The sequence below is a fragment of the Engystomops pustulosus genome, chromosome 1 (genome assembly GCF_040894005.1).
Source record: "Engystomops pustulosus chromosome 1, aEngPut4.maternal, whole genome shotgun sequence".
NCBI classification, from domain to species: domain Eukaryota; kingdom Metazoa; phylum Chordata; class Amphibia; order Anura; family Leptodactylidae; genus Engystomops; species Engystomops pustulosus.
In genome coordinates this window covers 131501732-131573820 of record NC_092411.1, presented here as the reverse complement: position 1 = coordinate 131573820, position 72089 = coordinate 131501732, and the positions used below count along the sequence as shown (strand labels likewise).

General features: G+C 41.6%; 2 protein-coding genes across 2 annotated transcripts; both read left to right on the top strand.

Moving 5' to 3' along the window:
* Positions 1 to 17166: 17166 nt before the first annotated feature.
* LOC140119591 (beta-1,4-galactosyltransferase galt-1-like) lies at positions 17167 to 18351 on the top strand. Its single transcript, XM_072138831.1, has one exon. The coding sequence runs from the start codon at positions 17167 to 17169 to the stop codon at positions 18349 to 18351; it is 1185 nt and encodes a 394-aa protein (XP_071994932.1).
* A 21543-nt stretch (positions 18352 to 39894) lies between these two features.
* TMEM38B (transmembrane protein 38B) lies at positions 39895 to 62367 on the top strand. Its single transcript, XM_072153634.1, has 6 exons — positions 39895 to 40161; positions 54977 to 55133; positions 56408 to 56592; positions 58104 to 58191; positions 60130 to 60247; positions 60553 to 62367. Exons 1-6 carry the CDS (start codon positions 40053 to 40055, stop codon positions 60784 to 60786), a joined length of 891 nt encoding a protein of 296 aa, XP_072009735.1. The 5' UTR covers positions 39895 to 40052; the 3' UTR covers positions 60787 to 62367.
* Positions 62368 to 72089: the final 9722 nt, after the last annotated feature.

Below are 72089 nucleotides of genomic sequence, written 5' to 3'. Positions count from 1 at the left end.
AACAGCTTCTTGAAGCCTACAGTAGCGTTCTATATATTTGATTTCTGGTTGATCTGCTGGTGGCTGTAGTTTCTGCAGTGCATGTACTTGCCAATTCTGAGCAATTTGTAGTGAGACTTGCGACCGCTGTGTTCTGCGCTTAGTGGCGCACATATCCATAGCAAAGGCCGAAGTGGCAAAATTCAGTAGGGGTTGGATTTCTATTAGGCAATAACTCAGTGTCATCTCATCTGGCATAGTAGTGTGCTTCCTTTGATACTTGGCTAGAAAATAGCCATAGGAGAATACAAACAGCTTCTTGAAGCCTACAGTAGCGTTCTATATATTTGATTTCTGGTTGATCTGCTGGTGGCTGTAGTTTCTGCAGTGCATGTACTTGCCAATTCTGAGCAATTTGTAGTGAGACTTGCGATCGCTGTGTTCTGCGCTTAGTGGCGCACATATCCATAGCAAAGGCCGAAGTGGCAAAATTCAGTAGGGGTTGGATTTCTATTAGGCAATAACTCAGTGTCATCTCATCTGGCATAGTAGTGTGCTTCCTTTGATACTTGGCTAGAAAATAGCCATAGGAGAATACAAACAGCTTCTTGAAGCCTACAGTAGCGTTCTATATATTTGATTTCTGGTTGATCTGCTGGTGGCTGTAGTTTCTGCAGTGCATGTACTTGCCAATTCTGAGCAATTTGTAGTGAGACTTGCGACCGCTGTGTTCTGCGCTTAGTGGCGCACATATCCATAGCAAAGGCCGAAGTGGCAAAATTCAGTAGGGGTTGGATTTCTATTAGGCAATAACTCAGTGTCATCTCATCTGGCATAGTAGTGTGCTTCCTTTGATACTTGGCTAGAAAATAGCCATAGGAGAATACAAACAGCTTCTGGAAGCCTACAGTAGCGTTCTATATATTTGATTTCTGGTTGATCTGCTGGTGGCTGTAGTTTCTGCAGTGCATGAACTTGCCAATTCTGAGCAATTTGTAGTGAGACTTGCGACCGCTGTGTTCTGCGCTTAGTGGCGCACATATCCATAGCAAAGGCCGAAGTGGCAAAATTCAGTAGGGGTTGGATTTCTATTAGGCAATAACTCAGTGTCATCTCATCTGGCATAGTAGTGTGCTTCCTTTGATACTTGGCTAGAAAATAGCCATAGGAGAATACAAACAGCTTCTTGAAGCCTACAGTAGCGTTCTATATATTTGATTTCTGGTTGATCTGCTGGTGGCTGTAGTTTCTGCAGTGCATGTACTTGCCAATTCTGAGCAATTTGTAGTGAGACTTGCGACCGCTGTGTTCTGCGCTTAGTGGCGCACATATCCATAGCAAAGGCCGAAGTGGCAAAATTCAGTAGGGGTTGGATTTCTATTAGGCAATAACTCAGTGTCATCTCATCTGGCATAGTAGTGTGCTTCCTTTGATACTTGGCTAGAAAATAGCCATAGGAGAATACAAACAGCTTCTTGAAGCCTACAGTAGCGTTCTATATATTTGATTTCTGGTTGATCTGCTGGTGGCTGTAGTTTCTGCAGTGCATGTACTTGCCAATTCTGAGCAATTTGTAGTGAGACTTGCGACCGCTGTGTTCTGCGCTTAGTGGCGCACATATCCATAGCAAAGGCCGAAGTGGCAAAATTCAGTAGGGGTTGGATTTCTATTAGGCAATAACTCAGTGTCATCTCATCTGGTATAGTAGTGTGCTTCCTTTGATACTTGGCTAGAAAATAGCCATAGCAATAGGATAGGATTGTTTGGTTTTAAAAACTCAAAAAAAAACAAAAAACACAAAAAAAAAAAAACACAAAAAAACACCAAAAAAAACAAAAAGAAGTAAAAAAAAAAAAAAAGTTATAACTCTCATTTTAAAAATGTTTAACCCGAGGGCTAGGGGTAGAGGACGAGGGCGGGGACGTGGGCGTCCAACTACTGCAGGGGTCAGAGGCCGTGGTCCTGGGCGGGGTGAGACACCACCTGCTGATGAGGGAGCAGGGGAACGCCGCAGAGCTACACTCCCTAGGTTCATGTCTGAAGTTACTGGGACTCGTGGTAGAGCACTGTTGAGGCCAGAACAGTGCGAACAGGTGATGTCGTGGATTGCTGACAATGCTTCGAGCAATTTGTCCACCACCAGTCAGTCTTCCACGCAGTCCACCCATGTCACCGAAATCCCCACTCCTCCAGCTCCTGCACCTCAGCCTCCTCCCCCCCAGTCTGCCCCCTCCCAGGAAAATTTGGCATTTGAACCGGCATACTCTGAGGAACTGTTTTCTGGACCCTTCCCACAGTCACAAACCACTTGTCCGGTTGCTGCTGAGCAATTTTCCGATGCCCAGGTTTTCCACCAGTCACAGTCTGTGGGTGATGATGACCTTCTTGACGTAGTGGAAGTGTGTAAAGAGGTGTCCGACGATGAGGAGACACGGTTGTCAGACAGTGGGGAAGTTGTTGTCAGGGCAGGAAGTCCGAGGGGGGAGCAGACTGAGGGATCGGAGGATGATGAGGTGACAGACCCAAGCTGGGTTGAGAGGCCGGGTGAACACAGTGCTTCTGAGACGGAGGAGAGTCCTCGACCTGAACAGGTTGGAAGAGGCAGTGGTGGGGCCAGACGGAGAGGCAGGGCCAGAGCTGGTGCATCAGCGCCACTGTCAACTAGTGAAGCTCCCGTGGTGAGGGCTCTTGCGGCGAGGGCTAGATCTTCAGAAGTGTGGAGGTTCTTTAAGGAAACACCGGATGACCGACGGACTGTGGTGTGCAACATTTGCCAAACCAGGCTCAGCAGGGGTTCCACCACTACTAGCTTAACTACCACCAGTATGCGCAGGCATATGAATGCTAAGCACCCCACTCAGTGGCAACAAGCCCGTTCACCTCCGGCCGTGCACACCACTGCTCCTTCCCCTGTGTCAGCTGCTAGTCAGCCCCCTGCCCAGGACCCTGGCACAAAAACCCCATCGTCGCCTCCACGATCCTCCACAGCATCCACCAGCGTTCAGCTCTCCATACCCCAGACGCTGGAGCGGAAACGCAAATATAGTGCAACCCACCCGCACGCCCAAGCCCTTAATGTGCACATCTCCAGATTGCTTAGCCTGGAGATGCTGCCCTATAGGCTAGTAGAGACCGAGGCCTTTCGCAACCTCATGGCGGCGGCCGCCCCTCGGTATTCGGTCCCCAGCCGCCACTACTTTTCCCGATGTGCCGTCCCAGCCCTGCACCAGCACGTGTCAGACAACATCATCCGTGCCCTGACCAACGCCGTTTCTGACAAGGTCCACCTGACCACGGACACGTGGACGAGTGCTGCCGGGCAGGGCCACTATATATCGCTGACGGCACATTGGGTTAACTTGGTGGAGGCTGGGACCGAGTCTGACCCTGGGGCTGCTCATATACTGCCGACGCCGAGGATTGCGGGGCCTACCTCGGTCCAGGTGTTTCAGGCCTACTATGCCTCCTCCTCCTCCCACCCCTCCTCCACCTCCTCCTCCGAACTACCATCCGTGGGCACGGCGCCATCAGTCGGTAGCTCTAGGCACAGCAGCAGTGCCGTCGCTAAGCGACAGCAGGCGGTGCTCAAACTGCTGAGCCTAGGCGACAAAAGGCACACCGCCCAAGAGCTATTACAGGGCATCACGGCGCAGACTGATCTGTGGCTGGCACCGCTGAACCTCAAGCCGGGAATGGTTGTGTGTGACAACGGCCGTAACCTGGTGGCGGCTCTGCAACTCGGCAGACTGACACATGTGCCATGCCTGGCCCATGTGTTAAATCTGATAGTGCAGCGTTTCCTCAAGACATACCCCAATCTGTCTGATTTGCTCACGAAGGTGCGCCGCATCTGTGCGCATTTCAGGAAGTCCAGCCCAGATGCTGCCACTCTCAGGGCAGCGCAGCGCCGCCTCCAACTGCCCGCTCACCGACTGTTGTGCGACGTGCCCACGAGGTGGAATTCAACACTGACCATGTTATCCAGAGTTTACCAGCAGCGCAGAGCGATTGTAGACTGCCAGATGTCAACTTCCACCAGAACTGGTAGTCAGGTCAGTCAGCTTCCTCAAGTCTACAATGAGGAGTGGACGTGGATGTCTGATATCTGTCAGGTGCTGAGTAACTTTGAGGAGTCAACACAGATGGTCAGTGGCGATGCCGCCATCATCAGCCTCACCATCCCGCTGCTTGGCCTGTTGAAAAACTCTCTGGTCAGCATGAAGTCGGAAGCTTTGCGCTCGTCACAAGAGACGGGGGAAGAATATTCCCTTGTTGATAGCCAAAGCACCCTGAGGTCTGTTTCTCAGCGCATATCGGAGGAGGTGGAGGTGGAGGAGGATGAGGAGGAAGAGGAGGAGAATGTTGGCGAGACACAAGAGGGGACCATTGTTGAGTCCTTCACTGTTCAGCGTGTATGGGCAGAAGAAGAGGAGTTGGAGGAGTTGGAGGAGGAGGAAATGGACAGTCAGGCCAGTGAGGGGAGTGAATTCTTACGCGTTGGTACTCTGGCGCATATGGCAGATTTCATGCTAGGCTGCCTATCCCGTGACCCTCGCGTTCAAAGAATTTATTCCAGCACCGATTACTGGGTGTTCACTCTCCTGGACCCACGGTACAAGCAAAATCTTCCCACTCTCATCCCTGGAGAGGAAAGGAGTGTGAGAATGCATGAATACCAGCAGGCCCTGGTGCACAAGCTGAAACAGTATTTCCCTTCTGACAGCGCTAGCGGCAGAGTGCGTAGTTCTGCGGGACAAGTAGCGAGGGAGAGTAGGCGAGCAGGCAGCTTGTCCAGCACTGGCAAGGGTACGCTTTACAAGGCTTTTGCCAGCTTTATGTCACCCCAGCAAGACACTGTCACCTGTCCCCAGTCTCGGCAGAGTAGGGCTGATCTTTACAGAAAGATGGTGAGGGAGTACGTAGCTGACCATACCATCGTCCTAAATGATCACACAGCTCCCTACAACTACTGGGTTTCAAAGCTGGACATGTGGCACGAACTGGCGCTGTACGCCTTGGAGGTTCTTGCCTGCCCTGCCGCTAGCGTCTTGTCCGAGCGGGTTTTCAGTGCAGCTGGTGGCATCATCACCGATAAGCGTACACGCCTGTCGACTGACAGCGCTGACAGGCTGACGCTTATTAAAATGAATAAAGGCTGGATTTCTCAGAATTTCCAATCTCCACCAGGTGAAGGAAGCTCAACCTGAATAATTGATCCACTCCTCCTCCTCCTCCTCATTTTCCTCCTTCTCCTCCTCTTTGTACAGTAAAGCAGAGGAAAATGGCTATTTTTTGACAGGGCCCACTGGCTCTTGCTATAGTACTTCATGCATTTAATTTTTCTGGAGGGCCACCTACCCGGTCCTCTGTTTGAAACAATTTTTGTGAGTGCCACATACAGGCACTCAATCTATTCCATTTTTCTGGAGGGCCACCTACCCGGTCCTCTGTTTTAAAAATTTTTTGGGACTGCCACATACAGGCACTCAATCTATTCCATTTTACTGCAGGGCCACCTACCTGCTCCTCTGGTTTGAACAATTTTTGGGACTGCCACATACAGGCACTCAATCTATTCCATTTTACTGGAGGGCCACCTACCTGCTCCTCTGGTTTGAAACATTTTTGGGACTGCCACATACAGGCACTCAATCTATTCCATTTTACTGCAGGGCCACCTACCTGCTCCTCTGGTTTGAACAATTTTTGGGACTGCCACATACAGGCACTCAATCTATTCCATTTTACTGCAGGGCCACCTACCTGCTCCTCTGGTTTGAACAATTTTTGGGACTGCCACATACAGGCACTCAATCTATTCCATTTTACTGGAGGGCCACCTACCTGCTCCTCTGGTTTGAAACATTTTTGGGACTGCCACATACAGGCACTCAATCTATCCCATTTTACTGGAGGGCCACCTACCTGCTCCTCTGGTTTGAAAAATGTTTGGGACTGCCACATACAGGCACTATCCAAATTAAATTGTCTCCATAGCAGCCTCCACACGTTGTCTCCATTGCTACCTCCAAAAGTCGTCCATATAGCTGCCTCCATACATCGTCCCTTTATCAAACGAGGTGTGTCAGGCAGAAATTTGGGTTGTTTTCATGGATTCCACATCAAAGTTGTTAACTTTGTCGCCACCCTGCTGTGTTATCCACAAAATATACTGGCAAACTTTTACCATTTAGGGATATTATTTCAGCGCTTCTTGCGCATCTGTTTACATTCCCCTCACCTGGCATATCCTAAACTTATAAGAACGCTACTACACTTGATCTTATACAAAAGGTTCTTAGAAGTGCTGTTTGGGGAGTAGCCTAGAGACAGGGGCTTGGATTGGCGAAAGCTCGCCTGGCAGCGGAACGCCAGCTCCATGCGCATCATGCGCTTCTTGCGCATCTGTTTACATTCCCCTCACCCGCCATATCCCAAACTTATAAGAACGCTACTACACTTAACTTGGTGCAGGCTGGGACCGAGTCTGACCCTGGGGCTGGTCATATACTGCCGACGCAGAGAATTGCGGGGCCTACCTCGGTCCAGGTCTCAAAGGCCTACTATACCTCCTCCCACCCCTCCTCCACCTCCTCCTCCTCCGAATTACCATCCGTGGGCATGGCGCCATCAGTCGGTAGCTCTAGGCACAGCAGCAGTGCCGTCGCTAAGCGACAGCAGGCGGTGCTGAAACTGCTGAGCCTAGGCGATAAAAGGCACACCGCCCAAGAGCTATTACAGGGCATTCCACATCAAAGTTGTTAACTTTGTCGCCACCCTGCTGTGTAATCCCCAAAATATACTTGTAAACTTTTACCATTTAGGGATATTATTTCAGCGCTTCTTGCGCATCTGTTTACATTCCCCTCACCCGCCATATCCTAAACTTATAAGAACGCTACTACACTTGATCTTATACAAAAGGTTCTTAGAAGTGCTGTTTGGGGAGTAGCCTATAGACAGGGGCTTGGATTGGCGAAAGCTCGCCTGGCAGCGGAGCGCCAGCTCCATGCCAAGATCCAACTAACATAGTTTTAACTGCAGCACCTTTAATCTACTACTAGTTCACTGCCTCCATACATGGTCCCCTTATCAAACGAGCTGTGTCAGGCAGAATTTTGGGTTGTTTTCATGGCTTCCATGTTAACTTTGTCGCCACCCTGCTGTGTAATCCACAAAATATACTGGCAAACTTTTATCATGTACCGATATTATTTGAGCGCTTCTTGCTCACCTCCTTTGGTTCCTCTCTGCCACCCATTGGTTTGAAGCCTGAGTCCATTTAGGGTATGTCGCCATGACACTCTCTAGCCTGCTGCCGCTGCCTCTGCATGCCGTCCCCTATAGTGTCAGGGTCAATTATTGGATGTTTTAGATGCTATCTAGCTTCATTCTGTCACTCTGTCATGGCCATGCTGTTGCCCATAATTTTGGCATAATGGTGCGATTATGCAGCCTCAGAGGCATCCATGCATGCTGCCCCTGCTGTTTCCTGTCCATTTCCGTGGTGTTTCCATCCTTTTCTGAGGTTCCCAGGTGTTTGGCCAAGCTTCCCTGTGCAGAGCCTTGGTCCCCTTGAAAAATGCTCGAGTCTCCCATTGACTTCAATGGGGTTCGTTATTCGAGACGAGCACTCGAGCATCGGGAAAAGTTCGTCTCGAATAACGAGTACCCGAGCATTTTAGTGTTCGCTCATCTCTAGTCCCAATCCATCCCATCTCTCAAAAATTCCTGAGGTTTGCCATCCGGTCCCCAGAAAACCAGGTAAGACACTTCCAATTCAGAGCTCTACCATTCGGGATCTCCTCAGCTCCCAGACTGTTCACAAAAATTATGGCAGAGGTGGTAGCAGTCCTAAGACAAAAGAACATACTACTGATCCCCTACTTAGACGATCTCCTTCTAGTCTCCAGCTCAGAAGAAATTTTGTTATCCCAGAGAGACACGACATTAGCAATCCTAAAAAACCTAGGTTGGATTATAAATGTCGAAAAATCAAATCTCCAACCAAGTACCAAACAAAAATTTATGGGAATATTGCTTGACTCAGTACATCAACACTCTCTTCTTCCAGAAGAGAAGATCAAGAATCTTACCTTAGAGGTATCACTGTTCCAAAGCAGACAGAAGTGCTCAATCCGAGAGGCTATGGAACTCCTGGGCCTTTTCACGTCCTGTATAGCTGGTGTTCCCTGGGCTCAAAATCACACGAGAGATCTTCAGAATTGGATTCTTTCATCCTGGGACAAGAATCTAGACCATCTGGAAAGAAAAACCAACCTATGGGTAAAAAGTTCACTAAATTGGTGGAAAGCAGTGGAAAATCTCTCCAGGGGCCTAAAATGGAGCAATTGGCCAGTAACATCCATCTTGACAGATGTAAGCAAGACAGGTTGGGGAGCAAAGCTTCCAGGAAAACTGGTTCAAGGTCAGTGGTCCCAGTCAGAGATAAACAGATCATCAAATTACAAAGAACTGAAGGCAGTCTGGGAAACCCTGAAGGCCTGCTCGGATCAAGTACAAGGCAAAAACCTAAAAATATTATCAGACAAAAACGCCAGGGGGGCACACAGTCCGCATCTCTCCAGAGAATATCAAAAAAGATCTTTCTCTGGGCAGAAGAAAATGTCCTTTCTCTGACGGCAATCCATCTGAAGGGGTCAGAAAACAAAGAGGCAGATTTCCTGAGCCGATACACTCTGGATCCCCACGAGTGGTGCCTAAACAAGGAAGTTTTCTCCCATCTAACCCAGAAATGGGGAATACCGCAAATAGATCTATTTGCCACCAGAAAAAACAAAAAAGCAGACCATTACTTCTCCCTACAGAAGAATACCCCAGACTACCTTCTAGATGCCTTCTGCCACAGTTGGCACTCAAGACTAGCCTATGCCTTCCCTCCACTTCCTCTGATCTCAAGGACGGTGCAAAAAATAAGACAAGAAGACCTCAAGATTATCTTGATAGTCCCCTTCTGGCCAAAAAGAAGCTGGTTCCCAGCACTGAAGAATTTGGCATTGGAAGAACCAGTTATTCTCCCTCAAAGGAAGGATCTCCTATATCAGGGGTCTGTTCATCATCCCAATCCAGAATCACTCCATCTATCAGCCTGGATCCTGAGAAACAGATGCTGAAGGCTAAGGGTCTCTCAGAAGAAGTCATTGCAACATTACAGGCAAGTAGGAAGCCAGTTACTTCAGCAATCTACCATAAAATCTGGAAAAGATTTGTATCCTTTTGCCATCCTGAAATTCCTAATCTGTCTTCCCCTAATATACAGCAGATATTGGAGTTTCTTCAAGCCGGGTTGACCAAAGGCCTAAAGACCAGCACACTAAAGGTCCAAGTCTCAGCCCTCAGCGTCTTCTTCGACGTCTCTCTGGCTGACCATAGGTGGGTAAGACGGTTTCTTAGAGCATCCACTAGACTAAGTCCTAAATGTCCTGTCAGGACCCCTCCCTGGGATTTATCAATAGTCCTGAATGGCCTTATACAGGGTCCTTTCGAGCCTCTAGAGGACGCAAGCATTAAAAACATCACCTTAAAAACTGCCTTTCTTGTTGCCATAACAACAGCCAGAAGGTTAGGAGAAATTCAAGCACTCTCCATTAATGAACCTTACCTAAAAATTACGGACGATAGAATATCCTTGATGCTTGATCCAAATTTCCTGCCCAAAGTAACAACAGATTTCCATCGTAACCAGGAAATTATTCTCCCCTCCTTTTGCCAAAAACCAAAAACTTCGGGAGAAGCTAAATGGCATACCTTAGATGTGAGAAGAATAGTGCTACACTATCTCGAAATAACTAATAACTGGTGGAAAGACTCAAACTTGTTTCTTCAGTTCCAGGGCAAGAACAGAGGGAGAAACGCGTCAAAGATCACCATCGCCCGCTGGATTAGACAGACTATCAGGGACTGTTATTCTATCCAGAACTTAGAAGCTCCTACGAACCTTAAGGCCCATTCTACCAGGGCAGTAGCCACTTCCTGGGCAGAGCGAGCAGGAGCTTCCCTGGACCAAATCTGTAAAGCCGCAACCTGGTCCAGTTCCACAACCTTTGCGAAACACTACAGACTGGACTTACATTCTGCCAAGGACTTATCATTCGGTAGAAAAGTTCTACAAACAGTAGTCCCTCCCTAAAAAAATTCCTTTTTGTTATCTGGTACATCTCCAGGTGGGCTGTCATGGGGGACATCATGGAAAGCGAGAATTAGACTCACCGGTAATTCGTTTTCCATCTAGTCCACCATGACGGCCTGGAATTTTTTCCCAACCCTTACAAATGTTAATATATGGTTTTTTATTGTATGTGGAGTAACATGCTAATAAAACCTCTTGCATCCTTCCTTGGTGTAATTATTTGGTAGAACACTGGCGAGGGATGCAGGGGGAGGGACATTTAACCTCTCTTCTTCCTGTCCCTGCAGAGGTCAAGGGGTAATCCTCCAGGTGGGCCGTCATGGTGGACTAGACGGAAAACGAATTACCGGTGAGTCTAATTCTCGCTTTAAAGTCAGGATGAGTCCAAAAATGCCACCACAAGGAATAAAACCAGTTTAATGTACACCTTCCGTCAAAAACAACAAAAATCAACCCCAATCCCATTTGATGGGTAATGGTAGCTTAGGGACAACCTTGCAGTAAGAAATAAATTGGTTGGATCTTACAAGCCTTGAGGGAAGAAAATGTATGTTAATGAGGGTACAGGGGACTTTGCTTATGGGCCTTGGTAGCATGTATCATGCTTGCCCTTTAACCAAAAACCATAAAAAACACCATAGACTCCTGTCTGGAAATGGGGGGATCAATCACAGTCAGGTTCAGCAATTTTGAAGCCCAAACAATAACACCCAAAAATGGCTGTTAAATGGAGGTAGCAAAGGGTAGATTGTTACAAAACTGGGGTAATGACAGGGAAATTGCCTTTCAAAAATGGGCTTGGGAAAGTGCTTAAAATAATAACAGAAAAATAAAGAAATGAATACCAAAAAAGAAACTAAACAAATGCAATACTTTTAACTTTACTGTGGTTTAATACGCAATAGACACTGTGGGTATCTCGGCGGAGCTATTCTCGCTACACCACACACTGTCTGTGTATGAGACCGTTTGACATTAGATATACAAAGATAGCAGAATTAGCTGTTTCAGATAAGACATGCAGTCACAGTCACTGCCACCATAGTTCAGTATCAGTATACAGCTGCAGTTCTTTAGACTGCCCTGAAAAGGGCAATTATTCGGGGTCTGAGATCAGGATAATGTTCTTCGACTTTGGGAGTGCTTTTAATAGGATTATCCCGAAACGTTTATGTCAGAAATTGGGTAAAATGGGGGTTGGTTCTGGCCTAATTCAGTGGATCTTTAATTATCTGATATTAAGACCGCAGAAGGTAAAAATTGGAAACACGGTGTCGGATGTGGTTGTGAGTAACATTGGAGCCCCACAGGGGACTGTTCTTGCCCCGTTTCTATTCACCATCTACACTGCAGATTTTCAAAAAAATAGAAGTGAGTGTTTCTTGCAGAAGTATTCGGATGACACTGCGATAATAGGGTGCATAAAAGGGGGAGATCTGACTGAATACTGGTCGACCATTGACGTGTTCTCGGAGTGGTGCGACACAAATGGTTTGGAATTGAATCTATCTAAGACCAAGGAAATGGTAATCAGTTTCCGAAAAGAACGTGATACTGATGGTGAGCCTACAAAGATTAGGGGTGTCGCAGTGGAACGCGTCACAAACTATAAGTATCTGGGCGTCTATCTGGATGATAAGTTATTGTGGCATATAAATTCAGAGAAATTGTATAAAAGGCGACTGGGAGACTATACTTTTTAAGATCTCTTAGGTCTTTTGATGTGGACCGTAGGATGTTGTTGTCCTTTTACCAGTCTGTAATTGGAAGTGTTTTATTCTATGCGGTGGTATGCTGGGGAAACAATGCTCACACGACTGACTTAAACAAATTTAAGAAATTGGTTAGGAAGATGAACTCAATTGTTGGTACTAAGACAGAGGATTGGGAGTCAGTCTTGTGTGCACGTATGCTCTCCAAATTTAAAGAGGACCTGTCATCAGGTCTCTGCCACTAGTCCTGTCACCTCTACCTGTTGGAGCAGCTCACAAGGATCCCATCCCAGCCTTTATCTAGTTATTTCATACATTATTCATTGTAAAATCATCTATTCTTTATCATGTAAATGAGGTTGGTCACATGGTCAGAGGCAGTGATGTCACCCCTGTTACCCCTCCCCTCTCCTCCTCCTGCTCATGTATGTGTGTAATGTATAGTAAAGCATGGCTAGTGCCTGTGCTGCATCTGCTGACATGCTGCATCCTCCTAATATACAGGTGAGAGACACAGACATCAGCTACACATGAATCTGACATGTTCTGCTGTAACATGGCTGCAGCCTGGAGCTGCTGTATCTCTCCTAAACACACACACAGGCTGCAGGGGGCGTGGCCACCAGCACCAGGAAGCTCATCATTATACAGCCTCACATCATTATACAGGCTGTCAGTCAAGCACTGGGGGTGTGGTTGTGCCTCCCACTCATGAATAAGCTGGACAGCTTGAATATGCTAATGACTCATTGGACATTTCACAGGTCATTTGCATACAGCTTTAGGACCTCATTGCTTAGGTTTACAGGCATGTAGAGGGACAATGAAGGGATAGAGGCAATGCTCTCTAATGGCAGTTTATGAAAATATATTTAGTTTAGGGGGGTTATTTTGCATGACGGGTTCTCTTTAAGTCCATTGTATGTAATGAGAAAAATCCATTACATAACACACTGATGTGTCAACGTAGCACATTTAGTGATCGGTTTCTGCATATGAAATGTAGAACGAATCGTTTTAAAAATTCTTTTATACCGAGGGCAATTGCATTAGTTAACATGGGCAAGTAATTAATATCTGTAACCATGGTGTTTTTTTCTTCTTTTTATACTTTTTACTGACTCTTTTAAAATAACTGTTATTATCTATATGTATATGTATGTTGTATCTTACTTGTTTGTATATGTATAATTGTGATCATGAATGGAGGTGTTGCTGTTGTCGTTGTGACAAAGTCAATTTCCCCTATGGGGACAATAAAGCATTCTATTCTATTCTATTCTATTATTTGATATTTCTTCTGTACCTGTACATGACAGCCTCCTCTCTCTACATAGCTGCCCTGAAAAGGGCAAATATTAAATTATTAATAAATATTAACTTGATTAACATTACTAACCCCTTACCGATGGTGGTGCATAGGGTGAGCTGTGAGGGTTATGGTTGCAGGTCTTATCCTTAGTGTATGCTGAGTTTCTACTATGCCAATTGTTAGTCTGGTACCACTGTCTGAACAAACCAGTGTCTTTGCTGGATATATGTATTTTCTGTTCTGTTCTGTCCTATAGGCGCAAATAGGGGCCTTTAAAACTGGACCACTTAGCGTTCTAAACTATTTGATAATAAGCTCAATTGTTTTTGGTTTCATATGCTAAAAAAAGTGCCAAGCTCAATTACAACCTGAGCAACTGGTCAGAGAATGACAAATCAAAAATATATAATATCATTTTTTACAGCCTCATATCCTCATCCCAGTAATAACATTAGTAAACTATTTAAAGGTCTGTTTAGACCTTCATTTGCATAATTGTGGGATCAAAAGTGTAAGTAAGTGACGTATCAGGAATTTCTTGTTTTCTGGCTGACATATCAGCTTTTAGCTTTTAACATTTTCCTGCTTTACAATAATTGTTCTGCAGGGCTCTTTACAACTGAAAGACATAGAAGACATATCCTGCTCATTTACCTGCTGAGATGATGCTCACTTAATTTTGACAGTTTTTGCATAATCCTTTTTGAGAAGAAGAGACACATGTGGAAATCACCTGGTGATCCTGCATAGAAGACTATCAAGTATGTAAGACTAATAATTTTTGGAAGCACAGACCACCAAAATTGCATCTGACCAACTTCCAATAAGAGATGTGAAGATAAAGACACAGGATTCTTACTCGCTTGGTGAGTATTTCAACATTTTTCATACTGCTATCCTCGTTTGTGACTGATAAGTTCTTATGGAATTATTACTTTATTAGGCTACCAGCCAGTCATACAAATTTCTCCCCTTGTGAAAAAAAATTCATGTGTTCATTTATAATCTTAACCCCTCTCACATACCCAGTGGATGAAATAAATTTGGATGTGCAGCTTATACATTTCACCGTAATTGACAACTTTATTTTGGGACCTTCAACTATATACATATACCGTATATACTCGAGTATAAGCCGACCCGAGTATAAGCCGAGGCCCCTAATTTTACCACCAAAAACTGGGAAAACCTATTGACTCGTGTATAAGCCGAGGGTGGGAAATGCATTGGTCACAGACACCCCCCCCCCCCGTATTCAGCCAACCAGCCCCCTATAGTATACAGCTTGCCCCCAGTAGTATAAAGCCAGCCCAGCTTGCCCCCAGTAGTATACAGCCAGCCCAGCTTGCCCCCAGTAGTATACAGCCAGCCCATCTTGCCCCCAGTAGTATACAGCCAGCCCCATGTAGTATACAGCTAGCCCCATGTAGTATACAGCTAGCACCATGTAGTATACTGCATCCCCCCGGTAGTATACAGCTTGCCCCCTGGTAGTATACAGCCTGCCCCCAGTAGTATACAGCCACCTCAGCCTGCCCCCAGTAGTATACAGCACTGCCCCCAGTAGTATACAGCTTGCCCCCAGTAGTATACAGCTTGCCCCCAGTAGTATACAGCTTGCCCCTAGTAGTATACAGCAGCCCCTAGTAGTATACAGTCTGCCCCTAGTAGTATACAGCAGCCCCTAGTAGTATACAGCCTGCCCCCAGTAGTATAAAGCACCCCAGCCTGCCCTGTGTAGTATACAGCCCAGCCCAGCCTGCCCCCAGTAGTATACAGCCACCCCAGCATTAAAAAAAAAAACTTATATACTCACCCTCCGGTGGCCCCGATGCGCAGTGCTGCTCCCCCGATGTCCGCGCGGCTCGTCTTCAGCCATCCACGCCACTCTTCCTTCTTCTGCAGGGCGGCGCCATTGTTCTCTCCCGGGCCGGCGCCAAGTATGACGTCATGCTAGGCGCCACCCGGGGGAAAAACAATGGCGGCACCCTGCAGAAGACAGAAGACGGGCGCGGATGCCTGAAGACGAGCCGCGCGGACATCGGGGGAGCAGCGCTGCACATCAGTGCCACCGGAGGGTGAGTATATAAGTTTTTTTTTTTTTTAAGTAATTTTTACTGACTGACTGACTCGTGTACAAGCCGAGGGGACGTTTTTCAGCACATTTTTTGTGCTGAAAAACTCGGCTTATACACGAGTATATGCGGTATTCAAAATCTACAAGTACCGTAATTTTTTTGGGTGGTATAGATGCAGTCCATGAGCTTGATTGGTGTTGTTTTATAAAACTTTTTATTCTATTCTCATACAATTTAGTGAACAATAATATTTAATCTTCATAATTGCCATTGCTGGTGGAGATAATGGGGGAGATTTATCATTAGGTTGGATTTTGAGCAGTTGTCTATGGGGGATATTTATCAGCGTATGATCGCCCCGCCGCTGCAAATTCGCAACCCGATACATGAAGAGGCATCTGCCTCTTGATGTATCGGGCTGCCAGCAGCACAGCGTTTATCCTGCCTGGCGTAGAAAAAACTGCAGCCGGCGACTTTTCACGTATGAAAAGTCGCCGGCAGCAGCGAGTGCGCAGGCGCGGGGACAGTAACGCCCCATGCCGGCCCACTCCTGTCCGGCCGCACCCCCCGCTCGGCCGGCCGTGCCCCCCCCCTTCACGCCCCTTCACGCCCCACTGGCGTGAAGGTGGCGGATTGGGGAAAATAATCGCAAAAGCTAGCAATAAGCTAGCATTTGCGATTATTTCAGGGCCTCTGCGCCACTGGCGGTGCGCAGAGGTCCTGATAAATATGCCCCTATGTGTTAGACTGGCAGATTTCCAACAGTCGGATTTATAGTCCGGTGTATGTGCAGTGTTAAATGCCTTCCTATGTGACTTTGTGTGTTCTATGCAAATAGACTGCACCATTCATGTTTAGAATCTGCTCAATTTCTGCCTTTTTGTGATGTTTTTGCATAGGAAATTCTCAGATACCTCAAACATAAAATTGAGCAAAAACTTAGAAATTAAAGTTAACTCGTTAAAAAAAAAGCAAAAATGATGCTTGCGCAAAAATTTGTGACAATTATTCACCAAAAAGCTACATACTACTAATGATAAATCTCCCCCAATGGCTGGATTTTGGTACAAATGGTACACAGCTATGACACAATGCACTGAAAGATACCAGAATGACAGAAGCAAGATGGCTCAGTGGTTTGCACATCTGCTTTGTGGCACTGTGGTCTTATATTAAAATCCAACCATGTGGGGAACTATATTGTGAGCCCTGTTAGAGATCACCCTGCTGGGTGATGAGAATAACTGAATATGCAAGAAAAATAGTAAGCTAGTAACACCATTCTATTAACTTTACTCCTAAAATATGAACTGGGAATACATCAAGGATAATAATATATAAAAAGTGTACACTGTATCTTTTCAGTAGCAGGATTCTGTTTTTAACTTCTTTGGATTTATTTACGCTTCCTAACAAATTGCATTTTTGGTTAATTGAATAACACACCTTTTCACTTGTAAAACTTGTCAGACAACTTTTATCTGGACTTCATCATCTGCCTTTTATCCCATTTCTTCCACATTTGTATATATCTACTATAATTTTAAGCTGAGTTTTTCTTGTTCTTGAAAATAGATAAATCAAGGGCATATATTTTTCACAAAGCTGTAACATATGAGATTCTGTCCCGATGCTTTTGTAAAGAGAGAAAAAGTCAAGGACAAGCCATTGCTCCACCCTCTCATTAGTGCGTGGAAAAAGGAATTAGTTACCATAGGTTAGTATCACAGTTTATTTTATTTCTTGTTGATCACTGAAATAATGTGTCGCCTTTAAATTCTATAATATTAATCGATTTCCATTTCTTTTCATTTACAAGATTTATTTTGTTATTTTTCAGTCTGCGTCCATAAAGAAATGATGCCCTGCTCACTACAACGTATTTTCATTTCATGCATCTTTATAGCGTGCATTTTCATGTTGTTAATATGTATAATGCAACCTCATGATCCTGAAGTGAGTCATTTTCCTAATACTGGTGTTAGATCCTTTGTAGCATTAGAGGACAATAAAACGTTCATTATTTCTACATATCATGATTCCAGACAATTTAACTTACTAAGAATACTTGCTATAGTCCATAAAACTGTGAAAAACATTTACTGTTTGTTCCATTGTAAACAAAATGTATATTTACAGGGGAGAGCAAACATTGATATTTTTAAAGACAATTTTGGATTCCCTTATCAGACTGCAAATATCCTCTGTCCAAGCCCACCCCAGTGTGACTATGACTACATGTCTGTCCATACAAACAGCTCAACAGACATGAGGAAAATTCCAATTTTTAAGATTCAAAAAGATCATATAGGGTCATTTTCTGCCAATTTTACTGTCTGCATTTCTGCACTTTATGGGAAATATAATAACGCTTTGCAGGTGATTCAGGCTATTGAAATGTATAAATTACTAGGGGCTTCAAGAGTCACTATCTACAACATTAGCTGCCATGAGAATGTGGACAAGATTCTTAAACATTACATTCGAGAAGGTGTTGTAGAGGTAGTACCCTGGCCAATAGACAAATATTTAAAAACGTCAAAAAAATGGAAATATGTTAAAGGACTTGACAGTGAAATTGGATACTATGGACAGATTGCATCTCTAAATGATTGCATGTACCGAAACATGTATAAAAGTGAGTTTGTACTACTAAATGACATTGATGAAATTATTATTCCAATAAAACATTGGGACTGGTCATCTTTAATGGGGAATCTCCAAAAAAGGTACCCACAGACTAGTGTTTTTCGTTTTGAAAATCATGCCTTTCCATCATCAATAAATGCAACTGGACCTTCCCTATGGAATCATGTTCCTGGAATTAATATTCTTCAATATCCATATAGAGAGCCTGGTGATGAAATGTCTATCAAGCCACGAAAAATGATTGTAAACCCTCGGAAAGTTATTCAGACCTCAATCCACTCAGTTCTCAAGGCTGAAGGATATTCTACAGATGTTTCACGGGAAGATGGTATTCTCTTTCACTGTAAGGCAAAAAGAAATATGAAGATTCCAGAGAAAGACTTAATCAGAGACGATATCTTATTGAGATACAATATATCCTTAGTGCCTAATATTGATAAAATTGTTCAGAAGCTTTTTCCACAGCACTAGCTCATATACAAGGGAATGTTTATACTTCATTGTACTGTCCGTTTTCAAATCGTTATTGTATACTGGAATTAATAACAGATATAATCAGGCTTAGGAGCCTTGTTCATAAGGTACACATATAGACAAAATTGTTAGTACCCCACATTTAATTCTAAATCCGAACAAGACAGAAAAAGGTTGCCTAGTTGGCTAACTCACTTTTCAAGTCAAGAAAAATACATCCATAAATCGTATAATACAAGTTATACTAGTATGGTGGCTAGATGTACTAGATACTAGTATAACTTGTATTATACGGGCCACTGCTCGACCAGTACCGCTTGACCAGGAGACGGAGCATCGAAGACTGGTGAGATCCACCCTATTATTCCTTACTGTCCGGATTAATGTTGGTCCGTGGTTTTGAGATGATGCACCGTGTCATATGCAGGAAAGCACTAAGGCATGGTGAGGTATTACTGGGGACCGTGTCAGACGAGACATATTGGAGGTCTGAACGAGCTCCCTTTCTGATGTGTTTTTGCTGACTAGAGGGTTGATGCGTATACTATTGTGGTTCACTGTGAACTTATTTTATCAGTAATTATTAAAAGTTACGTTTTACTTATGGTACTGGTACATTCTGCTGGATTTCTTACCCCACATTTAATGAAAGAAAAACCCACAATGAAATAACTTGAATCTGACAAAAGTAAAAATATATTACATTTCTATGACATTGCTTTTCAACCATGCTTCAACAGAATTAAGAAAAAAACTCATGAAACAAGCCTGGACAAAAATAATGGATCCCTAATATTTTATTGCACAACTTTTTGAGGCAATCACCACAATCAAACAATTTCTGTAACTGTCAGTTAGACTTCTGCACCTCTTAACAGGTATTTTGGACAATCCTCATGAGCAAACTTCTCCAGTTGTCTGGGGTTTTAAGGGTGTCTTTTCCAGAAGGGAATGTTTCAGCTACTTCCAAACATGTTCAGAATAGTCCAAAGTTTTCCTCTTAGTTAGTCTTGGGTGTTTTAGCTGTTTGTTTTGGGTCATTATCCTGTTGCAGGCTTTCTGACACTGGGCAGCATATTTCTCCCTGGAATCCCTTGATAGTCTTAAAATTTTGTTGTACCCTGCACAGATTCAAGACAACCTGTGTCAGATAAAGCAAAGCAGCCCCAGAACATAACAGAGCCTCCTCCATGTTTCACAGTAGGGACATAGTTCTTTTCAAAATAAGCTTCATTTTTCCATCTGTGAACATAGAGCTGATGTCAAAAAGTTTGATTTAAGTCTTTTCAGTCTCAACATTTTCCCAGAAGCGTTGTGGCTTGTCAACATGCCGTTTTGCAAATTCAAGCTTTGCTTCTTTTATGATTTGTTTTCAGCAATGGTGTCCTCCTTGGTCGTCTCCCATTAAGTAAACTTTGGCTCAAACAACGATGGATGGTGCAATTTGGCACTGATTTGAGCTTGAAATTCATCTTTAATCTATTTAGAAGTTTTTCTGGGCTCTTGCTGCTATTTGTATTATTCATCTCTGTGATTTGTCATCAATTTAACAACCTCCAGGGAGGTTGGGTACAGTCCCATATATCTTACATTTCTGAATAATATGTGCCACTGTAGTCCCAGGAACATCATGCTGCTTGTAGATGGTCTTATAACTTATATACAGGCCCACTGACTGATTACAAGATTGTAGACACCTGTGATGCTAATTAGTGGACACACCTTCATTTAACATGTCCCTATGCAAAATTTTTTTTCAAGAGTACCACCATTTCTGCTCAAGCATGTTTCACAAGTTAAATTTTTTTTAAAAATTCTGTTGAAGCATAGTTGAAAAGCAAGGTCTATATTCTATTCTCTCATTTTCATAGAAATCTAATTAATTTTTACTTTTGTCAGATTCAAGTTATTTCTGTAACAATTGTGGAGTTTTCTTTCATTAAACAAGGGGTACCAACAATTTTGTCCACATGTGTATCTCTTCCTCATATTTTAACTGTAAAGGGCCTCATATAAACTTTGCACTGGAGCTCACTAAGTTTATATTACCTACATTACATTACCAGTCAATATGCCTTTAGGATTTCTGACATATTCATATTAAATAAAAGTGTTATTAATTCTTCATTTTTTATTTTTGCATGTACCATTTGTGATTAAGTAATTCTTAAGGTGCTTATCATTTATTAACCAAATTGTATTAGTTATTTCTGGAAGGGATGAAAAAACACCACCAAATTTGTTCTTGCTTGTACCGTTTATCATACATCAAAAATAACACAATGATTACTATGCTTATTTTTATTATCCCAAGGATCAGTGTGAATAAAGTGAAAATAAAATCTCAGTGATGCCATGTTTTGAGAAACAAAACTTCAACATTTTTCTATGGGTGGAGCTGGTTTAAGTTTTTTTTTTGCAGAACAAGTTGTTGTTTTTTTTAGTCCTACAAACAAATAAATTAAATTCTAAGGGGCATCTGACATTTTGTTTACTGTATATGATATTAATTGCTGTAGTCTATTTTAATCTTTGAAATGTATTATACATTTTCATTCAAAGGAAATCTGCCACCAAACATGATAGTCCATGGATACTTACTCATAGATCCAAGCACTGGGACTGTGGTAATCTAAAATTTGTCATCCATGGCCTTTTTGTTTTAACCCCTTACAGACATATGAGGTATCTGTATGTCATATATCGGCTGTGGGTGTCTATAGAAGGCTAATGGGCTGAGCCCTCTTCATACAAGGTGAGCGTTTGCTGCATATTGCAGCAAACAACCACCGGTAACACCTTTGATTGACCCTTTGATTGCCACCATGAAGCCTCTGGTAGCCATTTTGGCTGAGATTATGTAATCTGTCACCAAGGTTGTATGGTGTCTATAGATCTGTTACATTGTGCCAGTGGCACATTGCAATAGATCATGTGTAAAATCCCAAAATACGACCATACTATATAGTAAGATCAATCAAACAACCTAGGGTTAAAGTACCCTAGGGGTGTCTGAAAAATAGTAAAAATAAAACATGGTAAAAATTATAAAAAGAAAATGAAAAAAAACTAAAAACTGTATGCAAACAGTAAAAATCAGGTATCCCTATGTCCCAAAATCACAAAAACAAGTACAGTTATTCCTGATGTTGAACGCTGTAACAGAAAGTTGTACCCAAATGTCCGAAATGCCACTTTTTGCAAAAAATGTCGAAACAAAGAATTTTTTTTGTGCAGAAGGTTTTAATTTTTAACTGTATTAAAACCCAATAAAACCTATATAGATTTAGTATGGAAGCAAAGGAAAGTCCAGCTCAAACCACGGGTGGAACGCTGAATACTGGAGAGCACGGGTCCTCGCCCCAGACGAGTAGAAGCCACGAAACCAAAGGAATGATCCAGCTCAGATCCAGGTAGATTGCAGCATAAAACGATATCTTTATTTAGACCATTTTAAAAGAGACATGGGAACAGCAAGGAAGAATCCAACGCGTTTCAGACGCTCACGGCGTCCTTAGTCATGGATAAAATAACAATTCACAATGATGGTATTTAACAAGAAGAAACATGTCATGTGACCAATAAGCCCTCCTCCGTGGAATAGAAAAAATGCAATTAGGAAGACCAGCAGCTGGTGTGAATATGTCAACATCATGAGGCTGTGCAGCCAATCAAGATCCTCAAGGGGAGTGGTTTAGTGGTTAGAACCAGCGGCGAACAACTTCACCATGGCAACCATCAAACACACTCCGCTGCGAGGTGAAAATCTGCGGAGATTCACTATCGCATAAAGGATGATCAACAAGGTAAAATTAATCATAAACATAGTATCAACATATATAAAGGAAATTGCTGGTACTGAATACCCCACTTGGGAGTTTAAGCATAAGAGCATTTGATAGAAGAAATATATGAAACACATATGAAATACAATGATGATATTTACCAGGAAAATCATATTTTGTGACCAATAAGCCCTCTATCATGAAATAGGGGAAATGCAATAGAGAAAACCAGCAGCTGGTATGAGTATGTGCATATAACAAAGTAAAGTTAAATGTAAACATGAGTGTAAACATAATGTTGACATGTAGACATAATGTTAACATGTATGGGAATCCACGGAGAGTCACTGTCGCATGAGGGATAATCGACAAAGTAAAGTTAAATGTAAACTTGAAATATAAACAAAATGTTAACATGTAAACATAAATGTAAACATAATGTTAACATGTATGGAGAAAATTGCTGGTGATGAGTACCCCGCATGCGACATTAAGGAATTTGGGCATGGAAATATTAGATAAGAAGAACATATGAAGCATATGTAATAAAATCAATCATCATCTGGCTGAGGTAAGCAGGCGTAATAGGAAGGAAACAAAATACAGACTTATTTTAATGGAGAATAGGGAGAGGAAAAGGAGATTGTTAGTAGTGAAGCATAATTTCATTTCTAATGTTCATGCCAAAAGGTGACATAGAATTCAGTTGCATAATCCAAAAAGCTTCACGATCTAATAACAGTCTCCTAATGTCACCTCCTCTTTTAGGAACTATGACTTTTTCTATCGCAAAAGCTGTAAAGTTACAGGTGCGTTTCTGGTGAGCGGTTTTGAAATGGGTTGACGCTCCACTAATATTACGTGAGTCTGATCCTGAGATATCATTCAGGTGCTCCAAGATTCTGGTTTTAAGTTTGCGTGTGGTACAACCAACATAAACGATATTGCATTCAGTACATTGAATAACATAAACAACGTTAAAGCTATTGCACGTTAAATGGTGTTTAATAAAGTACGTTTTATTCTGTGAGGTATTGTGGAATGACTTGATAGGTTTGATGTATGTGCAACATTTGCAGCGTTTAGAACCACAGTGAAAAAAACCTAGGTTCTGTAACCAGGTTCTCTGAGGATGTTGTTCATTAATCATTGAGGGAGAGAGAATATTGCCTAATGTACAACCTCTGCGTGCAACAAATTTACAACCATCTTTAAGAATGTGTTCGATTTTGTTATCATCAAGTAGAAGAGGAAGATGTTTTAAGATTATATTTTTTATGTCCTGAAATTGTAAGCTGTGCTGGAGGGAAAGTACCGGTGTTTTTATAAATTTAGTAATAGTGTTATTGTGTTGTTCACGATTGAGTAAAGAATTTCGGTTTTTGTTGTTGGCAATGCGTCTGGCTCTATCAAGTGTCCATCGAGGATAACCTCTATTGGTTAATCTGTTGGAGATTTGTGTGGTTTCTAAGTTGAAATCAATGTCGGAGCTACAATTTCTCCTACTCCTGACCATTTCACCTACAGGTATAGCTTTTTTGGTGTGTTTTGGATGGTGACTAGAATGGTGTAAAATGGTATTACCCGCTGTAGGTTTTCTAAACGTAGATGTAATGATTGGAGTATTGACCACCCCCTGTAATTTCAGGTCTAAGAAAGTGACTTCACTCGAATGAGAGTAATGAGTGAAACGCAAATTGAAATGATTGGAATTCAGATAGTCTAAAAATGAGGGTATGGCAGATACATCGCCCCCCCAGATTAGGAGGAGGTCATCGATGTACCTGCCATACCACTCAATATGGGCCAAAAAGGGGTTTTCCTCAGTATATACAAACTGTAGCTCCCACCATGACATGACTAAATTAGCTAATGAAGGTGAGTATTTTGCCCCCATGGGGACTCCTTGTGTTTGTAAGTAGAATTTGTTGGAAAACATAAAATAATTGTGGGTCATGAGATGATGGGTGACTTGTATGATATATTGTTTTAGATCAGGAGAATAGTTACTGTATGTGTCAAGGTGAAATTCCAATGCTTTGATGGCTGCCGTATAAGGAATGGACGTGTAAAGGGAAACAACGTCGCATCCTAACCAATGATTGTGTTCACGCCAAATATACTTGTTAAGGTTTCTGAGAACATCGGAGGAATCCTGGAGGTAACCAGGAACTCTCCTGACTAAGGGTTGTAAAAGGGTGTCTAACCATTCTCCCATTCTTTCATTAACGGATCCCATCCCAGAAATGATGGGTCTCATTGGAGGTGGTGAGACATTCTTATGGGTCTTAGGTAACCCATGTATGATGGGAATCACAGGTTCCTGCACATGTAAAAAATCTTTTTGCTTATGTGTGACAACACCAAGGGAAACACCTTCATTGATAATGTTGAGAAGTTTGTCATTAAAAATTTTGGTAGGATTGCAACTGAGTTCCCTATAAACATCCTGATCAGCAAGTAAGGATAAGATTTGAGAACAGTAAAGAGTTTTGTCCATAAGAACAACAGATTTGGATACTAGATTTAGTATCCCTGTGATCGCACTGCCCCAAAGAACAAAGGAGACAGAGATCACAGTAACGTCTCACCAAGCATCATAGATGCATGATGAGGTGCCATTACTGCCCAAAATAATTGCCAAGCATAAAAGTATGCTTGCAAATTATCCCCTGTAGTGCGTGAGCTGAGCGGTCCAGCATGCACAGCAATCGTGTAGAGGACATAACATTAGAAACGCAGCTCAGTACACACTACTTCGTTGGTAGCGTCTAGAATGGAGCTGCTCCAGGAAGCATCGATGTCACGGGAGGGGCGGAGCTTCCTGGAAAGGGGTGTGGCTTTCTTACAAATTCTCCTCACAGTGCAGGAAGAAGAGCTGTAATGGCTGCCTGCAAGTAGAACTCGTTAGGGTACTGTGTGTATACATGTGTATGGAGGTGAGGGGGCTTGACAGGAGTGGATATGATGGTTGTAGTAAGATCAGGGAAGACATGTATGTTACATGGGACTGCATGACTGGCGAGTACTGAGGTGGCATGAGGTGTATGTTACATGAGACTGCTTGTCTGGCGGGGGCTGAGGTGGCATGAGATGTATGTTACATGGGACTGCATGTAGAGCCTATACAAACGTCAGCACCGCTTGTATATGCAGTTTTGCTCTTTAACCCCTTAAGGACCAGGCCCTTTTTCGTTTTTGCGTTTTTATTTTTCACTCCCCACCTTCAAAAATCTATAACTTTTTTATTTTTCCATGTACAGAGCTGTGTGATGGCTTATTTTCTGCGTAACAAATTGCACTTCGTAGTGATGGTATTAAATATTCCATGCCGTGTACTGGGAAGCGGGAAAAAAATTCTAAATGCAGTGAAAATGATGAAAAAACACATTTGCGCCATTTCTTGTGGGCTTGGTTTTTACAGCTTTCACTGTGCACCCTAAATGACATGTCTATTTCATTCATTGGGTCAATACGATCACGGGGATACCAAATTTGTATAGGTTTTATAATGTTTTCATACATTTACAAAAATTAAAACCTCCTGAACAGAAAAAAAATTCTTCATTTTGCCGTGTTCTTGCGCTAATAACTTTTTCATACTTTGGTGTATGGAGCTGTGGGTGGTGTCATTTTTTGCGACTTCTGATGACGTTTTCAATGCTTCTATTTTTAGGACTGTTCGACATTTTGATCACTTTTTATAGAATTTTTTCTATTTTTCAAAATGGCAAAAAAATGCCATTTGCGACTTCGGGCGCTATTTTCCGCTACGGGGTTTAACGCAGTGAAAAACGGTTATTATATTTTGATAGATTGGGCATTTTCGGACACGGCGATACCTATTGTGTTTATGATTTTTACTGTTTATTTATATTTATATCAGTTCTAGGGAAAGGGGGGTGATTTGAATTTTTATGTTTTTTTAATATAATTTTTTTTTTTTTACTTTTTTTTATTTATTTTTTTTACTATTTTACAGACTCCCTAGGGTACTTTAACCCTAGGTTGTCTGATTGATCCTACCATATACTGCCATACTACAGTATGGCAGTATATGGGGATTTTGCATACCATCTATTATAATGTGCAGATCGCACATTATAATAGATAGCCTCGATCATGACAGCCTGGGATCTTTGTGTGATCCCAGGCTGTCATGGCAACGGATCGCCGCTCCCCGGTGACGTCACGGGGAGTGACGATCGGAGCCAAGATGGCGGCGCCCACGCGCCGCTGGCTCTTTAATGCCGCCGATCTCTTTAATGCAAGCACCGATCGCGGGTGTTAGCGACGGGTGTTTGCTTCATTATGAAGCAAATGCCCGGTGAGTATGAAGAGGGCTCAGCCCGTGAGCCCTCTTCATACTCCCCCATGCGCAGTAAGACGTAAGGGTACGTCTTATTGCGCTATGGGGTTAAAAAACTGTCAGGTGTATAAATCCACCTGAAAGTTTTCTCCTCTCTCCCATAATTCTGCCTGCGGAGCTGCAGCAGATTCCTGAGCACGTGACCTCGGCTAGAAAGTCATGTGACTGGAGCACTGATAACAGTGATCCTATGGGATCACCATAAGATCACTGTTATATGTGATATGCATAAACAATATCTAAAAACACATAAAAAATGACAGACGCAAATTCAATTAATAAATTTTTTTATTAAATTAAATAAAAAATTAAATAAAATTTCTTTTTAAAAAAAGCTTTTTACAAAGCAAACATCATGGATCTGCAGTGTCATCTGCAGTTTGGCAACTGGGGCTCAGCCACGTATGCCGCAGCCTGGTCACTTGGGGGGGGGGGAGAGTGTGTGTTAGCCGCAGTCTGGAGGTTTGGTGTCAGCAGCGTTAGCCACAGTCTGGTGGTCGGAGATTTCGGCGGCTGCAGTCGCAGTGTGGTTAGGGGGTTGGTGGGGTCAGCTCCAGTCTGGTCAATGCATGATGTACATACAAGTTGAACACGCTAAAACATGGGAAATTGAGCACCAAAGAACGGCTCAATGCCAATGTGTTTGTCCCTATATAATTCTATACCATGATGTTTGTTGGTTAACATAAAATAAACCCTATTGTACATCCCCCCACAAAAGGATGAAAAAATCCAACAAAAGACACTAAGTAAACGAATTGTAAGAAAGTAATGAAATAGAATTACTTTATTATAACAAAATATCACACTTGTTTTTAAAATGATTTTGTCCCAGGTGGAACGCAAGAAAAGGTTACATACCGGGCAGCAAATCAGAAATCGTAAGGATATTACTGTATATACACGAGTATAAGCCGAGTTTTTCAGCACATTTGTCCCCAAAATATGGGACGTATCCTATATTTTGCCATCTTGCGACGGCAGACACTCGGCTTTCTATGGAGAGGGTGGGAGTGAGGAGCACATCTTTTCTTCCACTATAAATAGTGGATGCGTAATGGTAGCATCCACAAGGTAACTGAAGGATAATTTAAGTGTATAGGGAATGGAAGGGGAAAATAATACCACCCACTTTAACTGGAAGTGTAAAAGAATCCCTTGTCCCATGTGTGAACTAGGTCTAAACTGTATATTTTAAATCTTGAGTGGAAATATGTTACAACCTTGTTATGGAGAAATAACAGCCCATGACGCAGAAAGGGACCACGGAGACAAGCAAATGTTTATTTTTTTTAACCAGCCCCCACCCAGCCACCAATTAGTTCTTTTCTGCCCTTTTTTTTCGATCAAAGCATTTTTATTAACAGTTTTACATTTTGTAACATTAAATTGCACACAGACAACACGTACATTTACAACATTGGTACACAAGGACAAGAGACACTGAGCCAGCAAAATATCTGGCGCAGTATATACAACATGACCCATAGTCCCCCCCACCCCTCCAGTCCGGTGTCTTTCCCACCCTCATCTAGCAGCCGTCATAGGTCTAACCAGTATCTAGGTCCTATATGATGATGTCCCTAATATTATTAAATGCTTAAGAAACCCTATTATTCGCACTAGCTAATAGGTACGATAGTCCTTGCCTAATAGATAGTAATGCTCCCAACAGTAGGCCTGGGTGATCTAACCATTGACCCCAAATGCTTTAAAATTTTTTATTGCCTTTCGTTTCAGATAAACCCCATACTCCAAGCGAATAATATTGTTCATCCTATCTTTATATTCCCTAAGGGTGGGTGGTGTCCGCCTGATCCAGTGAAACAATATCTCCTTGCGTGCCTGATATAATGCCTTTTGGACCCCTATTGTTGCAGAAGTGTCCTGTATCTGTTCAGGTAATATGCCCAGAAGACACAATTTAGGGTCAGGTGCTATCTTAATTTGGAACACCTGATGTAGCAAGTCTAAAACCCCTTTCCAATAGTCCTCCAGTTCTCCACATTCCCACAGTATGTGTAGCAGATGCGCCTCAGACTGTTGACACCTTGGACAATTAGAGTCAGCTCTAACCCCATATTTATGCAGAATGAACGGAGTTCTGTAGACCCTGTAAATCATATATAGTTGGGATATGCGTTGTCCCTCACTGGGAGACAGCAGGGGGACCACTTCCAAGGCGTTTCTCCACTCGTCATCATCTATGGGACCCACATCCACCTCCCATTTACCACAGTCATACGGGAACCAGTCCAGATATTTTCCCACCAGCCAGGAATATACGAATGAGATCATACCAGCTGTATCTTCCCTCTCCAGTACATATGTCATCAGTATGCTAGAGCGGAAAGGAATTTCTTCATCCCCAAATTGCGCATTCAACGCGTGGCGTAGCTGCAAGTTCTTTTCTGCTCTTGGATAACCCCATTAAATGTATTTCTTCCGTTTGCAAAATGTTAATAATAATAATTCTTTATGTATATAGCGCACACAGATTACGCAGCGCTGCACAAAGCATGTCAAATTGCTCCCTGTCCCCATGGGGCTCACAATCTGAACAACTTAACAGTATGTTTTGGAGTGTGGGAGGAAACCGGAGTACCCGGAGGAAACCCACGCAAACAAGGAGAGAACATACAAACTCTTTGCAGATGTTGACCTGGGTGGGATTCGAACCCAGGACCCCAGTGCTGCATGGCAGAAGTGCTACTCGCCCCTGTTCATAACTTAACCAAATAGTTATACCCCCCTTCTGCATCTTAACCTGTTAAGGACCAGGCCTGTTTGGGCCTTGATTGCAGGGGGCGTGGTGAGCTCACTGAAGGGAGCCAACTCCCATGCAAAAGGGTCGGCTCTTAGTGCCGGCTCGTTCGCGAGCAACCCATCACTATTGCACTGGCTTACAGAAGTTGGCTCCTGAGTGTATATACACTGTATATGTGACACTATCTCCCAAAAGTCCTGGATGGAAAATAGGAGGAGGTGGGGGTAGGAGTACAGATAGTATTATGTGTAAGTTTGGGGAGATAAATGAAGTGGAAATCCAAATGTAAAGGGAGGATAAAATTAAAGAGGAGTTTTATATTTTGCAGAGTTGCATTAGGGGGTATGATATGGGTCCATAGAGGGATTGGCCACATTATACTATGTGGGGGCCATTATGGTCAATATTATACTATGTTTACAAGTGGGGCATAGGTGATTTAGAAAAAAGGGGGAGGGATGATGATGGCAAAGGAGGAAGCGAAAGAAGAAAAGGTGTTAGGCCAGTCCACATATGGGTTGCAGGGTGGGTTGCTGGTCCAACAGGAGGATCTGTCGACAGGCCACCTCTCTGGTCAAGAAAATCTGCTGCCATGTATCAGGATGGTGGACATTTCAGCAAGGCCCCAAACTCACAGCCAAGGAAGCTCTCCATTGGTTTCATAGAAAGAAAATAGAGATGCTAGATTGGCCCAGAAAATCACCTGAATTGTATCCAATAGAAAATCTATGGAAGGAACCAAAACTGCATAGAAGGAAACAACAAATTTGGAGAGTACATTGTTGTTAAAGGAACATGTCACCTGACGCATTGCTTCTAAATAAGCAAAGGGTGGTGCCACACATCACATTTTTCGACCATTGTAAACCATGTGTTTTCAGTCCGTTTAAAATGTACGCATTTTAAAAAAACACATTAGTTTTAGAATGTTTACCATGCTTTTGGCTGGTTTCAAATCTGTTTCACAGCTGCCTACACTTCTAAAAAATAAAGATAAACAGGTTCAAAGCAGCCAAACGCATGGTAAACATTCAAAAACACATGCAGCCAGCAGTCAAGGGGGTGGGGTTCAGCGAACAGTAGTCAAGCAGGCAGCCACCCTCAGGACCGCCTCGTTAGGTAACCCCTGCTTTCTTCCCTCCATGGAGCTGATTTGGGTCCTGTCCCTGATCTTAGGTGCATTTCCGTCATCCAGTCATTTTTCAGATATTGCGCATGCTCTGTGTAGCTGTCATCTCCACTCCTGCTCTGCGTGTACCTGGAAGGAGAAACAAGCAGGAGCTCGGAAGACCTGATGCTAGCCAGCTAGTCCGCTGCTACGATGTGCACTGTGCAGCGAGGCCGGCTAGCAGTTATGCTGCACTAAAGACGCATGCGCAATATTTGAAAAATGACCGTTGAAGGACGGGGAGGCATTGAAGATCAGTGGCAGGGTCCGAATCTGTTGGCTGTCCAAGGATATAACTTCATTTTTCCAGATAAAGGCAACATTCGTAATTTATGGTTCAACATCAAACATTCGTAATTAATAAAGACATGGCTTAAAAACAGTTAAAGAGAACCCGTCATGCAAAATAACCCCCCTAAACTATATATATTTTCATACACTGCCATTAGAGAGCATTGCCTCTATCCCTTTATTGTCCCTCTACATGCCTGTAAACCTAAGCAATGAGGTCCTAAAGCTGTATGCAAATGACCTGTGAAATGTCCAATGAAGCATTAGCATATTCAAACTGTCCACTCTATTCATGAGTGGGAGGCACAGCCACACCCCCAGTTCAAGACTGACAGCTTGTATAATGATGTGAGGCTGTATAATGATGTGCTTCCTGGTGCTGGTGGCCACGCCCCCTGGAGCCTGTGTGTGCATGTTTGTGTGTGTTTAGGAGAGATACAGCAGCTCCAGGCAGCCATGTTACAGCAGAACATGTCAGGTACTTGTGTAGCTGATGTCTGTGTCTCTCACCTGTGTATTAGGAGGATGCAGCATGTCAGCAGATGCAGCAAACACACACTAGCCATGCTTTACTATACATTACACACAGACCTGAGCAGGGGGAGGAGAGGGGAGGGGTAACAGGGGTGACATCACTGCCCCTGACTATGTGACCAGCCTCATTTACATGATAAAAAATAGATGATTTTACAATGAATAATGAATGAAATAACTAGATAAAGGCTGGGATGGGATCCTTGTGAGCTGCTCCAACAGGTAGAGGTGACAGGACAAGTGACACAGACCTGATGACAGGTGTCCTTTAACAGCACATACAAGGTATGTTTGCTGATTTTGAAGCAATGCGGTGTGTTGAATACTATTTCCCTGTGTCATTTCTCATTATTGCACATAACTTCATTTATGGATATCTACAGAGTAATTTCTTTGCCAGTTTGGATTGGATGGATCAGGCATCTGGTGAGAATTTCATGTCTATACCACATTTACAAATATATTTTCATAGAAAAGTTTGCAATGCTTATATCATCTGCTGTATTTAGAGGAAGCATTACTCCTCATGGTGCTGCCGCCACCTAGTGGAAAATAGGGGTCATTGCAATCATCCACCAACTAATGACACTTTAGAATTTTATTAATCTGCTTCAAATGAAATTAATCTACTGAATGAAGATCAAATTGACAAACCGTCAATCTTTGCATTAAAATCCCTTAGAGGTAGTGTGTACCTTTTTCGTTGATGCCTTTCTCTTTTTTTACTCTCCACCTTCCTAAATCCATCACTTTTTTAAGTTATCATTCCACTTTCAGAGACATATGAGGGCTTGTTTTTTGAGTAAAATCATGTACTTTTGATAGTTCCATTTAATGTTCTATACAATGTACTAGAAAGGTGGAAAAAAATCCAAATGTGGGGGAGTTGACAAACATTGCGTTGTTTGCTCAAGTGCTTTGTTTCTACAACTTTCACTGTGTAGTCCAAATTGCCCATCTCATTGTTCTTTGGTTCAATATGATTATGGGAATACAAAATAGGTTTATTACGTCTAATAGGTATAGGTTTGTTACATCTGAAAAACATTTGTTATGTCTTAAAACCAAGGAACCCACATGGACACTTTGCCATGTGATTTGCATTTGTGTCAACAAGATATAAAAAGGCCGCATGTACACAACTGTTATCTGGATGAAAGATCATGGCCCCCATAGAGCTCTATGGCACCCAGTCACAGTGTGGTGTGCAAAATATGGGACATGTCCTATACTATATCATAGAAATTGCACAGGCTCAGAAGCAGCCGGCAAAGAAGTGCATTGTGCTTTGAGCACACCGTACCATACCGTACCATCTCTAGCTTTTGCCATATATACCACCCGGCTGCTTGGCTTTCTATGGAGAGGGGAGGAGTGAGGTGCACTAACCACTCCTCGCTCCTGAGCGTAGTTGCTAGAGTGATTTTTGCTCCAATCACAGGGTGTCCGTTTTGGGGGCTCTTAATACCCCAAATTGCAGTTCTTTTTTGTTGCTGAAGTGAATAGGAAGAAATCTGTGTAAAATCCACATACTTTCTGTAGTGATTTTTGCTTCAATCCCAGGGTGTCATTTGGGGGGATCTGTATACCCCCAAATAGCAGTTCTTTTTTGTTGCTGAAGTGAATAGGAAGAAATCTGTGTAAAATCCACATACTTTCTGTAGTGATTTCTCCCTGTATCCCAGGGTATCAGTTCTTGTGCTTCTGTATACCCCAAATTTCAAGTTTTTCTTGTAGATAAAGTAGATCCATGTCAAATCAACAAGATGTCACACAGAGATGTCTCAGAAAGGTCTCAGCACAGTAAGGGGACGTCGTGGCAGGGGTAACTCTGTGAGGCTAGGACTGCTGTTGTCATCTAGCGGATTGTGTTAATAAACAACCCAAAGGTTGTTGATTGGTTGACTTGGTCATCCACTTCCTCCCAGATGATATCTGATAACCCCAGCCAAGAGTCCGTGGGTTCATCAGATACAACACTTAGTTGGCATGGCCCAGCAGCAGGTCGGTGGTGCTCACCTGTCCTCAACCAGCCTCTGTCCTGTTCATTTCCCTCAGCCAGAGATCTACTAGTTGGTCTGGGCTCAGCGCCACTATACAGTGAGGACAAACTCCTTGAGAACAGTCAGCAGCTGTTTGGCAGTGAAGAGGTGGGGCAGACATCCGCTGCTCTGTGCAGTAGGTGGGAAAGTAGAGATGTGGAGAGTGGCACGGGAGGTTATGTTGCACTTGCAAGTAGTCAGGCTGTGCATACTGAGACCATTGAGGAGAATAGCAGTAACAGGGAAACACAAATCGATGATGTTGCCAATCGTACTTGGGAGCCGGGTGAAGCCAGGGATTCATCATCATTGTCAGGAGAAGAGGGTGTCAACTTGCGCGTCAGGCAGCGAAGCAGGAAGCAAGTCGCTACTGTGGCCGTGAGTCAGCAGGGTGGCAGCAGTGCGAGGACCGGAGCCAAATGGCCGCGGGTCCAAGTCCACAGTGACACAGGGGCTCAGCGAAGCAGTGGCGTTAGTGGTCACTCAGTGCAGAGTGTCGGCAGTAAAATAACCACCTTGGCAGTGTGGCAGTTTCTTGTTAAGACACCAGAGGAGCCGAGCGTGTATGTAGGTAGAATCTGCGGGCAGAAAGTGAAGCATGGCCAGGGAGCTAATGTTGGTATGCACCATCACCATCCAATGGCCGGTGAGAAACGATGTGGACGTGGAGGTCCATACTGTGGCTGCAGAAACAGCATCTAGTGGCACACATGCCATTTCAGCCAGTCAAGGCTCCAGCACCTCCAGCCGAAGGGAGCTGTTGGTCTTTGACATCATCTCCCAGTCCAGATGCTCCTTCTCCTTGCTACGCATGGCGGCAGCAGTCGTTGCACGAGGTGATCACAAAGAGACAACTGTAATCGTCCAGCCATCCTAAATTGCAGAAGCTGACCGTATGGAGCTGTAACTACGGTCAGGGCAGTACATGTCCTTTACGGCCCACTTGGTGAATGTGCTTCCCGCCGATCCACACCAACAACTTGAACAAAAGACGCCGCTTTCTCCTCCACGTTGTCAAACTGCTGCTCATGCGCCAGTGTTCGGCTCCTCCTTTACCACCACCACCTCAGCCTCCACAAGTTTAAGTGCTGCTCCATCATACCACATGTGCAGGGCACAGCAGTGTCACACAGTTCTACACCTGGTTTGCTTGGGCGAACGAAGTCACACAGTGGAGGAACTGCTCCGCGTCATGCAAGAAGAAAACAATCTGTGGCTTTCTCCGTGACAACTGAGAATCTGAACCATGGTTACAGACAATGGGAGGAACATAGTGTCCGCGCTGCACTGAAGAGGGATGGCTCATGCTTCCTTGCATGGTGCACGTGTTCAATCTGGTTGTCAACAGGTTTCATTCTTACAAAGCCAAGTACACCCTAGTCGCAGTGGCAGAACGGCCTCCCCCCAAAAAAGTCTGATATGTGATGTTTCCACCCATTGGAATTCCAGCCTACGTATTTTAGACTGCCTGTATGAACAGAGAAAATCAATTAATGATTTTTTGATGATACAAGTGGTCAGGAGTACTCCCCTGTGTAATTTTGATGTCAGCAACTGGCAGCTCATGCTTGACACCTGCCGTTTGCTCAGGCTCTTTGAAGAGGCCACATTATTTGTCAGTCACCAGGACTGCGGGATGAATAACGTTATTCCACTGCTTTGTGTTCTGGAACTAATTCTGCAAAATCTGTCATCGCACTGGAGAACTGGCGACTACATCTCATAGAAGACGAGGCAGATGACTCAGAAGCACCGTGGCAGTATACAGTGGAGATGGAGGCTGGGACTCTCTCAAAGTCACTTGCGCAGATGGCCCACAGGATGCTGCTTTGCCTAACTAGTGACTGCTGAATAGTCAACATCCGGCATAGGGATGAGTTTTGGCTCTCCAACCCTCTTGGACCCTCGGTACCATTCAAAAATGTGTGACTTTTTTCCCGCTGCCGAGAGGGAGGAACAACTGGCGTACTATAGAGAAGTACTGTAAAGACAGTTGGCCGCTGCCTTTGTGCGCCATTGTCCATCCTCTGTCAGATCTTACCGGGGGATTCCTGGCAGTGATCGCACACATACTACTGTCACGGCTGCTGTGGGGGAGTTAGCCGCCACGAGCAGCAGCAGCAGGACATGGAGCAAACCCTGCACCAGCAGGTGGTGGCCTACTTAGACAGCACTTTATCGCCCCAGGTAGAGGATCCCCTGGATTACTGGTCAGCCAAACTTGATGTGTGGCCGCAACTTGTGGGGTTTGCAGTAGAGAAGCTGTGCTACCCGGCCAGTAGTGTGGCAGCAGAGCGGTTGTTCAGTGCGGCAGGGGCCATCGTTACCCCAAGGAGAACCCCCTTGTCCAATGTAAAGAGACTGATTTTTGTCAAGATGAATCAGGCTTAGATCGGCCATGATTTCAACACTTATGAATCAGATTAGATCAGCCATGATGCCTCCCCCAAACGTTGAGAAACGAGTCTGGATTCTAACTACCTGCCGCAGCCACTATTCTGATGCTGTCACCCGCCTGATGCCACACATCTGCTGCCAGTTGCTCCATCTGCCTCCCACCATCTTTACCAGGGACTGGAATTGTCCGCCACCTCCACAATCTGTCATTGTGGCACTCTGTGGCCTACTATGTTGCCAACACCTACACACTCTGTCATTGTGCCACTCTCTGGGCTCCTGCTGCTGCTGACGCCACCTCCACACTATATCATTGTGCCACTCTGTGGCTTACCAGGTTGCTTCCACCTCCACTCTCTGTCATTGTACCACTCTGTGGGCTCCTGCTGCCACTGTTACTGTCACCTCCACACTCTATGGCTTACCATGTTGCTGCCACCTCCAGACTCTGTCATTGTGCCACTCTGTGGCCTACCATATAACTGCCACCTAAAGAATTTGTCATCGTGCCACTCTCTGATCTCATGCTGCTGCTGCCACCTCCACACTTTGTCATTGTGCCACTGTGTGGCCTACCATGTTGCTGCTACCTCCACATTCTGTTATTGTGCCACTCTGTGGCTTACAATGTTTCCGCCACCTCCATAATTTGTCATTGTGCCACTCTGCGGCCTACTCATACTGCTGCCAACTGACCACTGTCTTAGCTGAAAACACTGTGATTTCCATAATGCTGTTTTCACCCTCCACCACTCTATGACGTTTTGGTTTTCCCCTTCATTTCATCTGTCAGAAGGAATGAAAAGCCTCAGGATTGATAGCCAAAAGCAGGAGTGGATACAGAACACATAGGACATGCAAATATCCCATTTACTGGTCATCTCTGTTTTGGATTCAATCCTGTTTGTTTCTGGCTTTAGCAATACTGATGATGGATTATTGACCGATTAAAGCGGACACTGACGGATGAAATAAAGGGCAAAATGATCAATGCAAAATTACTGCCGACACCCTCTCCACTCTTTTGGGGGGTTTCTACATGTATCCGCGTTTAACAGAACATTTTCTCTTGTAATCTATGGAATCATCTGATGTCAGTGTAAAAAGAGTGCACTCTTTGATGTTATAGTAGGATTTTGGCCCTCAGCTCGCTCCTTTCGAGCTGGCACAGATGTTATCTTATCAGGCTGCGTTCCCGCTTCGCTTATTTGGGGAAGTTGGTCTCTGTAAGTGCACATGGAATTGAAGAGTGAAGTGATTCTAAGAGCGGCGGCTGTCATGTGTATGTCATACTAAAACACAGCATTGTTTGAAGCCCAAACCCCGCTCCCTATGCATATTTGAGCATGGCACAACGTTCTACAACACCATACAGGCTACAGTCAGGAAATACCTGTTTTTTAACATGATTCATCATGATTTGAATCGAGTCAAACCGAATTTCAACAAATTCACCCATCCTAATAAAATAAAATATTAAAAAATATGTCAACATAAAGCAGACATATGGTTAATGTTAGTTAGCAACCAATTTGGGTGGTTACACTAACTGTATGATGAGCACCAAATTTCCATTTAATTTTCTAAGTGGAAAATAAAATATTTGAAATAAAATAGATAATTAAGTACAACATGTCATGAAAAGAAAAACACTCTGAAAATAATATAAGATAAAGTGTTTTAGAATTATTACTGCATATTGTGGCTGTGTCTTAAAGGTGAAAATGAGGATGTTCGGACATTTGCATATTGCAACACCCACCTTCTGTGCTAGCATTGGTTGCGGGTGTTGATCGCTTGGTGTCGCCATCTTGGTTTTGATAAGAACTCGGCTTTGTAAGACCCGAGGCAGTATAGCAGCTGATCATTTCTTGCATTGTGCCAGTAGTCATGCATGATCAGTAAAAGTAATGGCAGTATATGGAAGGTTCAATCAGACAACCTAGGGTTAAAGTACCCTGGGGGGGGGGAGGGGGGTCTGAAAAATAGTTTAAAAAAAATTGAATTAAAATCACCGCTTTTCCTAGAACGGATATAAATAAACAGTAAAAATCATAAACAAGTAAGGTATTCCTGCGTCCCAAAATGTCCAAATTATCAAAATATAATAAAAGTTATTTCCAGCATTTAACCTCATAGTGGAAAATAGCGCCCAAAGCTTTGCCATTTTGCAGCATATAAAAAATTGTATGTAAAGTGATCAAAAGGCTGTACAATCCTTAAAATGGTAGGATTGAAAACGTCATCTCATCTTGCGAAAAATGACATGTCACACAGCTCCATTCACCAAAGTATGAAAAAGTTATTAGCGCCAGAAGATTTTTTTTATGTACAGGAGGTTTTAATTTTTGTAAATGTATGAAAACATTATAAAACCCATACAAACTTGGGATCCCCATGATCGCACCGACCTAAGAATAAAGTAGACATGTCATTTGTGGCGCACAGTGAAAGCCTTAAATTCCAAGCCCACAAGAAAATGCATTTTTCATACATTTAAAAAAATTAAAACCTCCTGTACAAAATTTTTTGGGGGGATTTTGCCATCTTCTGGCGCTAATAACTTTTTCATACTTTAGTTTATGGAGCTGTGGGTGGTGTTGTTTTTTGCGGATTTTGATGACGTTTACAATGTTATCATTTTTAGGACTGTACGACCTTTTGATCACTTTTTATAGAATTTAAAAAATTTTTTAAATGACAAAAAAGTGCCATTTTCGACTTTGGGCGCGATTTTCCGTTACGGGGTTAAACGCAGTGAAAAACCGTTATCATATTTTGATAGATCGGGCATTTTCGGACGCGGCAATACCTAATGTGTTTATGATTTTTACTGTTTATTTATATTTATATCAATTCTAGGGAAAGGGGGGTGAATTGAATTTTTAGGTATTTTTATTATAACTTTTTTTTTATTTTTACTATTTTTCAGACTCCCTAGGGTACTTTAACCCTAGGGTGTCTGTACGATCCTATCATATACTGCTATACTACAGTATGGCAGTATATGGGGATTTTACTACTCATACATTACAATGTGCTGACAGCACATTGTAATGAATGGGTTAACCCGAAGTAGCTTCGGGTCTTTGTGAGACCCAAAGCTACCATGGCGACGGATCGCCGCTCCCCGATGACGTCACGGGGAGCGACGATACACGGAAAGTTGGCGGCGCCCATGCGCCGCCGTCTTTTTGAAGCCGCCGGCGATCAGCGGTAAAACACCAGCGATCGGTGACGGCACCGATCACAGGTGTTACCGGTAATCCTTTGCTGCAATATGCAGCAAAGACTTACCGGCTATGGAGAGGGACCCGACATGTGACTTACTATTACGTCACATGTCGGTAAGGGGTTAAAGGGGTTATCCGGGTTTAAAAAATTTTTTATGGCCGGGCTGGGGAGGGCTATTTAAAAACAATAAACATGTACTTACCTCCTCCGGTGCTGCCGATGTCCCGCGCCGCGGCCCGCCTTCTCTGTGCGTTGGTTTCATTACAAGTGCGCACAGGGAGCTTCCGGACGGCCGGAAGCTCCCATGCGCACCATCTCCCAGCGCTTACAACGCTGAGAGATCGGGACGGATGGGAGGAGCCGTCCACATAGCGGACCGGAAGCTCCCTGTGTACGGCTTCCGTGCCCCTGTAAATAAACAGGGGCACGGATCGAAGGGACCGCGGCGCCGGACGAGGTAAGTACATGTTTATTATGTTTAACTAGCCCTCCCCAGCCCGGCCATAAGAAAATTTTTAAACCTGGATAACCCCTTTACTGTAGGGTGCTGCACAGTGTTTAAAACAGAGCCCACAAGAAAAAACTGAAAATATGTTTTTTTATGCCAATTTCACTGCACTTGGAATTTTTCCCAGCTTTCCAGTACATTGCATGGAATATTAAACGGTGCCACTAAAAAGTACAATTTACCCTTAAGATAACAAGCCCTCAAACATCTCCGTAAATGTAAAAATAATAAAGTTATTGTTTTTGGAATGAGGGTAGTAAAAAAAAAGAAACGCAAAAAAGAAAAAGGGCTGAGCCTTGTAAGGGTTAATCTGTCATTTCGGTTTTCTTTGCACAAAACGGTAAAAATTGTTTGAACAAAATTTCCTCACACGCTTGGCAGGAAAGAGTTAAATTCCCTCCTGCAGCTGAAATGTTGGTCAGTCCCGCCAAGCCCGGTTGTGTATGTCACCTGCAGGGGGAGAGCTCTGCACCTTATCAGTCACCAGCTACAGCCCTCCCCCTCACGTGACTGTTCACATGACGTCATGTAAGGTCCTTCAGCTGAATTCTTTACTATGAGAGCACAGCTGTACGAGTGAAGCGCAAGCTGTGGACTGACAGCATGGAGCTGATCAGTGAAGGGTCCGTACACTTCTCCCGCCTCTCTATGTTCCCGTACTTCGATGGCGCCCATTACTTGGTGTCTGTGCTGTCAGCTCGAGAGCAGGCGGGTGAGTAGTGACACTGGGGTTGTGTCTTGGGATGACATTTGCCCCACACTGTAATCACATGTTGCGCACTATACACACACCGATAGTGTGGCTGGAGAAGTGTTAGGGGAGGGACATGAGACATATGACATGCATTAACCTGGGGGGACAGTAGAGTGCAGTGCAGTATATATTGTGTAGTAGTATAAATTACAGGTGGGCAGTATGTATTGTGTAGTAGTATAAATGACAGGCGGGCAATATGTATTGTGTAGCAGTATAAATGACAGGTGGGCAGTATGTATTGTGTAGTAGTATAAATGACAGGTGGGCAGTATGTATTGTGTAGTAGTATAAATGACAGGTGGGCAGTATGTATTGTGTAGTACTACTAGTGACAGGTGGGCAGTATGTATTGTGTAGTACTACTAGTGACAGGCGGGCAGTATGTATTGTGTAGCAGTATAAATGACAGGTGGGCAGTATATATTGTGTAGTAGTATAAATGACAGGTGGGCAGTATATATTGTGTAGTAGTATAAATGACAGGCGGGCAGTATATATTGTGTAGTAGTGTTAGTGACAGGTGGGCAGTATGTATTGTGTAGTAGTGTTAGTGGCAGGCGGGCAGTATGTATTGTGTACTAGTATTAGTGACAGGTGGGCAGTATGTATTGTGTACTAGTATTAGTGACAGGTGGGCAGTATGTATTGTGTACTAGTATTAGTGACAGGCGGGCAGTATGTATTGTGTATTAGTGACAGGCGGGCAGTATGTATTGTGTATTAGGGACAGGCGGGCAGTGTGTCATGTGTACTAGTATTGGGGACAGGCGGGCAGTGTGTCATGTGTACTAGTATTGGGGACAGGCGGGCAGTGTGTCACGTGTACTAGTATTGGGGACAGGCGGGCAGTGTGTCACGTGTACTAGTATTGGGGACAGGCGGGCAGTGTGCCACGTGTACTAGTATTGGGGACAGGCGGGCAGTGTGCCACGTGTACTAGTATTGGGGACAGGCGGGCAGTGTGCCACGTGTACTAGTGTACTAGTATTGGGGACAGGCGGGCAGTGTGCCACGTGTACTAGTATTGGGGACAGGCGGGCAGTGTGCCACGTGTACTAGTATTGGGGACAGGCGGGCAGTGTGCCACGTGTACTAGTATTGGGGACAGGCGGGCAGTGTGCCACGTGTACTAGTATTGGGGACAGGCGGGCAGTGTGCCACGTGTACTAGTATTGGGGACAGGCGGGCAGTGTGCCACGTGTACTAGTATTGGGGACAGGCGGGCAGTGTGCCACGTGTACTAGTATTGGGGACAGGCGGGCAGTGTGCCACGTGTACTAGTATTGGGGACAGGCGGGCAGTGTGCCACGTGTACTAGTATTGGGGACAGGCGGGCAGTGTGCCACGTGTACTAGTATTGGGGACAGGCGGGCAGTGTGCCACGTGTACTAGTGTACTAGTATTGGGGACAGGCGGGCAGTGTGCCACGTGTACTAGTATTGGGGACAGGCGGGCAGTGTGCCACGTGTACTAGTATTGGGGACAGGCGGGCAGTGTGCCACGTGTACTAGTATTGGGGACAGGCGGGCAGTGTGCCACGTGTACTAGTATTGGGGACAGGCGGGCAGTGTGCCACGTGTACTAGTATTGGGGACAGTAGAGCAATTATGGCAATACTTGGAAGCAGGCAAGAAGTGTGGATTCTGGATCCGCTTGGTTCTGTGCAAGCTTCAAGTTTGTCATGTAAACAATGGTAGCTTAGATAATCAAACCATTCAACGTGGGCCAAAGTGGTTAGGGATCACTACTATACAGGATGTGTCTTCTAGCCTAGTTCTGTATATACTTTAAAGGGAACCTACCACCACAAATCTACCTATAAAGGTAGATTGGGTGGTAGGTGGATCAATGGGACGTGAGGATAGCCCTTTTAAGGGCTAATCCTCACGTCCCCACACTTTTTTGTTAACTTTTATTAAACTTGTATGCAAATTTACTTATGCGGCTACTGGGGCGTGGAGTAGCCGCATCTGAGGTTACACGAAGCGGCTACTCCACGCCCCGGTAGCCTCTTTTCCCCTCCTACTCACCATCTTCGGCGCGCAGCTCCGCGTAGCTGCGCGCCCTCGTCTGGCGATCCTGCCGTCTGCGCATGCGCAGAAGAGCAGGCCCGTGCCTGTTTCGGAGCAGTGACCGCGCAGGCGTGGGCCTGCGCATGCGCAGACGGCAGGATCGCTGGACGAGGGCGCGCAGCTACGCGGAGCTGCGCCGAAGATGGTGAGTAGGAGGGGAAAAGAGGCTACCGGGGCGTGGAGTAGCCGCCTTGTGTAATCTCAGATGCGGCTACTCCACGCCCCAGTAGCCGCATAAGTAAATTTGCATACAAGTTTAATAAAAGTTAACAAAAAAGTGTGGGGACGTGAGGATTAGCCCTTAAAAGGGCTATCCTCACGTCCCATTGATCCACCTACCACCCAATCTACCTTTGTGGTGGTAGGTTCCCTTTAATGCAACCATGTAGAGGATAATCTGCACATATGTGACTGGGAGAATATTAACAAACATTTTATGACTGGGCCATATGTGACTTTGTTGAGGATTTGCGTATAACAGGCACCTTGCCTTCCTTCCCCATGTTCTGTGCACATTGTAGTGGTTTTTGAACAGTACAGTAAGGAATTCCTTTTATGAATTCCGGTTTATGATCAGTCTGAATATTCCACACATTGTGGGACTTGTATCTTTATTTTGATCTGTTTTTTTTTCCCCCCACTCTTTTTGCAGTTTTTTTTTGAGGGGGGGGGGGGGGGGCTTTTTTAGGTGCATTTTTATGCAACTATTATTCCAAGGTCTTAATAAGTTAGCTGGTGGTTGTGTATGCTGCAGTGTTCCTAAATGTATCTTTCCAAAGATGTTTTCTTTGTTTTGTAACTTTTTAGGTGTAAAACAAACTGACTTCATCCTTAGTTTCATACATGGATCTGAAAAAATTAAAAAAATCCTGCAAGAGACTAAGAAAAAAAAGCTAAGCATCAAAAACATAGAACGATACAAAGCACTGCTAAACTATGCCGACTTCATCCTACTTTACAAAGTCGCAAAGGAAAACAAATGATACATGTGCCCCATTGTTTCATGTAAACAAAAAAACTGTTTACACCATAACCCTATTAGTTTGCCTTCTGTGTATACACAACAGGGGCAATGCTTGTAGAGACATGCCATTCCTGTGACAAATGTATAGAAAAATGGAGGCCTGCAGGAGGGGGCGCTTATATTCAATTTTACAAATGGATTTGCACCTGTCTCTGCACTATGTGTTGAATTGCAGCTCATCTTTATTTAAATGGATACCTCTGTGAATATGGAATAAGGTATAACCACTGGAACCCAGAGCAATCTGCAAAATCGGGATCTGCAAGTGCTTCATGTGAATGGTGACATCCCAGAAGTCGGATCCCTTTCAATTTAGACCTGTATTCTCTCTCCTGTGATATCCCTGTCGAGTCCTGTGTCAGGGGATGTCCCAACTTGGAATCCCATCCCTGCAATGTGATAAACCTGTGACGGAGGACTCGCTCCTAGTGTAAAACCACTGTAACATTGAGATTTTGCTATTTTTAATCACACCTCATAATGACTCTGAAATTTCCTAGGTTTGGATTTCTGCTAGCTGTTAAGGTTTGGCTACCTGCACTTGATGTGTACAGTCCAACGGGCAACAAACAATGGTCTTGTGGACTGTTCGGGTGGCGCACACCTTCCCAATACGGTTACAAATGGGACCTAGGTCAGTTGGCTCATGGAGCCATGGAATCCACAGCATTGTGCATGAGCCAATAGAAGTGAATTAGATCTAGGTGTATGGCTAGCTGGGTCGTAGCCTTGGGCTATGTATGTGCATGTAACCTTGGTTTCCTAGCCACTGTATTTGCGGGTACATTACGGTCGTTTGATGGACTTTAACACAGTCGCTTTTTTCATAGCCCCGTGTATGAGCCTAGAGCCAGCAAAAATTTTTATTCCTATTCTGGCGGTGTTTGCGGCTCCATCCTCCCATAGAATTTGCTTTTACGTTTTTTCAGAATTAACTATGATGAGGGCTGTGGAAAAACACTGATGAAAGGTGTGATCTTTGTGCCATCTGTATTTGTGGATCAGTTGCACCGTTACAAGCTTTCTTCGTTTTTTGAAGATCTGCCAAATCGCATGACATATGGATGATACGTGGACTGTTTTTTGAAGACCTGCAGCCAAGAAACTTGGATTGTACACACTGGCCACAAAATAGGATAGAGAGCCTTACTTTGTGTCCAGAGGGAATTCTGTAGGATCAGGCACACAATCTTAGTGAATCCAGCAAAGCGTAAGTAAATGTGCCCATATGATCCAGGGCAGCTCTAGCCTTACCTTCACTATGGGAAGTATGATGTGTAGAGCCTGTGTGAATGAACGTGTCACACTGCAGAGAACTTATTTTTGGCCCTGGGTGTTCGAGCTGCACTTTTTAGCAATACGCATCATGTTTCATTTCAATTCAAGTTTAGCATGCGGCTTTCCAAAATGAAGTATTTCCATGTGGGCAGCTTCTGTGTGAATATGCTTCCTGTAGCCTGTCGGAAATAGATTTGTGGTCTGGAAGAGGACACCACCATGCTCTGTATATCCTACACAATTTGTGACAGGCCTCCTGGTATTTAGTGGTCTCCAGAGTACAGCTTTCTATTATCCACTTTCATTATTAATAAACTTCTGCTATTTTGATGTCCACATCGGCATATTTTATACGTCGTGCCACAGCTGTGCCAATTCCACATCCTTTCCCATCCATGTTGCTGAACATTTTAGTGTGATACTCCAGTCATTAATGTGTGTTTTGCCCTTTTATATTTTCTCTACTCCTTGTCTTCTTTTTGGTTCTCTTGCTGATTCTATTTCTATTCTGGAAAGCTACATAAGAAAGGAAATAACATCCACATTCCATCGGACCAGCACTAACTTCTCCTGCTAGATAAACCTATCCATCAACCTTTCAGCCCTTTATGGAAAGAGGTTGCAACTATTAACAGCACTGACCAACCTTTTTAAATAGGTGAAAAGCTGACTCCATCTTGAATCCGATCGACACCACCCCGCCGTAGCATCCAATGGTAGAAGTGAGGGAAGTGTTTCAAGGAGATGAGTCTCCCATGGCTGTCGTTCTAAAATCCCTATGACACTGGCAGGGAGTAGTAAGGGAGCAGTATTATAGCAGTACCAGGGCTACCTTCACCATAGTTCTAAGGTCTACAAGTCACTTTTTTTTTTTTTTTGGGAGTGAAACCTCAGAGAAATATTTTCTTTTGTTCCCTGTGATAATTTGGTTTGAAAAATTTTTGGGATGATGAACAATGATGAAAAATAAATTTTTACTAAGTATGCCTTATGGTTGATCATTGCAACCAAGGACTAGTGTTTAGTAAATTTCATCATCCAGAGGGCACAAAGAGTAGAGGTCCATCTATAACTATGTCATCTGTAATTTGGGTGTTCTTAAATGGTTTGCCCACTTTCAGCAAATAATAGATCAGAGGTCGCATTAACGCCTCACCACGCGTCATAGACGCGCGATGAGGCGCCATTGCCCCCTAAAATAATTGCCATGGGTGAGGTTACGCTTGGCAATTATTCCCTGTAGCGCGCAGGCTGAGCGGCCCGGAGCGCGCTGCAAAAGAGGTAAATGTCTGTAGCGCGATCACAGCGCGCGCCGGGCCGCTCAGCGGGACACGTGACACAGTAATCTGTGTCAGCAGCGCTCCGGATACTCCTCCTCGGGTAAAAATACTCCTCAAAAATGGTGAGAGGAGTATTTTTTACCCTTCTGGAAAAATGTTAGTGCGACCTCTGTAAAAGATATTGTTTGTGTAATAAAAAGTTATTCAATTTTACAATTAACTTTATCAATTGTTCAGTGTTTACAACCACATATGGGGTGTCAATACACTTGGGAAAAATTGGGCATCAAACCTTGCAGAGCATTTCATCATTTTAGTCTCTATGAAAGTGTCATTTTTGGCCTAAATGAATGTATTTTCCAAAAAAAAGGTCAAGTTTCTAAATCGCAGTTCAATTTTGTTTTAACCAATTTGAAAAACTTAAAGGGTTAATAGACCTAATAGAAGTTGTTTTACATAAGTTGAGGGGTGTAGTTTATATAGTGGGGTAATTTATGGGGTAATTTATGGGGTTTTTAGTATTATTTAGGCTTTTCAAAATCCCTTGAAAGCTGAGTTTTCCATCAAAATGGGAGTTTGGGCGATTTTTACCTTAAAAATTGGAATAATTGCACCTAAAGTTCTATGCCTCATAACCTCCTAGAAAAAGGAGAGGGTGGATAAAATATCATTCTAACATAAAGCAGAAATTCCGGAAATGTTAATTATCAAGCTTTTGGGGTAGTTTTACTACTTGTCTGGAATGCAGAACATTTCAAACTTTGAAAATTAAGATTTTTTCCGAAATATCGCCAAATTTTCATTTTTTTTTCCAGAATGAAACGCAAAACCTAATCACTTAAATTTTACCACTATCATGAAGTACAGTGTGTTTCGAGAAAAAGGTCTCAAAATCCCCTTAAAATGTTAAAGCGAGACATTCGCGAGACAGTCTGGTCATTGAGCTGAAAACAAGCATTGGTGATAAGGGGTTAAGTTTGCAAATCAGCATTCATGTTTTAACCTGCGTTTTAATTTGGGGATTTTCAGTCCAAAGAACTCGCTCATGGGCAACCAGCATAAGGTTTTCTGAGTGGCAATCCCAATGCATCTGCACCTACCATGGAAACATCCATGGTGAAGTTTTCCTTTGAATCAATGAATAGATTTTTTTTTCTCCTGTAGACCATTTAGAAATGTTATTACCATGATTGACAGATGAATCTTTTCTAGTGGTTTGCAGTTTCAAGAGGTGTTTTCATGCTTGGCTTTGGTTTTTCACTTGGATTGTGTTTCATGTTGCCTGTTATTCTAGTTGCAGCCTAGAATAGCTGTGGGTCCCATAACACAGGTCTGTTGGTTGTCATAACCCCTATCAAGCTTCCATAGAAGAGCACATATATGCCTCAATCGATAAATAAATTATTATAATTCCAATCGACAGTATATTACAGCGAATACATAAATACTGAAAAACCCCATTAAAAAGGACATCTAAAAACAAACACAAATACGGATAGTGTGGGAAAACTGAAGGGGTACACTATTACATGTATATACAATGCTGGTGTTGGCCAAACACTATCCAGGCCAATGTGACATTATATATGACAGGTACTGGTATAGCGACATGCCCAATTCAGAAAATTAATATTGTACAATGTATTAACACATATTCAAACATATGTCACAATCACAAAAGTATTAGCCAGTACCCATAAGACACCATGACAGCCCTACCAGTACACACTGTCTGACACCTCAACGCATGTTTCGCACCCTGCTTCGTCAGGGGGTGTGTGGTCCGTGTGTAACACTCAACCTTAAATAGAAGTGGACAGGTGAACTACATACCGCAATTAGTGCTAAGTCGGCGTATGTACGGAGACCGCGGCTGTTCCACCTCTGGCCGTCAGCGTCACGGAATCCGCGACTCCAAGAAGATATCGTGAGGTCCTAATTGACACCTAAGTGGCCATCTTGGATGGGACAAAATCCATCAATTGACACGTCTAGATCACATAAATGGTACCAGCTAATGGTGAATTTATACTGGTTATGTGGTAATTTCAGATACGTGATTACATGATATTAGTACATAGTACAACAATTAGTTTCTAAATACATCAATAAGAAATAAATACAAAAATCAATGAAAGATGAAAATTAGAATGAAGTGACCATAAAATGTGGGAGGAGATATCCCGAGAGTTAGGGCAGAAACCCTAAATCTCGATATCATTGAAAATATGTTCAAAAATAAATGAAAATGATGCAAAAAATTAATGTGCCAAAAATTATATATCCTTTTTACAGACTTTTTCATCCTTATTTTTATAAATGTGAAATTGTGGCAAGTATAAATAATTAGAAAGTGAAGAAAGAAATAAAAAAAAAAGGGGAAGAGGTTTGAGTTACACAAGTGCTAGCGGCAAAAGTGCAAAGAAAATGTGTAAAAAGATTTTTATATACACAGTGTGAAGTGTGTTGCGAATATTTGAAAAAATTCTAAATATAAACAATATCGCATAAAATAGCGCATACTTACCATACAATGATTACCCAAGTATAAAGATACCTTAAAAATTGCTGTACCAAAACCACATATCAGAATGCTAAATGCTACTCTGTTATATACTGTATATCACAATACATCAAGGCAACAAACTACCAATACAAAAAGTATCGTCAACATCATCAAACACCAATATCTATTGGCCCCAACACGTCCCTTATGGAATCCAAATGCATCTCCCAAGATGATCACTGTTATATTGTTAAATTTTTTCTCTTATGTCCTTATAAAAACCGGATCCTATCCACTGCTTCTAATCATCCACATCTTGTTCATAGTGACCTGCAAAACATATGTCACAAACGTCAAAACATTAACAAAGGTCGGATACACACCAACTAATTGTAATAAATTGCCAGTCAAAATCGCAATCTACCCCAAAAAGGGAGCAAAGGACGTTGCCTCATTTAGACCCCCTTGGTGTTACTGTCCGTAACACCGTGATCCACTCTAGTTCTCGCTGGGCTAAGATTCTCTTAAGATCCCCTCCTCGACATCCCTGGGACACTTTATCAATGCCCCGGAATCTGAGAAGTCTCCAATTTCCATTATGGAATTCCAAGAAATGTCTTGGTATAGTTTGCAATTTGCTCAGTTCCTCAGAGTCCATTGCGGTGTTGGCATTTTTGATGTCCCTAATGTGCTCCAATATCCTGACTCTCAATTCTCGAAGTCAGCCCGATGTAAATGAGCCCACTCGGACACTGTGCATAATACAGCACATTAGATGTTCTGCAAGTGATGTGATGTACAATCTTATATTCATTTTGTCCTGAGGAATCAGAGAAGTAGTTGCTATTCTCCATAAGGGAACATGCACTACAATCCCCACACTGAAAAGAGCCCCATCTTGGACCTTTAGAGTTGAAAATATATTGTGAGGTATTGGATAAATAATGACTTTTAACAAGCTGATCTCTCAAATTGGATTATCTATGGAGAGTGACTGAATTGTTATTATCAACAAAGTTGCTTATCTCCTTATGTAGGTCCAGAATCTTTGCAGCACATCCCTCATCTCATACCATTGGGCATGATATCTAGTTATAAGCCTTACCTGATCATCCCTAGGCTTCTTAGGTTTCGTCTGTAGCAAGGTTGATCTATTCGTTGCCTGGGCACTGCGATGGCCCCCTTTTGATATTGTCCATTTTGTATCCTCTTACCCGAAACCGCTCAACGAGTTCCTGAGATTGACGTTCAAATGCTTCCGGTGTAGAGCATATTCTTTTTGTTCTTAAAAATTGTCCCATCGGGATTGCTCTAATCACCTGTGGGGGATGAGATGACTTTGCATTAAACCCGTCATGCAAAATAACCCCCCTAATCTAAATATATTTTCATAAACTGCCATTAGAGAGCATTGCCTCTATCCCTTCATTATCCCTCTACATGCCTGTAAACCTAAGCAATGAGGTCCTAAAGCTGTATGCAAATGACCTGTGAAATGTCCAATGAGTCATTAGCATATTCAAGCTGTCCAGCTTATTCATGAGTGGGAGGCACAGCCACACCCCCAGTGCATGACTGACAGCCTGTGTAATGATGTGATGGCTGCTCCATGTGCTTGCTGGTGGCCACGCCCCCTGCAGCCTGTGTGTGCATGTGTGTGTGTATGTGAAAGGATGCAGCCATGTTATAGCAGAACATATCAGGCACTTGTGTAGCTGATGTCTGTGTCTCTGTGTATTAGGAGGATGCAGCATGTCAGCAGATGCAGCACACACACTAGCAATGCTTTACTATACATTATACACAGACATGAGCAGGGGGAGGAGAGGGGAGGGGGTTACAGCGGTGACATCACTGCCTCTGACCATGTGACCAGCCTCATTTTAATAAAGAATAGATGATTTTATAATGATTTATGTAACAGGTTGTAGTGACAGGACTAGTGACACAGACCTGATGACAGGTGTCCTTTAAGGAGGGCATTAACCGCTGTCTCTTTTTTTTTTTGTGTAAATTTCAGTATTGACAAATCCATCACATCCTTTAGAGACCTTTAAATCCAAAATGTTTATCCACTCGGAGTGGAATCTCAATGTAATCCTAATATTCAACTGGTCATCATTGACCACTGAAGCTCCTCCACATCACCCTGTCAGATGAACATGATATCATCCGTAAAAAAAGGCATCCAAATAAGGACACGTCCACATTCATCATCTGGCAGGGTAAGGTGTTGTTCCCAGAATCCCAAAAACAGGTTGGCATATAAGGGGGCACATGCCGCCCACATAGCCACACCGCGAATTTGGAGAAAATACCGGTCCTTGAACAAAAAGAAATTGTGATACAACGCAAAATTCAACAAAATCAGGATGAATTCCATGAGATTCGGTTCAAAACTTGTTGACCTCAAGAAGTATCGGACAGCACATATACCCTGTTAATTGTCATACTCGCTAATCTAACATTGATCAACTATTTCTTGTATAATATTTAATTTTCATGAATGGATTGGTCTAGAGGTCACACAATTTTTTTTTTGTTTTGTAATGCAATTAAATAACAGTTAAGCGTCACTTTAGTCATTTAAATGCATGCATAAATGCTATATTTGGGAAATTCTAATTTGGGTATTAATGTCACTCCCAACAATACCCAAAACAGGTCCTGTTCTTGGCCATATTTACATCTCTGCCCTCCTATATAAGTGTATGGGGCTGTGAAAACTGATGCAACACTGGTGTTATCCATGTGTATTTTGCTACATAACACAATTTACCAGCCTGTAATTTTTTGATGATATGCAAAAAGGATGTGACATTAACGAAGACAGACGATTTATATGGATCAGTGGCATACAGACGATCCACAGGCCAACAAAAATGGCTAGACAATGGGCCATGAAAAAATGTCCATGTGAGGGCACACTATTGGCCACATCTGTGCGCACCCACACATTTTTCAATAGTCCTGTGTGTGAGCTGACTGTCCATGGTATGCATCCCCCAATTGCACATGGGGGAAGCACATTTAGACTCTTCTGTGGCAAAATCAAGAGTCCATAGCTGTAATCCTATACATATCTGCCAGAGACTTAACAGCATGGTCAGTTTAGCATCGGTCTGATATTTCCATCTGGACTGCAATGTAAGAATTATTTACGAGGAGAGAGAATAACACCCAATGGTCCTCAATTTGGAATCGTAATGTCTGTTGCTGGACCTAAATACACTAAACCTACTCAACACACAAACACCAGATATGCACAGACACTATATTGTTGAAAAAAATATGTAGCAAAAAAGTTTTATTAATCAAATGAAATACCATAAAAACATTCACAATCAAGAGTGTGGAGCAGACATTCTTTTTTTTGGGGGGGGGGGTGACAACTAATACTGGACAAGTTACATAAAAGCATCAGGTGGCATAGTGATGTAAAATTATCAATACAAAGTGGCATATATTCTCTTGGGCCTATGGGGAGACTGCGATACAACACAGGCACAGACATGATGTCAAAATCTGATATAGTAAAAAACTATGTAATTGACAGTATAAATGTTTACCTAGGTACCAGGATACACGTAGCCACCAAGATGCACAAGTACCCCAACGCGCGTTTCGGCACGCTGCCTTCGTCAAGGGGTATTAACACACAGACATGGGAATGCTTTTATGTAACTTGTCCAGTATTAGTTGTCAGCCCCCCAAAAAAAGAATGTCTGCTCCACACTCTTGATTGTGAATGTTTTTATGGTATTTCATTTGATTAATAAAACTTTTTTGCTACATATTTTTTTCAACAATATAGTGTCTGTGCATATCTGGTGTTTTGTGTGTTGAGTAGGTTTAGTATTTCCATCTGGATGCATAACTTTTTCTTGTATGCTGAACAGTGCGGCATATAGAATATTCAGGTTGGCCAATCATTGCCCCCTTGAGGTCATCAGAAGTTGACAATCAGTTGCCATGACAGATGGGAGCCTTTTAAAGTCACCTATTGCTGTCATTCAGCATCCTGTATTACAGTCTGTTGGAGATATACTGCAATACAAAAGCAGTATATTCACAATAGACTGCAATGCAGTGCTCTGTGGGTTTAAGTATCCTAGGGGGCCAGAAATAATAGTAAAAACAAAAGTTTTAAAAGCTTTATGTAAAAAGTAGAAAAACCTAAAGACCCCCTCCTAGCGGCTGCTGGAAGGGCAACAACACCCCCCTCTCCCTCCCCCCCCCCCCCCCCCCCCCCCGAGCAGTTGTAGCTCATTGGCATGTATTTAAAAATTTTTTAAGAAAAGTAGACCATAAAAAGTTATTACAGATCTATCGCGGTGCAAGGTGGATTTTGTTAGCGATGGTAAATTCTGAATCGAATGGTAGATTTCCTTTAAACCACTGTGGAATAAATTTGCAGAATAGAAGAAGCAGAAATGACTATGAATTCCTTTTAGTTTTTTTTCTCCAGGCAGGAAAACCGAAAAATTCTCAAGTTATAAAAGTTTACATGTAAAGTATCCTATCAATATAGAGACTCATAGTGATCTCCATCACAGATCACGGTAAAGCACCTTTATTTGTAATAAATTATATTGAATTTGTGACATGTGAGACTATTTCAGTCTACCATTTTGTACTCTTTCAACTATACTTCCACTCCATTTCTCTGTGATATATGTGAGCAGCCACCCATCACGCCAACCTATATTGCAATACTGTGATCTGCACTAGACAGGCTCATTGAATGTTAGGAGCATGAAATCTGATTCCTCCCTACTCACTGGTTTATCAACTTTGTCAGAATCCAGAAAAAATACTGATCTGATGGTATATAATGTCCATTACAGGAATACAAAAGTTCCAATCCAACAATGAATGGCAGAGGACCCCATTGAATATAGTATGGGGCTGCAGGCTATTCATTGTGTACTTATCTGTCATTGTACTCTTATCAGACTCTGATGCAATAGATGCAGGATCCCAGGAATATGCCATAAATATGTTACACATTAATGCTTTATTGATGGCATCCATTTACTCTGTGAAGTAAAACTGTCCAGTAAATATGATTTTGTAGGAAGGGCGTGAGACTGTTCCTCATTCTTCTAAATATAAACTGGTGACTGGATGAACAGCTACTCATATTCATATCACCAGGATTCCTCTGCCATTAGTCTACATTCTTGTCAGTTTTAATCCTTCGAAGAATTAGCTGACATGTCATCCATCTTCTTAACTGGTCAGGAAAGTTTTCATGGGGTACAAATCTAGTGTTCTGAACCTTTAGCTCTGCCCTGACTTTTATATTTTATTTAAGTATCAAACTTTTTAGTCACATACAGACACACTATACGATGTTGCTACAGGTTTTGAGGAATAACTGAAAGCATATTCCTTTTGCCTCCTCACCCAGTATCATTGGGTAGGACTGGCCCCCCAGTGTACATGCACCTGTACCTCTCTGGTTCAACATAAAAAATACAGGCAGTCCCCTACTTAAGGACACCCGACTTACAGACAACCCATAGTTACAGACGGACCTCTCTGCCCACTGTGACCTCTGGTGAAGCTCTTTGGATGCTTTACTATAGTCCCAGACTGCAATGATCAGCTGTAAGATGTCTGTAATGAAGCTTTTTTGATAATTCTTGGTCCAATTACACCAAAAATTTTGAAACTCCAATTGTCACTGGGGCAAAAGAAAAAAAATTGTCTAGAACTTCCATTATAAAATATACAGTTTCGACTTACATACAAATTCAACTTAAGAACAAACCTCCAGACCCTATCTTGTATGTAACCCGGGGACTGCCTGTACAAGAGTGTCATAAAGCAAGACAATATATGAGGCTATGAGGGAATATTTCCTATGGTTAGATGGACGTTGTTCCCCCTGAGTCATTTTTATCTAGTGGCCCTAAGGAGTCCCTGTCAGACACTTGGTTTTGGGCTTAATTGAAAAAATATTTGCATTATAAAGAAAGGTGAAGTATAGATACCTATTATATTATTATTATTATTATTATTATTATTATTATTATTATTATTATTATTATTATTATTTATTTTTTTTTTTTTTTTTTTTTTTTTTTTAATTTCGTATAATTTTCTTCTTCTAGAATGAGTAATGCAAGTTCACACATTGCACACATATTGTGGCTATAAAGAATATTTTCTGGATTTAGTGGCAGCAAACAAAAATAGAACATTTGTGACCTTTCCATTAGAGGGAACATAAAAATCTATACCTGTCTAGGGTCCATTGCCATCTCTTGCTCTGTAAATAAATCGGGTGTAAGTTGAGTTCCCACACAGTGGTGTACCTGGGAAGCTTTTGGTAAAATTACAGAACGCAAAACAGCTGATCTGCGTTGCTGGGTGCTGGCACCCACTGATCACCTATAGATGGCCTATGCTGAGGAGCCAGTCTGTTTCCTAGCTTATGTGCAGAAACCCACCCTAAGGCCAGTAAGGCTAGTCAGAGTAAACAGACTAGCACAAAACACATGCGTAATGGAGCTAGAGCAGGAGGGAGTATATTCAACTATTTTGGACATTTCATGCTTTTTGCCATTTGAAGAATAAGGCTAATCTTTTCTTGTATTTGTAGGAGCTGTTGATGTGGCGTCTCGGAGTCCCATTGCTTCCTGGTTCAGCGCCATGCTCTGCTGCTTTGGAGGTGGTATATTATCATCTTTACTGTTAGCTGAGCCTCCTGCTGCCGTCCTCTCAAATAGCACAAATATTATTTACGCAACCATTGTTTGGTAAGTTTGGGACTATTCACCGTTAAAGGGGTTGACCAGTCGCTAACGTGAAAATCATGAGAGGGGGGGGGAAGGGGGGAGTCGGTTGTTCCTTATGATCAAAGCAGTATTGCTGGGTACCGTACATGGCAATGTCCGTCAGTGCCTCAGACTATCTATTCGTACAACATTCTCGTGATCCCACCACTGTGACTCCCACAGGTAAGCAACTTCTTCCCCTCTAACTTTCTGTAACTAGTCCACCCCTTTAATCACATCATATATAGCATATATAAATTGATATATTTATTCGTATAAAGAATATCCAGGCACACAAAGTTTAAGTTAATGAACAAAGCTTTATTGCTGTAATCCAAAGTATAACGTTTCGGCTAAAATAAGCCTCTGTTAAATACGTCTACTGCTCTAAGAAAGAAGTCCAGCATTTATGTGTCTGTAGCGGTTCAAATTTCTACTCCATTTCTACTCTATTACCCATGTTTAGGAGCCAAAATTAAGTCGCAAAACATGCTTTCAACTTTGAATGCATTAAAAGTCAGCCTTTTGAACATGCTCTAAAACTTAGTAGTAAGTTCTGTACACAGCTATGACTGCTGCTTGTTATTCTTTATCTGCAAAACAAGGCAGGTGTCAGAATGCTCTCTACTGTCACTAAAGTCAGAATTGACATTCCTGCCTTCTGTTCTGTAGTCTGTTATGTACAGTGGAGCCTTGACTTCATTAACACAGTGCTGTGACATCGTCTTTTATAAGCGTACTGGATAAAGTGACTTCAATCTGTTCAATACTGGTGTTTAGTCACAAACTAGTATACAAGATAACTTCCACAGTTTTTTTAAACATCCTGCGCCATCTAGTGGCACTTTGGTGGTAATACAGGCAAAATTAAATAAAAGCTCAGATCAGCAGTATCCAAGTAGCGAATTTTAGTATTGGCAGATTCCCAATATTTTTCATCAACAGAAGTTGAATAGGATGCTTCATGAACTCTGGATCTCCAATTCATTTAATTAACCCCTTTAAACTCAGCGTTTTTTCTGTTTGTTTGCTTGTTATTTTGTTTTAGGTTTTTAATCCCCCTCTTTCACAAGCCACATCTTTTTGAAATTTCCATGGACAATATGGACAGATGTTTCCTAGCACAAATGTGAACAGATGTTGAAGTTAAAATAATTTGTATCATCACTTCCATTCTAATCAACGTTAATTGTTTATAGATTTTGATGTGTGTGTGTGTTTATTTATTTTATTTATTTTTTATTTATAACATTTAGGTACATGGTCTACTACTTTCCATTAGATCTTTTCTACAGATGCTTCTGTTTCCTACCTCTAAGAATTATAGCTTCTGCAATGAAGGAAGTGACCCGAACTTGGAAGATTGTGGGTGGAGTCACTCAAGCACAAAGTCGCTTTAAGGATGCTCTGCTAGTTATGGTTGCCAATGGTTGGGCAAAAGGTAATGGTTATACTGACTCATGTTACTAGAGCAGAAGAGAGTACTGCAGTCTGTGGTTGCTCAGCTGTTGTTAAAATTTCCTGATGACTTGCAATTTACCTCGGTGAAAAATGGATTAAAATGCAAAATGTGATGGGCGCACCCAAAACTTGGATGTCCGTTTTTCTCAAGAGGACCATTCTTCTCCTGTATTAAAAAATGATGAATGAAAGATGTGGTAATTAATATATGGCTGTGTTCTTGAAAGTTTGGGTCTTAAAACCCATTTAATATACCCCTTGTCTGCTAAACCTCAGCCTTTTTTATGCAAGGCTCCAAACTATCTAAAGAACTTTATTCATCTTAAAGGGATTCTACCAATTTAACCTAGTGTTATGATCTGCCGGCTGCATGTTGTGGAGAAATGCACTATGATTACTGTGATTAAAGCACAACCGTAAAGTATAAAAACCCTAGCCCAGGTAGGAATTGCAGTGCACAGGGTGCAAAGGACACACTGATTGCTTTATTAGCATATGGATTGAAATGGGAATTATTCAGGAACATCATAATGGATAGTAATAAAAAAGGAATTTTTAAAACAATAGGGCAGTTGTCTACATTCTGCCAGTGGATTATAATGCTTGGGCAGATGCTAGACTTTACCATATGTCATATTTCACAGTAGATGGACACAAGGTGAGAGTAGTGATGATCCAGGCACAGATACATAAGGAGTATACAGTGTTTTCTCGTACTAGGGAACCAGCCCATGACAACCAGCACATTGCCCATGTAGAAGTTATTCCTAGGATTACAAATTGGGCTTTACTATATGAGTAAAGCCCATATTGAGCTTGAGCTTTACCTGTTGAGCTTTAAATATACATTTATTTTTCCATCTAGTTTTTTACCCTTCTTATTTTTTTTTCTTGAGCCTGCTCTTTCTCTTGCTTTACTTTACTCTCAAGTTTTTGCCTTATATCCGACCGCATTGGCGGCCTGTCACGCCCACCCACTTCCTGTCCCAGCACCTGATACAGTTAAGGGACAGGAGATAGGTGGGCACAAGTTGTTGGAGCAGAGGTGCAGGGGCACTGCTCCCACAGACTGTGGGGGAGGTAATTAAAGTTGTTGTTGTTTTTTTTTAAGCCCTCTCCAGCCCATCTGCAAAGTTTTTAAAATAACCCTTTTAATGCTGTTTTAATTGACAAATGGTTATGGCACAGAATATGATAACACATTGAAGATATTAGAAAATACAAATCTTGTAGCAAACTAGAAAATCGGTCACCTGTATTCCTAAACAGATGAAATTTGGGGATGGAAAAATGAAAAAAAAGACATGTGCCAAAAACCTAAACAGGCAATGTCCTCACAATGCTAAGAAGATTGAAAATACAATTCTAATCTGTAGAAGTTTTTTTTTTTTCTGACACATTTGAAAAAAAATGGAATATTAAAAGTTATTAAAAAACTGTGTTTCATACGTTGTGTATTTAATGATAACTAACTGATGTGTTTTTTTTCAGCTGCTGGAGGTGGCCTTATCTCCAACTTTGAACAACTTGTGAGAGGCGTCTGGAAACCTGAAAGCAATGAGCTTTTAAAGATGTCCTAGTACGTGACTATATTCACTTTTCTAAAAGTGACTAAATGTGCTCAATACAGAATCGCCTTACATTTGCCTCGTGCTTGCAGTCTCCAAAAGTCACTATGGAGACAATTGATTTCAGGGCTTCTGTGATTGAACAGTGAAATAAGAAGGCCTAATGTGTTCAAAGTTCTTCTATTCTTTTTATATTTTTTTTATTGACATAATGTATGCATGGGATTTTATTTAAACTTGTTAAAAAATGTGGATTCTGCTATTTCATTTTCATGTTAACTGAATATTCTCTGTTGTTAATAAGAGCAAAAGGTTAGTTCTTATTTAGTATTGATTTAGATAATTGCTAATTTTTTATTAAACTTTGCTTAAATGATGAAAAAAGAAAATTTTATTATAGGAAAGTTGTTCTTTCTCTATTTACTTAGGCTTTTATGACCCCCCCCCCCTTTCTTCTTCTTTCTTCTGCAAACTACAGAAAAGGACAGCAGGAATTGTAACTGTAAATAGTTACAGTTTGTTGAAAAGTTAGGTATGCTTTAAAGGAAATCTACCATTTGTTTTTATGCATTTTGAACCAAACATACCTTGAGAATGCTGTAGCTACACTGATGCAGAAAAAATATCCTGTTCAATCCCTGAACTGAGTGGATTTGCTCAAAAACAATTATAAAAATCAGGACCTTGCATGCAGGCTGCCTACATAAACACATTACACTGAGCTGCCTGAACTATCCAGACAGGACTAATAAACCTGAACTGAATGACTCATTCAGCTGGGGAATGGTGCAGGGATTACTTCTGCCTGTTGAGGACAACACAGTAATTACATCATTCACTGGAGCAGTGCAAAATTCGGGTAAGAGGATAAGCGCTAGAGCATCAACAGGAGCGACAGAGCCTCATTATCATAATTTTATAATTGTTTTTTCAGCAAAACCACTCAGTTCAGGGATTAAACAAGATATGTTTCTGCATCAGTGTAGCTACAGCATTTTCCAGGTATGTTTGGGTCATAATGCATAAAATCAATTAGTGGATTTCCTTTTAATAAAATTAGAACTTCCTGTTTTTAAAAATATCCTCTCTATTAATCCACTTTATTTAAATTTTTTTATGGCTAAAAAATTGCACAGCCTGAGCTGTGATTTAGGCAAGAAGTGGACCCTACCTTGGTACCTCCATGTAGCAATTTATAACAGTTTTCACCTGTCCATTACTAAAGTACATGTAGAGGTTTATCAGAACTATAAACTTGATTTGCATGATGGGGTATCTTTAAATTTAAAAGCAGAAAAAAAAAAGAATACACAACATGGAGAGTTTGGATCTAGTGCTGAGTAGGGCCTATTTTTTAATGTAAATTCTAAACCTTAAAGGAAATCTACCTTCAAAACCAAGCATGATAAACCAGGTAGCACTCTTACCCCTTACCTCACTGCGCATGTGCTGAGGAAGCAGGAGGGAGAAGGAGATCGTGTAAAGCCAGATCACAGAGGGACTAGGATAGTTGATTTTCGAAGGAAGGAGGCCATGGATAACGTATATAAGAAGATTATCACAGTCACAGTTTCTGGATCTATCAGTAAGTGCTCCTGGTTTATCATGCTTCATTTAAATTGTGGATTTCCTTTAAAATCAATCAAGTGGACGGTAATATTGTATAAATGTTACAGAAAAGGCTGACTATTTCTCTTCAGAATTTCCCTTCCCTAATCATTGTGAGTATGACAATTCTGCTGGACTCCATATGTCACTGACCACCTTTTAAATAGAAATACTCATTCAAGTCACAAATGTATATATGAACTCCGCTTCCTCTGAACTTCCTATACTGCCCTCCGCTAGAGCTGATATACATTTCATCCTTTACATACCGTATATACTCGTGTATAAGCCGAGGTTTTTTTGTATAAGCAATTTTGTTTTATTTTTTTCTTTATTTACAGCCCTGTAAAAATTAGTTTAGTGGGATCGATTTTGTTCACGCTGCAACAAATTGAGCTGCTGCCTCTTGAAAGACATCACCTAATGTTCATCTATACTATGTTTCTTATTACCACAAAGGTAAGTTATACAGATGTTTTATATTGAATTGCTTAATTTATCTTAAAATGTTTCTGAAATTTGCATAAAAACAACATTGTAGGTTATTCTTTCTCAGTTTCCTTACAGTTAGAGAACACTTTTTGTGTCATCTTATGTGCACCAGTATTAAAACCTACACAGACTTAAACCACTTCTGGAGTCTCTTGTCAATGCCAAAAGCTTAGGACTATAGAGGACTTTTCTTAGGGAACCTAAAATGTATGTTTTCTATTTGTGGAATCTCCAAGATGGTCTGGATTACATGTCCTGTGTTATTTCTCCAGGTAGGAATGATGCTGACACGGTCCTCTGTCTCTCCATTCCAACCGGCAGAAGAGTTCATTGGTCGCTTTCTATTTGGATCGCCACAAGCTCCTAAAATGACTAAAGAAAAAGTTACAACAAATGACAAAGAAGAACCCAAGGTGAAAGCGACTGGGTCCAAAGAAGAAGCTAAAACCAGTGGTTCAGAACCTAGGGAAGCTACCAGGAAAAGGAATGTTAAAAAGAGTGAATGAGCCTATGATCTAATGTGAATAACGAGCAATTACTGCCATAGTTAATATATAAACTATTAATTGTATTTGGAATAATTATTGTGATAAAACCGGTTCAGGGTTATAAATCTTATGTGCAGGGAAGTTCTATTCTATTTTTCTGATGTTACTTGAATAGTCTACAGTAAAGTGTGAATAACTTTTATAGAATCTTATTTATAAGGTACTCTCTTATTTTTCTCTATGGAGTACCCAAAATTTCTATTTTACTAATAATTGACATCCCCTGAAAGAATTTGTTGAAAGAAGACAACTGGTGCACCGTTAGGGGTGGTCTGACCTTTTATTGTCAAAATAAATAGACTGCACTTTGAAAGATGTATCTGGAAAGCATGTACGGTCCCGTACACGATACCCGTTTACTTGTATGGAGATATGAGAGCCGGTAGACTTTCAAAAATCAAAATTGGCTGTGTTGCATATATTACCTTTGGTATTGGCACATGGCACCTTACTTCTACTCATAACGCTTCTAAAGTTCCCAGCAGAGGCACCCAGCAATTAAACACATGCTCTACCCTACCTGATGGAATTGTGTTCTAATTGGGAAAACTCATTGAATTATGACAGTTTGTCAGAGTAATGGTGTTTTTTTATAGAGTAGCACCGAATGCTACAGTATTTTTGCAGTAAACAACACTGGAACCAAAACAGAATTAAACACTACTGCGCTGTGATGACCACGTTTGCAGCCATTGAGGAAACTGACTGTAGAGTTATATTTCATTGCATAAAATTGAACCAACCTTTTTAAGATCATCTTGTCAAATATTGACCCACTCCATTCATAATAAACAAGGCAGGCCCCATAGAAAAAGTTAATGTTTTTTTTTTGACAATCTTTTTTTCCCCCTATATGTCGTCCTTAGTACAAACAACCCCATTGATATGGGTTTAAGAAACACACGTGGCGTGGCTGACAGTTGTGAATTTGTTACTTTTAATTGGCTATAAGAATAATGGGGTCACATTCATAGTTTTGTCGTGCACCACATCCACAAGGTAAAATTGCATGTAACATGGTGGAGTATACAGCTTTGCAGTATGTCTCATCTTAGGTAACGAATAACAAGAATGGGTTTTGTATGCAGAAAATATATGATTTTCAGATGTTTGGGACTCACAGTAATACACACAATTTTTTGTGCATTCATACACTGAGGTTCTGTATACTCCTGTTGGTATTATATCCTCACTGTTGTCCAAGGCAGAACCACTGCTTGTTTGATCACATCATTGTGTTGCACTGGGATTTTAAAATGTAGTTGTGTTTAGTATTTTGTCACATTCACAAGCAATAATTTTTCTCTAATTAAGGAAAATATGTGCAAAATATAGGAATGATACATTTTATAACTATTTTTTTTTACTATAATAATTTTGTGGGAATAATCTGAATTTAGTTTTCTACTGTGTGAATATGTCCTCACCATGTTTTATGCCGTTTGCAGATTGCACTGTTGAATTTTCATACTGTGACATTTCTAAAGTTCGCACTACTTTGTCAAAAATTACCTGAATAAAAACATATGCATATCAAAAGCTGCATATTCACAATTCTTTTAGGAGTCTTGTAGCAGTAAAATATATCATTATGTTTCAATTCTGTTTCAATCTTCATGTTTGCTGATCTTTTAGAACAATTCTGTCATAAGGTACAATACAGAACACAATAGGGCAGATCTGTCACTATTATTACAAATTTTTTTTTTTAAATAGTTTGTAGACTCTTTTAAAACCAGTGTGGCAAAGGGGTGTGGCTCTGTGACTGAGGTAATTTTCTACACAAATTGTGCAAATGTATACAAGTTCACTAAACCAACTAATAGAAGGCACAAATAGAATATACAGATTTTTATTAGACACTTTGATAAATCTGGTACAAACTGATGATGTCAGGTTTGCTGGCTTCAGATCTGGCGCATACAGGAGTAAAAAAGGTGACTGCGACTGTGGGGGCAGGCTTTGAGGCCACTGGAGCTGCTGGTGGGGCACACTGACTATTGGCTACTGTGTGAAGGTACATACTGACCATGCTATTTTTATGCGTCACAAATTGTCCTTATTGACAGTATTGAATATTCCATGTCTTGTATTGGGAATCTGTAAAAAAAAAAAAAAAATGTAATGGAATTATAGAAAAAAATATATTTGTGCCATTATCATGTGTACACTGTTTTTACAGCTTTCACTGTGCTCTCCAAATGATATCTCTCATGTATTCTTTGGGTTGGTACGATCACAGGGATACCCACTTTGTATAGGTTTTATTACGGCCAGGTTCTTTTTAAGTATAGCATTTTCATTTTTCACTCCCCACCTTCCATTACTTTTTTTATTTTTCCATGTAAAGAGGGCTTGTTTTCTCCGTAACAAATTGCACTTCATAGTGTTCAGAGTTTAATATTCCATGCCGTGTACTGGGCAGGGGAAAAAAAATATATAAATGCAGTGTAATTGGTGAACATTTGCACTGTTTTCTTGTGGACTTGGATTTTACGGCTTTCACTGTGCGCCCAAAATGACATGTTTACTTCATTCTTTGGGTGTAATTATGGGGGTACCAAATTTATATAGGTTTTATAATGTTTTCATACATTGACAAAAATGAAAACCTATACAAAAAAAAATTCTTCATTTTGCCATCTTCTGGCACTAATAATTTTTTCATACTTCGGTGTAGGGAGCTGTGTATGGTGTAATTTTTTTGCAACTTTTGATTACGTTTTCAATGCTACTGTTTTAAGGGGAACCTGTCATTAGGAGCCCCTTTTCTGGCTCTCCCATGTCCCCATACAGTATACCGTACACATTGCTAAAGTTTTTATAGTAAACGTGGCTTTTTAAGAAAAAAGGATAACATTGGGTTAAAGTTTACCTTTATGTATGCAGAGTTGTATGCCTAGTCCCCTGGGAGGGGCTACTGAGGAGTGGGGCAGATATGGATGACATCCTGAGGGGAAAGCGACGGGGGGAAGAGCTATGGGGGACATGGGAGGTTTTTCTATTCGAAATCGATTCATGACGGAGAGGTTTCCCGAGGGCCTAACATGTTTAAAAAATTTTTAGTTGTGAAAAATTCCTTTTAAGGGTTTTTTTCTTAAGAAACATGACTGCCTCTCTTGTCTATAGATACTATAGGTCAACGTAGCAATGAGCTGTAAAAGAAAACGCAGTACTTGGCTTAGGTTGTCGGAATAAAAAACCTGAGGGAGCAGCCATGTATTTCGGAACTTGTAGCTTTTTATAAATTATTTAAAAACATTTAAAAAAAAAATTCCTTCACTGTGATACTAAATGGCTGTTGAATTACAGCTGATGTAAATCCATTACGGTATATGTGTGTCGGTACCATAAAGGAGGTCCAAATGATGGTGTACCATGGTTCTAGATGCCAGACCAGAAGTGTCCAGCCAAAATGCCCATAGCTTCCAAAATGTTATAGACCCCTCGGCTTTTCTAACCATGATTAATAGTGTTTGCACCATGACATATGCCTTTTTCTGTGGGAATGTATAAATATCTGCTGAGAAAAGCTTCAAATTCTTCAAAATCTGGTTAAACCTTGGTGCTTGAAAGAATGTTAGCCCTTATTTAAAGCCTTAACATAAATGGTTTATGCAGTAAATAAACCAATCCACTTAAGGGGTATCTGTCAGCAGAAATAACCCTCATAAACTAACAGTACATTAAACAAGCTGCCTAAAACCTTCCAGATCATGTTCCCTTAATGGTCCAGTGTGATGGCATCACCTAAGAAAACTATTTCGAAATGATATATTAATTAGCTGAATAAAGGGACGGAGCCAGAGAACCGTGATGTCAAGCTTTCCCTGGCTTAGAGAGACTCCTTGCTTCGGGAGAGCGGGTCTAGTAACGTCAATGTAAAACAATAAATTCTACATCAACTAGTCTTGGAAATAAGCTTACATCTTAGCAAGAAAATCGGGAATCTGGACTCAAACTATTTGAGCATCTTGCATACATCCGACAGTAAAGGAGACTAAGAACATATGTGTGATATTCTAATAAAATCGGTGTAAGATGAACGAAACTAAAGTTAGTGATGTCAAAGGGAAAACAAAACCCAGACAAAACGCAACAGATGCTCTACAAACGTGGCAATGCCAATGTGAAACCATCGTTACACAAATTTACGAAATTATACTTTTTATTGATGAAGAAAGTGGCAAGCTCATTATGTGTCCAATGTTGCAAACTTGAATGATTTCCTAATTAGTTAAAAGTAGTCTTGTGATGAAGCTTTAACAATATCATAGAAATCAACTTCACATGCTTTTATTTTTCACAGAAAATCTAGGATTTCAATTTAATTATTTCCACCAACTAAAATAAATTTTTCTCCCAATATTGAGATATTTCCTTCTACTATCAACATACTTGTATTTATTTTCAATAAATTTTTACAAAGGGGTTGTGTGATATAGTCCACATGTACCTGGGGGGGGGGGGGGGCATATTATATTTATCAGTGCTAGTACCAATTACCCACTTTCTCCAGCCTCCTCTTGAATAGCCTAATTGAGTCAAAGCTAGAAGTGACTTTAACTCTCCGGGAGGTGTAGCCTCAAAGGATTTCCTGAGACGCATTGACACAGACTGTTTCCTAGGGAAAGAAAATATAAATATCCCGGTCATGGAGTTATGGTCTATCTCAGCCCAAGGTCAAATACATTTTTGGAATCGGGGTTACCAGAGTAACACATACCTGTGTCTACATTCTAGCATTATTGGACAAAGAGATATACACTCACCGGACACTTTATTAGGTACACCATGCTTGTAACGGGTTGGACCCCCTTTTGCCTTCAGAACTGCCTCAATACTTCGTGGCATAGATTCAACAAGGTGCTGGAAGCATTCCTCAGAGATTTTGGTCCATATTGACATGATGGCATCACACAGTTGCCGCAGATTTGTCGTTTCCCGTTCCACCACATCCCAAAGATGCTCTATTGGATTGAGATCTGGTGACTGTGGAGGCCATTTGAGTACAGTGAACTCATTGTCATGTTCAAGAAACCAGTCTGAGATCATTCCAGCTTTATGACATGGCGCATTATCCTGCTGAAAGTAGCCATCAGATGTTGGGTACATTGTGGTCATAAAGGGATGGACATGGTCAGCAACAATACTCAGGTAGGCTGTGGCGATGCAACGATGCTCAATTGGTACCAAGGGGCCCAAAGAGTGCCAAGAAAATATTCCCCACACCACCACCACCAGCCTGAACCGTTGATACAAGGCAGGATGGATCCATGCTTTCATGTTGTTGACGCCAAATTCTGACCCTACCATCCAAATGTCGCAGCAGAAATCGAGACTCGTCAGACCAGGCAACGTTTTTCCAATCTTCTACTGTCCAATTTCGATGAGCTTGTGCAAATTGTAGCCTCAGTTTCCTGTTCTTAGCTGAAAGGAGTGGCACCCAGTGTGGTCTTCTGCTGCTGTAGCCCATATGCCTCAAAGTTCGACGTACTGTGCGTTCAGAGATGCTCTTCTGCCTACCTTGATTGTAACGGGTGGCGATTTGAGTCACTGTGGCCTTTCTATCGGCTCGAACCAGTCTGCCCATTCTCCTCTGACCTCTGGCATCAACAAGGCATTTCCGCCCACAGAACTGCCGCTCACTGGATGTTTTTTCTTTTTCGGACCATTCTCTGTAAACCCTAGAGATGGTTGTGCGTGAAAATCCCAGTAGATCAGCCTTCTGGCACCAACAACCATGCCACGTTCAAAGGCACTCAAATCAACTTTCTTCCCCATACTGATGCTCGGTTTGAACTGCAGGAGATTGTCTTGACCATGCCTAAATGCACTGAGTTGCCGCTATGTGATTGGCTGATTAGAAAATAAGTGTTAACGAGCAGTTGGACAGGTGTACCTAATAAAGTGGCCGGTGAGTGTAAATATCTCTGAATGGGAACATAGCAAATGTCTGGTATCAATGTGATCCAGGGATTCATCCGGATCCAATGAGACCAGAACCCTGACCCTATGACTCCCCATTGAGAAGCTAGAACTCCACCAAGGTTCTGGACCTGATCCCAGGTAGTAGGGTCTCTAGAGCTGACGGATACTCTGTACTGATACTGTACTCTGCTGACTGATTATATATATATATATATATATAACTATTGTTTGTACTGTTGCATAGTGTAGTGTGCCCTTAGACAATTAAATATACAATTTAACCTGCATTGCTCTTTTATCTCGATCCACGAATCCCCACGTCTGTCTCTCGATTATATACATGCTTCTTGGTTGGTTGGTTCCTCACCCAATCTAATCCCATTACAGAGCGGGCTTATATCATTTGGGGGTGTCCTACTGGGCTGATGAGGTTAAGTTTCACTGAGGCTAGTGGAAGGGTTGGGAGTTAGTGTTGTGCTATACCCAGAGGTTGTGTAGGCAGCCCTAACTCACTTCCTGTGCCTCCCAGAACCGTGTGTTCAGGGAGTGTTTATAATTGACCTTGCATACTCCTCGAGGGTCTGAAAGCATCACTTTTTATCACAGTGTATAATACACTATGTATTATACAGTATTTTGTGCCCCAGTATAATTTATAGAACAGTATAATGTGTAGATTACAACAATTATCAATTAGCTTGGGGTTTTGAATTCTTCAAACCTGTAATAAAAGGCTTTAATGTTGTTATAATACTTAGTGATTCCTTACAATTCTTATCATTTACAGTGGGGGAGTTCAATATCTTGTATATCAAGTAATTATTCAATGCTTGATGCTGCCACCATTTGTAAAATGTAAGTGTAAATGACTGGGGTTTATTAGTGATGTATAAAGCCAATTGATGTGCGACCTGTAGAGTTTTCAGTTTTTCAGAAGCAATATCTTTACATACCTCCATGGTATTCTTTTGTATTAACAGAAAAGTAAATTGAGCCATTTTCTGAGAGACAAAATGTAATACTTTATATTTTTTGCCTTTTCTTTTCACATTATCTATTTACAATTTAAAATGAGTTTCTTTGTGAAAGTACTTTGAAAGTAAAAAGAAATGGAAACTATGCATTGTAATCAGATCTGCGTATCAGTGTCTTATCTGGAATAAGTCAATTGCAAGCAGAAATTGTTGCAGTTATTTTTGGATGTTCTACATTGCAGAAAAATGATTACATTGTAAGTGACAGCTCTGCAGGCTTGTGGTGTATATGCTGATAATTTCATGCAAATTCTGGTCATACATATGGTTTATTTACAGGTTCTAGTAGCTTCGGGGTTCTGTCTGATGTTTCATGTTTCTATTCTTTTCTATTGTTTTATTTGAGATATTTTCATATTTTTCAAAATTTGTGCTGTAGCGTTTCATTTTTAAGAATAAAATTATTGACTTTTCTTCACACTGTAATTTTTGTAGATTTTCCCCAAATGTGAACACAATTAAATATTATTAATTAGCATAGAAAATGATGACATTGTTTCCCCTAGTCTGTTTTGAGCCTTACCGACCAAGGTATTTTTTAAGTAGTTGTTTTTTAGGCAATGTAATGGTACTGTAATGTTACTAACTGTTGGTTTTTGATTAACTTTCATAGTTGTATATCTCAAGACAAATCATCAATTCTACCTTTAATGATTATATTTGTGGTAGTTAGGTAGTATACAACGATACAAAATCTAAGTATTTGCTGTTTACCCACAACATTCAAATTTTTCCATCATTGGAGCTCTAGGAGGACATAAATTTGGAGTTGATCAGGAGTTTTATTAGTTATTTTCATTGGATTTTGTTTTGGGAGGCAGACAAAAGCATTCAGTTTGTTCTTTTCATGTTTTTACTTTATTTCATGCTTTAACTTTTTCTTTAATTTATGGGGCAGTGATAAATATTATGTGTGGGCCATTTATTACTTGTATTCTAATCAATAAAGTATTTTTTTTTACAAGATTTTTATTCTCATTATGGCACTTGATTGCTTGTAAAATATACTTCAGTAATTCTTTATTTCAGTAAACTATACATTGACAGGTAGCCTATGAAACCCATCCTTGTGGTTCTAGGGATGAATCGTTTTGCGTTAGTCTTAGCGCTTCATCTTGCCTAGCTTGTTTGGCGCACCCCGTGGATTTTACTTTCCCTTTGCTGCATATATCGGTGTGTCAAGTAGTGTGAACTGTTTAAATGCCAGCCTAACTTTCCAGTTTTGACTAACTTTGAAAAAATGGTGTGCCATTCCAAAGTGACCAAAACCCCCCGGCAGCAGGTTGTCAAGATGAAGGCCAAAGGGGAGAATCTATGATCCATAGCAAGAGAAGTTAATAATTTCAAGTCTGTGATTTCTAGAATATTGCCTCTTTAAAACATCACAAACTCATGTCCCCAGTCATATCAAAATGGGTAAAGCAGTTGCTTGAATCAGAAAACATTGAAACATGAAATGGCCAGGCCAGAGTATTAATCTAAACCCAATAGAAAATGTCTGGAAAATTCTTGGGGACAAAGTTAACTCACAAAAAACCCACAACAGTCACAGAACTGTGGATGACACTAGAAGGAGCAAAATCCCACCAGAGCAGTGTGAGAGACTAGTGATGTCCTGTGGCTGCAGATGTGCGGAAGTCATTCAAAACAAAGGCCTGTGCATTTCCTACTGATTGATAACTGCTGTAACCTTCAGAAACTGTAATTATAATATTTTTCTGTGCTACAGTTATTCCTAATTATGACCATCACATTTTTTTCATGAAATATCAGTGGTGATTATATTATAATTAAAAAATCGTGTCATCATAAATTGTTCTCTAATTTTGATCTCCAGTGTATATCTCAGGAGCTCACAAATTTCTCAAAGTTTGAATTTCCTTCATGTTTCCATTTACTGAAAAAAGTTTCATTAATGAGCTCATACAACATTCCGTTTTTCATGACTGAAGACAGCCCTTGAAGTTGACCTTGACATATTTAAACTAGTCATGTGGAAATAGGTTTGTGAGTCATTAACTAGAGAAAAATTCAACAGACAGGCATTCCCCAAAGAAACACACTGTGAGTATAGGTGGCAACAACACAAAAGGTCTATGATGTTTTTTTCCCCTTATGTTCTGTTTGAATGGAGAAAATAATAGAATAATATAAACTTACCATTTTATAGGAAGCAGTGCAGACTTAATTTCAGCTTAGAAGGTAGATGGGAAATAATTTAAGAGCATGAAAAGTCGTTACTTTTTTAATGTTTAGCAGTAGCAGACCATGAACTATAAACAATTTTTCATTGAAGGAGGTCTAAAAATAATAAAGTGACAAAAAAATAAATAAACAACAAATAATACTCTTTACTTGCTCCTATCACTTTAAATATTAATGTTAAACTAGCATAGCAGACTCACACAGCCCTCCATGTACAAGCCAGTTGTATCCTGGCTCTGGGTTCATTCTCAAGCATGACAATGGCAGGTCTAATGTGGCTGTAATGTATCAGTAGTCAGGCATTGATGTTATGGATGGGCCTGTCCATTCCCCAGAACTGAACTAATTTGAGCTCATCTTAGAAATCATGTCTCGTTACATCCACCGAGTGTCCAGGGTGTTGACTGATGCTTTATTCTAGGACTGGAAGGAGTAATCATTCTACATCCATCTAAAACCTTCATGAGATATTAATTTTGAGATATTTTTTTATAGATTACAGTTTCATGTTTTTTTGTTATAATAATAATGTTAATAAATAAAGAATTGCAATTGAAATATTGCATTCATTGTGCTCTAGGATGTGGTATTTAGCGTATGTAAACCTACTCCCAATTTTGCTCTAGGTGTGGTATGTCTTTTGGCTATATAAAGTTGGCCCTAAAAAGCTGTAATGTGTGGAGGGGAGGGTATGTGGGGCACAATATTTGCTTGTATAGTAACCTAGAATTTCTGAAGGCAAACTTGTGATTATGCTGAAGTGTGAGATTCTATTCAACAAATATATTTATAACTGTTTTGTACATGCAGAAAATATGCTACACTCTATTTGCAGAAAATGTCTTTTATGGAGAAGAAAATGTACAAAATTGAGGCTATGCACCCTTAGATACTTTTTTTGGACACTAACTTCAGATTTGCCATAGTGCTAATCTTATTCTTGTCTGCCATTTGATCCCATTTGATGCCATAGGTCAAAAACGAGGCCAGATGTTTTGCTGCAGGAGAAGTTATTTACATGACCTTCAAATTCCCCACATCTCAATCTTCTTGAGGTGCAACTAATGTATTGGTGCCAAATGCTGTATGTTAGGACAGTGATGGTAAACTTTTTAGAGGCTGTGTCCAAACTACAGCCAAATCCTCAAGAATTTAGTCACAGGTTTCTATTATATTGGGGTCTTGAGGACACCAATACTGTTGAACGGAGGAGGGTAAATTTGGATTATCATTATAACTTCCTTCCAGGGTCCTCTTGAACAGAAAGAATCACAGGGCAAGAACCCCATGCCTACATACTCCACCTGCATACCCATGAAGCCCAGGAAGTGTTGCTTTAAAATAGTGCTGAAGGCAGCACACCCTGGGCTTGGGTGATGACCTGGCAGCCTACAGAGATGGCTCTGAGTGCCACTTCTGACACCATAGTTATAGTCATAAGTTCACCACTGCCTGCTCTGGACAGACACTGCAAACTTAAAATAAAAGGCAAGTGGTTTTATTAGCACTGCTGTACCTACCATACAGAAAAAAAATAGGAATGGTTTAAGAAAGATGACAAGATTACAAGATCTAATTAAGGTGCTACAAACGTCTTTGTGGCAAATACCACATCTTCTGTTTAGTAAATGAGAATGGTTTTGGCTGCATAAGCAAGTGGCAGACTTCGCCTACCATGGGTGCTGGGCTATATGAATATTATAACCCCTACAAGTCTGGAATTCACTTTCTAAATAGGGTACTTGAATCCATCTTCTTGGGGAATGGAGGATGCGTCCCTTCTGTCAGCTTTCATTTTGTGATTTCAGGACCTTTGGAATACCCTTAAATTCCTGAAATGACTCTTGTGTACACTTGTATTCAGAGCATGAACAGACGTACAAGAATTTCCTAGATGAAGGTCGTTCTCAGTATAAAATTTGTTGGGTGGTTTGGGTGACCATGGGCCCCTTTGACAGCTTGGACCATTGGCTACCTACCAAACGGCCTATACCAGTGATGGCAAACCTTTTAGAGACAGAGTGCCCAAACTTCAACAAAGACCCGCTTATTTATTGCAGAGTGCCAACACAGAAATTGTGAGGCACCGAT

Excerpts from the sequence above, each read along its gene's own strand:
- LOC140119591 (XM_072138831.1), top strand. The coding sequence starts at position 17,167 with ATGCAACCTCATGATCCTGAAGTGAGTCATTTTCCTAATACTGGTGTT.
- TMEM38B (XM_072153634.1), top strand. The coding sequence starts at position 40,053 with ATGGAGCTGATCAGTGAAGGGTCCGTACACTTCTCCCGCCTCTCTATG. Across the intron at positions 55,134-56,407 it reads ATTTACGCAACCATTGTTTG|GTACATGGTCTACTACTTTC; the intron begins GTAAGTTTGGGA and ends TATAACATTTAG. Across the intron at positions 58,192-60,129 it reads GAGCTTTTAAAGATGTCCTA|CCCTGTAAAAATTAGTTTAG; the intron begins GTACGTGACTAT and ends CTTTATTTACAG.